Genomic DNA, 59,346 nt, shown 5'->3' with positions numbered 1-59,346 from the left:
GTGGGTGTCCAGAGATCTTAATAAAGCTTTGGGGGCATTGGTTTGGGTAGATGGAGAGGGGAGTGAGTGGTCTTCCCTTTTCTATACAGAAATGCTCTTTCCGCTCTCCTGCTTGAGTGGTCAATGGACCATACCTTGGCCCAGAAAGGAGGATGTTTCTGAAGTCATCCTTTTAAGCATGAACCCTTTCTCTTCCTTAGGACCATGGAATAGAGCGTGGGTGCCGTACTCACCGACCTCTTCAACCGCCATCATGCCGATATGGTGCGTTCTCCAGGGATTTTGGGTTCTCCAGGGTTATTGGTCGTCCCCTTTGAACCTCTCAGTGTGTGGCATCCCTATCAACCCCACTCAGAATCCTAGGATTACAGGGAAACCCAGTTGAGAAACCCTGATTTACGAACTTTTCAGATAATTGCCAACATCTAGCTGAGCTCTCTCCTACTAAAACAGTTTGTAGCAAGCCATAAGGAATGCAAGTTGGACAACCTCTTCTTGGTACTGGTCAAGACAGAGATCCAGCCTACATGTAATTGCTATTCCTAGTGTCTGAATCTCTGGACATTTAGACTTCAATCCACCTGCAAACTAAAATAGACCTATGGAATGATTTTGCTGAACCCATAATGTAACACATGCATCAATCCCATTATTTCAGTGGCTTGCTACTCTATTTGTGGCTAGCAGTTAGAAGTTAGCTTTGAAGGCTGGTGCTTTGTCAAACCTAATAGCAAATGGTATCCTACAAATAAATGGGGAATTAAACTCAGTTCCCTCCCACCGATCATCTTCCTTTATTTTGCAGCTGTTTCCAATTGGAGACCCTGAAGGAGCTTCAAGTTAGACCAAGTCTCGTTTTTGGCTGTTTCATCTGCCATCTTGGATCCAGGTCTGAACCATGGAAGAAAAATCAATTGTGTTTTCATTTCAGTTTCTCCTTGAACTGTCGACCTGCTGTGGTCCAGGGAAGAAACAATGCTTTCCTTTCTTTCTTCTTTTTTGTCAGGGAGGGATGTCAACCGGCTCTTCTCCAGTCAATAAAATATATCATTTCCCAGCATTTACTGTATGTGTATATGTTTTTCCTCTACTTTAATTCATTTCAAAAAATATTTTTATTAAGTGTTTTTGAACATAAAAAGAGTGAGAACAATAGTGAATGTAGAAATAAAGTGAAAGGGGGGATGTGATACGAAGAAAAAAAAGAGAAAAGGAAAAAAAACAATGGAGATAAAAATAAAAATTATCAAAATGAAAGAAAAATATAATAAGTAAAAAAAAGTTGGAAAAGGATTTTAAAAAACCGAAAACACACAAAAAGAAAATAAATAAATAAATAAATAAATAAATAAATATTGTACTTCTTGTCTTTTCTTCTATGTGATAGAATATTTTGTACTTGTTATCATTATAAGTCCACTCCGTCATTATGTTTTTGTAAAAAGTTCTTCTTGTTCTATATAAGTTGTCAGTAATGTCCAATCTGTTTCTTTTTTTGGTTTGCCATGATGGGTTTTCAAGTAATATGTCAGTGTATCCATGTTCTTTATATCCATAATCTTTAATATCCATTCTTCTTTAGTTGCTATTTCTGTTGATTTCCACTTCTTTGCATATACAGTAGAGTCTCACTTATCCAACACTCGCTTATCCAACATTCTGGATTATCCAACGCATTTTTGTAGTCAATGTTTTCAATACATCGTGATATTTTGGTGCTAAATCCGTAAATACAGTAATTACGACATAACATTACTGTGTATTGAGCTACCTTTTCTGTCAAATTTGTTGTATAACATGATGTTTTGGTGCTTAATTTGTAAAATCATAACCTAATTTGATGTTTAATAGGCTTTTCCTTAATCTCTCCTTATTATCCAACATATTCGCTTATGCCGGCCCGTTTACGTTGGATAAGCGAGACTCTACGGTACTATTCTGGCTGCTGTTACAAAATAGTTAAATAGAATCTCTTGATTCTTGTTAAGATTCATGTCAATCATTCCTAATAAAAAGTACTCCGGTCTCAATTGAATATTTATTTTGATGATTTTTTGTATCATTTCATGGATTTTTTCCAGTACTCCTTTGACAATTCATTTTCATTCATTTTGACAAGTCCAGATTCACCATATGTAGCCAGCCCTTCACATTCACTGGGTCTAAGGGTTAAAGGTGCAGGACCACCCACGAAAGTAGGGAAACACCATTTTAAAACCCCTCTGTTCCTTAACTGCGAGAACTCTTCTTTAGGAATCTCTGGGTCTTCCAGTATGACTCCATGGTTGTAATGAAGTATGAATTTTTGGTTTACAGATGTTATGTTTAATTGTGTGTTTGTGTTTTAAAAGGGTAAGTATTATAGTTATTGCATCTCAGCACTCAGAGGCTGGTTGCCATGGAGAAGTAGGTGGACCCAACTGCCATTTTGTTGAAGAAGTGCAGAGTTTTTAAAAAAGGGATTCAGTCTGTGCTCTGATGAAGCACAGGGAAGATTGATGCTAGGTTGAGGAGATCAAGGAGACTCAATTGTTCATTTTGAGTTGGTTTAAAATAAGTTTGGTGACTTATTTAATGAAGTCTGTGTCCTGGTAAGGAACAGAGAATCTGTGACCGTATATCACAGGGGTGACTGCGGTTTAAAAGTAGCAGAGGAAGAAGTTCTAACTACTTTAAGTAAAATAAGTGACACTTTAGGGAGTTTGACTCACCTCATTCTAATATTGTAACTGTTAATAAAAGTGCCTCTAAGTGAGAAACAACATTGTAACCACTAAGCTCTGTGCCTGAATAAACTTGTTATTGTTCCTCCAACATCTAAGCCTCTATCGCATATATTATAAACCAAGTTGCGTTACCATCTAAAGTGAATAAGAAGAAGGAGGAAAAAAAGTAAAAGGTCTCCTCTCTGAGTCTTTGGTGGTTGCATCTTCACAAATTGGTGGCAGTGGTGGGATAAAAAGATTCCCCCTGCCTGAAGGAACCTTAGTCGTTCATAGTCCTTTACAATGGTCAACTTCAACTTACCCCAAATTACACCAGAGGAACTAGAGTTTCCTAGAGAGTGACGTCAAGCACAACCACCTCCACCACCACCACCATCACCCCAAGGTGGAAAATTATGAATTGGATGAAGCACCAGCGCAAGTCTCGGAGAGGACCTGCAACAGAACCGGATCCAGGAGATAGTGCTTCAAGCCCCCTTTCTCCCTTGAACTGTAAAACTATTCCCCAAGAAGAAGTACCTCTAATTAACTTATGCTTCCTTCTCTGTATCCTTTTTGACTCGCTTTTCTCCTTTCTCTCTTCGTAGCGACTGGCTTCTACTCCTACAGACCATATCATCCCTGGGTGTGGTTCCCTGCCTCTCCACTCCTAAACAAACCCCTTTTCAGGGTTGTTGTATGTTTTCTAGGCTGTATGGCCATGTTCCAGAACATGGTCATACAGCCTGGAAAACATACAACAACCCTGTGATCCCGGCCATGAAAGCCTTCGACAACAAATCCCTTTTCCTTCCTTCTTCCTTTCCCTGTGAAACCCCTTGTATGCATCCCTGACCCCGGATCAGCCCAAACCACCCCAATGTCCCGGGCCATTGCTGCCCCCGAGATACACTGGTCAGCGGACACCAGGACCTTTATGTGTGTTTTTACAGATGGCATTGAACTCAAAAACTCCAGTTGAACTCTCCCAGCAGCATCATCTGCCCTATACCTTTGTATTCTTTGGAACTAGACACTTAAGTCAATCAAGGAATCATCAGCATACCCATGTCATCATCCTCTTCAGTTTCATGCCTTCTATGGAAGTGTCCCTGCAATGGATTGCATCTTTAAACCATCCAATAGTCACCTGTCCTTTTTCCTGCCATGAGGAATCTGTACTCTCACCTGTGATACAGAAGGAACCTCCAAACAATCACAGAGCATATCCAAGCTGGGCTATTTCTTAGCCAATCAGGGGCAGGTGCCAAAAGTCTGAATACCGTATATACTCGAGTATAAGCCGACCCGAATATAAGCCGAGGCACCTAATTTTACCACAAAATTGACTCCAGTATAAGCCAAGGGTGTCAAATTTCAGAAATAAAAACAGATACCAATAAAATTACATTAATTGAGGCATCAGTAGGTTAAATGTTTTTGAATATTTACATAAAACTCAAATTTAAGATAAGACTGTCCAACTCTGATCAAATCATTATTCTCATCTCCTTCAATGTAAATGTGCTTATGTATCCTTTTAATCATAATAGAGTAAAATAATACATGTAATAATAATAATAATAAAAATAATAAATACAGGAAAATAATACAAGTAATAGTAAATAGAGTAAAATAATACATTCAATAATAATACAGTAGAGTCTCATTTATCCAAGGTAAACAGGCTGACAGAAGCTTGGAAAAGCGAATATCTTGGATAATAAGGAACGATTAAGGAAAAACCTATTAAACATCCAATTAGGTTATGATTTTACAAATTAAGCACCAAAACATCATGTTATACAACAAATTTGACAGAAAGAGTAGTTCAATAAGCAGGAATGTTATGTTGTAATGACTGTATTTACGAATTTAGCACCAAAATATCATGATATATTGAAAACATTGACTAGAAAAATGTGTTGGATAATCCAGAACGTTGGATAAGCGAGTGTTGGATAAGTGAGACTCTGCTGGTAGGTCTTGTCCCAGATTTCGGAGGACATTGAGTGTCAGACCACCTGGGGAGAGGCCCTACTGGACATTACAAAGAACTCATTTCCTGGAGGAAGGAGGTCGGTTTGGACAAAGGCCACTTCTTTTCCTGGAAGTTTGAGTTACCACCTAATCCCATCACCAATTCCTGTCACCACAGTGGATAAACCCACAGGGGATAGACCCCATTCATGGAACTGATCAAGAACTATTAACCGATCCATTGTCCAAAGTCCGGTCAAAGATAATCCTGTCATCTCCACATGTATGTTCTTTGTTTTCCTGCTGCCACGCCTCCTCCTCTATCATTGGCTAGCGTCACAGGAAGTGCCGGCCTTCTCATTGGACAAAACTGTCAAGCCCTTTAGCCACACCTTCTTCTCTGTGACATCAGAGAACCTCCTTGTGAATCAGTGTGGGGCTGGGAGGCAGGGAAAGGCGGGAAATTCAAAACTAGAAATGTATAAAAAGTGTTTTCTCTGTAAATGCATGCCGGTTTATTTCTGCATCATATTGCGACCGTCATCCTGAACCAGCTGGACAGAATAAAGGCTTCAGTGCTCTCTGCTTGACAGAACTTGGGTAAGATAATCTTTTTGGACAGGGAAATTCTGATTTGCTTCTCGGAAGGCTCACCAGGTGTTGCGCAACCTTCCTTGCAGAATTCAGTGCAGGTCTCCTGTTGGATTATGGTTGTATGTGTATGAAATGTAAATCAAGTGTTTTCTGCTGTTTTGCAAGAGTGTGTGTTTCAGTAATGAAACAGTTAACAGCAGGCTAGTTTTGACTGACAGCCTGCTATGACCTATCAGACATGATTTCCGGCCTTTGGAGGTTGGAACTTCCTTCGTACTGAGGAATATGTTTCTTATCTCTCTGTGTGTGTTGAGCTGGTGCTTGCCAAGGCAAGAGGCTAAATAGAAATGCCAGCTCAGAGCAATGGCTTTTGCTGTGCTTTGTAAATATTTATTATAGATATTGAAATAAATGTTTGGACTTCAGACTACAGATGTGTTTGAGTCTGACATTGAACAGGAATTGGTGTGGCAGTCGATTGCAACCAATTCATCAGGGTGCTGGAGAAGATGATTGATGGAGCTTGAAGAAACCCACCCAGAATGCACCCTGACCCCCACGCTGTCATCTCCTTCACTAGAAGAGACCCTAAATTTTGAATTCTACTTCAGTTGTGTTTCACAAAAAAGGAGGCAACTTGTAGTCAGGGGAGAATTTTTTATTACCAAAGTAAGAGAAGCAAGCAAAGGAAACCAAATAGAGTGAGCCCTGGAGAAACAAGACTCATCTCTGTGCAAATAATGCCCCACCAAAGAAGTAGAAATTATGGCAAGATTTCCTCCTCCCTGCAAAGGACACCAAATATCCCACTGAGGTCCAGAGGAGATGAATCCAAGCCAGGGTCTCCTTCTCTGTCTCGTTCTTCCACGGAGCAGAAAATGAAAGCCAAAAGAAGGTGAACTGGAACAATAAAAGCAACCTAAGCAGGGGCAGGAGGGACCAGCAGCACTTTCTGTCTTCTTCTAGGTCTGGTCCTGTTTCTGAGGGATTGGCTTCACAATGGAATATTAGGCCATCAGAAGGAGAACATTCTACAGAGTGAGAAAGGACACAGGTGTGTTAGTTCTGCCCATGTTACACATTAAAGCCATTGTGGCATGTGATTGCCAGACCCCACTTTTGTAGTCCTCAGCTTGTCAACCCGAAGTCACCCCAACTTCTTGCATTGCTTTCTTCCCAACAAGCATGTACCAAGCATAAACAGCACTACCTCCCTATAGAATGCCCTCCAGCACACCCAATCTGCTGCAACAATGGGAGAGGGATCAGGAAACACTGAGAAAGGAGTGCAGCCTATAAGATGTATGTGTTGGAGAAATTGCCTCAATACTGCCCATACTGTTTTTCACCCCAAATTAGAGCAATATAAAGGGCAGTTTCTTCTGCTTCCCTATATATTACCCAATTTGGCTTCCCTTCCTGCACTGAAGAGATAAGACATAACTTCATTCAACAATAAGGAAAACATCTCTGCAACACTCTGAGGCAGAGAGTTCCACTATTGAACAGCAATTCTTATGGTCAAGAAGTTTTTCCTAGTGTTCAGCTGGAATCTCCTTTTCTATCATAAGGGAGATTCAGTCATGTGTAAGGCTGCATCCACACTGTAGAATTAAATCTGCATGAAACTACTTTGACTGCCTTGGTTTGGTAGTATGGAGTCTTGGGAGTTGCAGTTTCACAAGCTCTTTAGACTTCTCTGACAGAGTGTTAGCACCTTACCAAACCACAACTCCAAAATTCCATAGCTTTGAGCCATATAAGTTAAAGTGGTGTCAAACTGCATTACTTTGACAGCGTAGATCCACTTGCAGCTTTTCCGGAAGTGAGAGAAGTTCTCTCCTTTCAGCTGGAACATCTATATTTTGTTCACTACCTTTTAATCTTTGTCCTGTGTATTTTAATATATGTCTTTTGTAGAAATACATTTTAATATGTTTATTTCATATAATGATTATGTGTTTATGTTGTAACTGCTGAGGAGCGACGGGTAAGAAAATAATAATAATAATAATAATAATAATAATAATAATAATAATAATAATAATAATAATTTGGGAAAATAGGCATTGACAAAATTATGATCTGCCAACTGCAAAAGGCCACCCAACTGGGATCTGCACACATCATCCGAAAATACATCACACAGTCCTAAATGCTTGGGAAGTGTTCGACTTGTGATTTTGTGAAACGAAATCCAGCATATCTATCTTGTTTGCTGTGTCATACAATAATAATAATAATAATAATAATAATAATAATAATAATAATAATAATAATAATCCTAGACACTTGGGAAGTGTTTGACTTGTGATTTTGTGATACGAAATCCAGCATATCTATCGTGTTTGCTGTGTCATAATAAAATAATATCATCATCTAGCAAAGAAACTATGGTAAGATGCCCAAAACATGCTTTTCTCTTTTCTCCATTGGAAATCTGACTTTACTCTGATCTTTTTGCAATATATTTGCATTTTTAGCCTCGATTCGTACCTCTCCTGAGGCAACATCGACATTCTTCACTCCAAGGTCTTTCATCATTGGTATCGGGAATCCAGCAGAGAGCAAAACTGGAAAAGAAAAAGTCATGTAAAGATTTTTAGGGACACATGTATGTACCTCTATGTGTGTACGTGATGGGATCACAATCATTGTATCTGCTCCTGACAGTACATATTATGCATATACAGTATGATCCCCACATCCATGCAGTTTTACTTATTCACACTTTCACTTATGCTGCATTTACACCATAGAATTAATGCGGCTTGATTCTACTTTAATTGCCATGGCTCAGTGCTATGGAATTATGGGATATGTAGTTTGTTGTGGCACCAACACAACAATGGCAGACAGGGCTAAAAATGTTGAGAGACTATAACTCCCAGGATGGCATAGCATTGAGCCATGGCTGTGAAAGTTATGCAGTGTAGGTGCAGCCTTGGGACAACCTGTAAAAGCTACAGCCCTCTATATCCATGGATAACATTAGGGTCCCTTATTATCCATTGTTAAACATATAGGAGAGTGTTTGTATGCAATCTAGATTTCTTATTATCTATCTATCTAGATAAATATTTATATTTTTCTCTATATCTAAGGATCTCAACAAATTCCATTTCTAGCCTTCAGTTTTACTGACAAGATTTTTTTTCCATTTAAATGATTTTAGATGATTTTTAACTTTTCTAAAAATTCTATATTTAATTTTATTTTAATGTTTCTATGTTGTAGGCTTTAAATCAATGATTCCCAAAGTGGGCACTACTGTCCCCTGGTGGGCACTGCAGTGATCCGGGGGGCGGTGATGGCCACAGGTGCATTTGGGGGCGATGAATAACTGTATTGCCTTTCTATTCTGAGTTCAAAAAATAGTTTCATAATTTCAAACTTCAATGTTTCTAATTTACACCTTTCTTTACTATATTTTACAAAAAAGGTAGAAACATTAATACATATATCTTTCTGTTTAATTGCTATTAAAAATTTTTAAAAATATGTTGTAGTTGGGTCAAGGGGCAGTTCTGGTACTACTGCTAGTAGGAGAAAAAGGGGTAACAGGGAACAGGTGTCTGATGAGGAACAGCAGGTAAAATGGATTCGTGAAATACTTATGGCTCCCTCTGAGGATGAAACGTTTGAAGGATTCTCCAGTGAGGAAGAGGAGATGCTAGAGGATGATGAGTTGACAGAGAGTAGAGGGACTAAGAGGTCAACTCGGGAGCAAGAGTCTGATGAGGAGAGGAAAAGAAAGAAGATCCGGGAAATACTTATGGCTCCCACGGAAGATGAAACGTTTGAGGGTTTTTCCGGGGATGATGGGTCTGGGAGCGAGATGGAGAATGCTGATTGGACTCAAGTAAGTGTGGATGATGAGCCAGCTCATGGAGCTGCATCTGGGGATTGGCAAGCCTCTCATACTTCTGGGACATGGGGAGATCTAAGTCTTGAACGGAGATGGAGGGACTGGAGGGATGAGAGGTGAGGTCCTCTAACAAGATCAAGATCAGCTGCGATTAATAAGGAAAGGGCGGAGGTCTCATCAGCATCGGACTCCGATGAGTAAGTTAAAAGTGGAGTTTGGAGAACTATTGCCTTGAAGAAGGCAAGGTGTCTTTTGGGACGTTGCTTTGTTGCTGCCTGTCTCCTTGGGTCCTGGCTGTACAGCTTCGTGTGTTCCTGTGTCTGGTCTACTTCCTGGTTTGGCGTTCCTGGCTCTTCGACTCCGGTCTGTTTCCTGACAACGACTTCGCTTGCTCCCGCTACAGCGTTCCCTGCTTTGGCACTCCGTTTGGCGGTCCGTTTGGCGTTTCTGGCTCTTCGACTCCGGTTTGTTTCCTGGTGACGACATCGTTCGCTCCCGCTTCAGCGCTCCCTGCTTTGGTGTTCCGTTTGGCATTTTTGGCTCTTGACTCCGGTTTGCTTCTTGACAATGGCTCTGGACATCCCCAGCGGTTTCTGGCTTTGCTTTAAGAGCAGTTAGCTCTTCCTAACTCTCTGTGCCACAGCATAGTGTGGCGTTTGCTTTCTGGAACATTTTGACTGTGTTTACACCAGATTATCTGGCTAGATAATCCGGATTATCTCTCTACTCCTATTTTAGTGCCTTTTTATTGCTGAAACAATTTCCTTTTGTTTATAACACTAAAGTTAAGGTTTTTTTTAGTTCAACACCTCGTTTAATAAACGTTTGTTAATACTATTTGTGCGTGTGGCACTTTAAGAGGAGTCTGTGTCTTGACAAATTAATTTCCAGGGGGCACTGAGTAATATTTTTTCTGGAAAGGGGATGGTAGGCCAAATAAGTTTGGGGACCACTGCTTTAAATTGTAATTTATATTGTTTTAGGTGTCGTGAGCAACTCTGAGTCTTGGTTAAGAGAAGAAAGTAGAGTTGAGTGTCATCTGTGCTCAGATGACACTCAACTCTATTACTCCTTTCCACCAAATTCCAAGGAAGTTCCCCGGATCCTGGACCAGTTCCTGGCAGCCATGATGGACTGGATGAGGGCTAACAAGCTGAATCTTAATCCAGACAAGACCTCCTGGTCAGTCGCAAGGCCGATCAGGGTCTAAGGTGGCAACCTGTGCTCGACGGTGGTCACACCCCTCCTTGAGGACAAAGGTCCGCAGTCTGGGGGTCCTCCTGGACTCAGTGCTGATGTTTGATGCCCAGGTGTCAGTGGTGGCCAGGAGGGCCTTCGCACAGAAAAAGCTTGTGTGCCAGCTGCGACAAGCCTGACTTGGCTACAGTAATCCATGCCTTGGTAACATCCAGATGCTACTGGTGCAAAAATCGGCAGCCAAGCTTCTAACTGGAGCTGATTACAGGGAGCGTACGACACTCCTATTAAAGCAACTCCACTGGCTGACAATAAGTTTCTGGTCCCAATTCAAGGTGCAGCTTGTGACCTACAAAGCCTTAAACTAGTGGTGCTCAACCTGTGGGCCGCAGCCCAACAGTGAGCCAAAAGAATGAAAATCCGGTCCACGAACCTTTTTGCTATATATTTATTTATTTTATTCCTGCTCTTTTCTGCAGAGCTGACCATTGTATTGGACAGACCACATCAGCTCTAGATTATTAAATATGGTTTTCTGTAGGCAAGCAGATAGCGACTAATGGATGGCGTATGTTCTGTATCAGAAACTAGAGCTGATGTGGTCTATCCAATGCAGTTTTCAGAATCAGCACCCCAAATAACCAGACCAAATCTAAAGCTGATTCATAACCCTTTTGGTACTAATGTTGGAGAGTGGCTACTGGTCAAAGTGTCCCTGGTGAAGTGTGCCCTGGTCAAAATGGTCCCTGGTCAAAAAAAGTTTGGTGCTTCCACCACCATCACAGGGAAGGCTGGTGAGGATGAGGGAAAAGGTCTTCTCGGTGGTTGCCCCCCGTCTCTGGAACACCCTCCCCAGGGAGATTAGGCAAACCCCACACTGTCCTCCTTTCACAGGGATCTGAAAACCTGTGTGTTTCAGCAAGCATTTGAGAACGACTAGTCTCTAGCTATAAATGCCCAGTCTCTAGGTCGCCATATAGTAGTGGTCCACCTTGAGTCCCCTCGGGTGAGAAAGGCGGGGTAAAAATGTTGTAAATAAATAAATAGTGGTGTGCATTCCTTGTCCCATTTCATGTCCCAGCATTCGGTATGGGCTGATCCATTTTCATCTGAGCCTTTCAAAATCGAGAGTTCAGACTTTTTTTGTTTATTTTTTTTTTGGGGGGGGGCGAAAGATCTGTTTTCTTTCAGCCCTTTTTTTTTGGTGGGAGGGGGGCTTCACCTGTAGGCTCAATGCTCCCAGGTCTACGAATGCAGATTTTGGGTCTACACATCCGAGCATCGGGTGCAGGCTTTGTGCCTATGGGTGCAGGGCTTTGGGCCTCTCCATCCAGGCCTCACAGGGCCTGCAGCTGATTGCCGAGTAAAGAGCGCTCCTTACATGACAATCGACCACAAGCCATGCGAGGCAATCGATCTGAAAAGCAGTCTTGGAGACAATACCGGCTCCCACCTGCCTTTTGTTTTGAGGTGTTTTTTTATTTCGGGGGGAGGGGTTTTTCCATTTTGTGCCATTTGAATGGACGCTAGAAAACAGAAACACGAATGAAATAAAAGGAACAAATACCGTGCACATCTCTACTATATAGTACTCAGTTCTGTATTTCATCCACTTCCCCGGCCCTATGGTACGCTGTTTGCACTATCCCTTGCACCGCCCTTTTTATAGCTTGGTGATGCCCATCTTAGTAATCCCGGCCATTGGTTTTGTTGAACTTTGTCTGGAGCTTCAAAGTATCTGTTTTTATGCTTTTCTGTTTAGTGTGTTTTTATCTGGATTGTTGCATTTTATTATGCTTTTATTTTAATAGTGCTCTTGATTTAATGGATTGTTTTTGTTTTTATGTCTTGCGGACACTCTGTCCCATACGTAAGCCACCCCGAGTCCCTTTAGGGAGATGGTGGCGGGGTAGAAGACTAAAGTTAATTTTCTTAGTTATAAAGTAGGATTTGTTGTTGTTATTATTATTATTTCAGTAGTTTCAAGCAATTCAAGCAGTTAAAATAGTGGCAGCAAAAATCTTTGAGAAGTTTCAATGGGATAGCTTATATCAATAATATCAATATTATTGATATTATTATCTTATTATTATAAGATATCAATATAATGCAGTCTGGAACTCCACTACATGGTCACTGCAGACTCACATGATGCAATTTAACTGCATCATGAGTCCACACTGACCACATAATGCAATTTCAAGCATCATTATATGGCAGTGTAGATGAGACCACTGTGAAAACCAATGCATGACCCAATTTGGAGGAAATCAGTTCAAATCCAGAGGCTCAAATAAAAGGCCCTAAGCAGGAAACAGTTTTTTCCCATTCCTTCCATCTACACACTTTCATGAATGCGCACAGTACTTACTGTTGGCATATCGTGTATATGTGTTGGCTAGGAGCTGCAGCACTGCAGAACGCATATGCCGATGCTGAAAGAAAACACATGAAATTAAATTGGATTTGAAGACTCGCCACTGACACAGATGGGGACCTGCGACAGACCGACCATTGCACGCACACAAACGTGATTCCAATGGAGAAATGAATGAATGAAGTAAATCATTTCCCATCTTACAAGAAGTGCACATGGTAGATTATTTGCCTGTGAGCATCCAAAAAAATGAAGCTTAGTTACATCACATGATAGAACCCATAAGCACTAGTATAAGCATAGGCAATTTGCATTGTTTTAAACTTTGTATATTGTATTTTATGACTATTTTATGACTATTTTATGATTGTTTTAACTGTTTTAATCATTTTAGTTTATTTTATATCAGTGTAACGGCATCAATTGCCACTTGTAAGCCGCCCTGAGTCCCCTCGGGTGAGAAGGGCGGGGTATAAATAATTGAAATAAATAAATAAAAATAGTAATCAAACAACATCAGAGATGGGATATAAGCATGTATAATAAATGTTAAGATATTGAATTGTGCAGTGTTGAAATTTCACTTATGGTTTAAAGCAAACTGTTTGTATGTGCCTGTGTACTGAACAAGTAATTCAGCATTCCAGTAGTGCAAGAGTTAAATGCATAGTGTAGAGAGTTATTGCTAGAGGGAAACTATGTGTGATTTCCGGATGTAACAGGACATTCGTCTTTGCTCTGGAATGTGGGAGGCATCAGTTTTGAGATAGTGAGTGCTTCACTCACGGCCATCAATGGAACCGGTACACTCCGGTAAAGCTATGTAAATATTGTAAATTACTTCAATAAATAAGTGCCACTAGCTTCAGCAGACAGCTGAGAAGCATGTGTTTATTTCTGCAGATTGCTAGATCATTGGAGAAGAAAGTAAATTGAGTCAGAAGCAGAATGAGTCTCAATTTAACTCTTTCTTGACAATAAGGTCTCCAAGGACACAATGGAACCATGGATTCAAATGGCAGGCAAAGAGATTCCACCTAAACATTAGGAAGAACTTAATGATAGCCAGGACTGTTCAATAGTGGAATCTGTTGCTGCCTGTGAGTCTGGTGGCATCTCTTTCACTGGAGGTTTTGGAGCAGAGGCTGGATGGGCATCTGCCCGGAGGGCTTGGGATGGGTTTGGACTGGGTGGCCTTTGGGTCTCTTCCAACTCTAGGATTTTATGATTCTACAATATTTTACTTACATCAAATACTCCAATATAAGTCCGAATCAGGGAGAGTCCAATAAGTCTGTGGAGAGGAGAAGGAAACAATGTCAAGACTTGTTGCACTCTGTGCATATTCTTTTCAGGCCAAATGCTTTCCATGTATGTAAAAATTCCTGTTTTGTAACCTGAGAAAGAGCCTGTATCAAAAACACATTAAAGTTCCAGTCATCGGAGCAGAAATCAAGATCCATTATGATGCCTTGGTTGTTGTTCATATAATGAAGGTCATTTAAAGCAAATTATATAAGTCTACACTGACCATAAGATGCAATTTCAAACTGTGTTAAATGATAATGTATGTGGGGCTGTAGTTCCATATCTAGTGATTATAAATAAGGTGCCTCCAAACCCAATTTTGCAATTACAGTAGAATCTCACTTATCCAACATTCACTTATCCAACGTTTTGGATTATCCAACACATTTTTGTAGTCAATGTTTTCAATACACCATGATATTTTGGTGCTAAATTCGTAAATACAGTAATTACTACATAGCATTACTGCGTATAGAACTACTTTTTCTGTCAAATTTGTTGTCTAACATGATGTTTTGGTGCTTAATTTGTAAAATCATAATCTAACTTGATGTTTAATAGGCTTTTCCTTAATCCCTCCTTATTATCCAACATATTTGCTTATCCAACATTCTGCCGGCCCGTTTATGTTGGATAAGTGAGACTCTACTGTAGATGACTGTGGTTATATGGTCAATTTTTAAAAATGGGAACTTCAAGCAAAACTAGTCCTATGAATCTCACCCTTTATGCAAAAATCTATTTTCCCCCAAAAATGAAGTCCTGGAACCTATTGATCAATGCTTGTTAGAGAAGAATAAATGTCAAAATGTTGACTTAGTATCTAAGTAAATCAAAGTGATTCAATGGATGTACTCTATTTGGGATTTAATGTCATAAGTGATTGCAAATGATTATGTAATACTCCATCTCCTTCCTTCCCCCTTCCAAAAACACATGCCCTTTCTCAGAGTAGGCCTATTGACAATAATGGTGCATTGCAATAAAAATAAGGGTGCTATAAACATGGAGCCAGATTATATGTCGAAGGCTTTCATGACCGGAATCACTGGTTGCTGTGAGTTTTTCGGGCTGTGTGGCCATGTTCCAGAAGCATTCTCTCCTGATGTTTTGCCCAGATCTATGGCAGGCATCCACAGACATTGTGAGGCGAGGTGTGATGGTGAGCTCAACCTCTGAGGATGCCTGCCATAGATGTGGGCGAAATGACAGGAGAGAATGCTTCTGAAACATGGCCATACAGTTCGGAAAACTCACCACAAGCCATGGAACCAGATTGTTATAATCTAGGCTCACTTAATAAAATAAAATATGATTTCAGAAAAGGGGATTTTAGCCAGATAACAACACTAAAAAGATTGCAATGATTTTTTTCCCCTTTCCTTTTTTTACCTTTGAGGTTCAAGGCTGAGTCTCACGTTGGTGTCATCGATAGAAATACTGACATCATAAACAGCTTTCTGTGAAAAAAAGAAGCTCAAATTAGCACAAAAGTTGGGTATTTCTTGGACTTTCTGAAGCAGTAGGTTTGCAACCACAGCGGACAGGACACTAGATCAAGGGTGGATCTGCACTGTAGAATTGATTCAGTTTGATGCCACTTTAACGTCCATGGCTCAATGCTATGGGACACTGGGAATTGTGATTTGGTGAGTTACCAGCACTCTTTGGCAGGGAAGGTTTAAGACGCCTTGACACACTATAAGTTCCAGGATTCAGTAGTACTGAGTTGTGACAGAAAGGGATTGGACTGGATGGTCTCTGGAGGTCCCTTCCAACTCTAGGATTCTGTGATTCTCTAATCATAAAATTTTGGGACCGTATTGACATTTCACTGTGGAGGCACAATTTATATTAACGGGAGGTTATGGGGAGGCTGACAAAAGAGCCTGCAATTACTGCTGTTTATAGATTGTAGGGTCTATAATTATAGAATCAGAGAATCCTAGATTTGGAAGAGACCTCCAAGGGCCATCCAGTCCACCCGCTGTTTTGCCATGTGGGGAGACACAGTCCAAGCCCTCTTGACAGATGGCCATCCAGCCTCTGCTTAAAACCTTCCAGTGAAGGAGACTCCAGTACTTATCCAATTTGAGCCTCCTTGTGGAGAGAAAAAGCAAGCTATAAATAAACACAATAATAAACATAACATAAACAATCAGTGCTGACAAAATTATCACCTGTCAGCTGCAAAAGGCCACTCTACTCAGATCTGCATGCATTATTCTGTCGGGCCGTAGCACAGCTGATTAATCGGCAGCAGCAATACATCACTGCAGACCAAAAGGTTGCAAGTTCAAAGCCTGTGTCGGATTGAGCACCCGACTGTTTAGTAGCCTAGCTTACTGTCCACCTAAGCAGTTGTCAAACAGCTGCAGCTGTGAGTAGAGAATCACAGAATCATAGAATCATAGAATAGTAGAGTTGGAAGAGACCTCATGGGCCATCCAGTCCAACCCCATTCTGCCAAGAAGCAGGAAATCGCATTCAAAGCACCCCCGACAGATGGCCATCCAGCTTCTGTTTAAAAGCCTCCAAAGAAGGAGCCTCTACCACAGTCCGGGGGAGAGAGTTCCACTGCCGAACAGCCCTCACAGTGAAGAAGTTGTTCCTGATGTTCAGGTGGAATCTCCTTTCCTGTAGTTTGAAGCCATTGAGAAATTAGGGACCTCTTAAGAAGGGAGGTAATTTAATTTACGACACCATAAAACTGCCGGTGATCAAAGAGCAAGGAGGAAAGATATGATCCAAAGGGACTCGGCATCATAGTGGATGTAACAACAGCTCCCCCTGTGGCCAGAATCGAACACAACCTCCTGAAGCCAGAAGTTGGAAAATGTCAAATTAGTTCTATTTGTGTTTGTATGTGTTGTATGTCTAATAATGGCATTGAATGTTTGCCATGTATATGTGCATTGTGATCCCGCTGAGTTCCCTTTGGGCTGAGAAGGGCGGGATATAAATACTGCAAATAAATAAATAAATAAATAAATAAATATTTGCTGATACATCACACAGTCCTAGACACTTGGGAAGCGTCCTATGTGAGATCCAGTACAAAAGCCAGCATAGTGATCTTATTTACTGTGTGCTAATCTCGTTGTGCATCAAATAATAATAATAATAATAATAATAATAATAATAATAATAATAATAATAATAATAATAAGGAGAAGACCTGGCTATGGCTCATGAATGGGACCCTGAAGAAGGAGACAGAAGGCCTGATCCTTGCAGCCCAGGAGCAAGACATCAGGACAAAGGCAATTCAGGCCAAGATCGAAAAATCAGCTGATGACCCAAAATGCAGACTCTGCAAGGAAACCGACGAAACCATTGATCATATCCTCAGCTGCTGTAAGAAAATCGCACAGACAGACTACAAACAGAGGCACAACTATGTGGCCCAAATGATTCATTGGAACTTATGCCTCAAGTACCACCTCCCAGCAGCAAAGAACTGGTGGGATCACCAAGTATTGGAAAATGAACATGCAAAGATACTGTGGGACTTCTGAATCCAGACTGACAAAGTTCTGGAACACAACACACCAGACATCACAGTTGTGGAAAAGAAAAAGGTTTGGATCATTGATGTTGCCATCCCAGGTGACAGTCACATTGACGAAAAACAACAGGAAAAACTCAGCCGCTCTCAGGACCTCAAGATGGAACTTCAAAGACTCTGGCAGAAACCAATGCAGGTGGTCCCGGTGGTGATGGGCACACTGGGTGCCATGCCAAAAGATCTCAGCCGGCATTTGGAAACAATAGACATTGACAAAATCACGATCTGCCAACTGCAAAAGGCCACCCTACTGGGATCTGCACGCATCATCCGAAAATACATCACACAGTCCTAGACACTTGGGAAGTGTTCGACTTGTGAGTTTGTGATATGAAATCCAGCATGTCTATCTTGTTTGCTGTGTCATAATAAAATAAGAAGAAGAAGAAGAAGAAGAAGAAGAAGAAGAAGAAGAAGAAGAAGAAGAAGAAGAAGTCCTTTACAAAACATCATGAGCACAGTTGGTCTCCTTATCACCACTATCCTACCTAAAGGTAGGATTCTTCAATCAATTTTGTCATATAGTGAAGGAAAACAACTTGAGGCTGAGACACAAAGCTATGGATTCCACCTGAATATTAAGAAGGATATTAAGGAGAATCTCCAGATGGTAAGAGCTGTTTGACAATGGAAGACCCTGCCACAGCATCCAGTAGAGTCTCCTTAAGCAGAGGCTGGATGGATATCCGTAAGGAGGGCTTGGACTGTGTTTTCTTACATTGCAGAAGCAGGTTGGATTTGATGGCCTTTGGGGGTCCTTTCAAACTCTAGAGGAATATAGAGCACTTGGGGTCTATTGAAGTCTCCTTCTTGAAATGTTTTGGAACAGAGGCTGAATGGCCTACCAGTCGGAACAGCTTAAATTATATATTCCTGAATGACAGAATGGAGATGAGCTGGATGCCTTTAGAGGACTCTTTCACATCTAAGATTCTATGATTCACCTGAATATTGGGGAGAGCTCTCCATGAATGGAATCTGTTGCTTCCTGAGAGTCCAATGGAGTCTCTTTCTCTAGAGGTTTTAAGCAGAGGCTGAATGGCCATCTATTGGGAGGTCTTGGATGGTGCCTTCCTATCTGGCAGAAGAGGAGTGGACTGGACTGGAAGGCTTCAGGTGGTATCTTCAAACTCTGGGATTCTAGGTTCCTTAGGATTTTCATTTGGGTCTTTAAAGATAATCTTCCATCCACCTCTCTGACTTTTCTCCTCCATTCCCAGCTCCCTAAGTCATTCCTCATAGTGCTTTATAGCCATTTTTGACCATATTGAGCCTCCTCTGAGGACATTCTGAGGCCTATTGAATGCTGACCCCAAACAGGCCTCACGGGCCCAATACTCACCATTTTAAAGGTACAGAAGTGCTTATTTGGGGGCCTTGGGCGAGACCCATAGACCCTGAGCTCCATTTCCTGATAAGCTTTGATTGACCCTGTGGTCATGGAAAGCATTGGAGCTCTATGGGAGATATGTAGGGAGGTGATGTGGGCATTCTAGAAGAAAAAAGAGAATAAAGTAATATATAAAGATCTAATCTGGAATATATTCTGCAGAGAACTGCTATGGAGAAAACTGCATCTGCCCAGTAGAATAAATGCACTTTGGCACCACTTGAACTGCCCTGACTCAAAGCTATGGGATTCGTGGAGTTGTTGTTTGGTGAGGGTCCAGCACTCTTTGGCAAAGAAGTCTAAAGATCTTATGAAACTACAAGTCCCAGGGCTTCATGGCATTGAGTCATGGAAGTTCAAGTGGTGCCAAACTGCATTAATTCCTCAATGTAGATGCATCCCTGGCCCTCATTTTACAGATGATTTGGATGTAGGATGGAAGGACAAACTTTGTTATTACTGAAGCAAATTGAGACACTGTTGTGGCTAATTTTGAAACTATATGGTATTCCTTCATCACATTTGCCTCAGAAATTAATTTCATCTTGAAACTCAAATGAATCCTTTACTTGGATACAGGAGTTAAGCAGCTTATTCAAGGCCTTCCTGTAGGTATTTGGCACATGAATGCCAGCTATTAGAGATGTGCACAAATTTTTTTCCTTCTTTTCCTTCATGCTATTGTTTCGTTTTGACTGTTCATCAACACAAAACGAATGGTGACATTTTTGTAGGAAACGAGAGGCGATGCAAAAATGAAAGCTGCAGTCATCGTGCTTGCTTTTGTTTTACTTTCATGCTGACAATACATCTGATGTGTACCAATGGGTATTAATATTCATATTAATAAGCATAGTTACTCTGGGACCCTAAGCTGACCCTGGGAGAGGAAAACCTTCCCATTGCATTGGATGTGGACCAATGGGTCTTAATAATGATATTCATATTCATATTAATAGCATAGTAGTTACTCTGGGACCCTAAGCTGAGCCTGGGAGAAGAAAGCCTTCCCATTGCATCAGATGTGGACCAATGGGTCTTAATAATAATATTCATATTCATATTAATAGCATAGTAGTTACTCTGGGACCCTAAGCTGAGCCTGGGAGAGGAAAACCTTCCCATTGCATTGGATGTGGACCAATGGGTCTTAATAATAATATTCATATTCATATTCATAAAGATAGTTATTCTGGGACCCTAAGCTGAATCTGAGAGAGGAGTGCCTCCCCATGACAGCTGATGTGTGCCAATGGGTGTTAATAATATTTATTTATTTAATTATTTAATATAATTATTTAATAATTTAATATAATAATATTAATATTAATAATAATAACAGTAGTACTCTGGAGAAGAACCAAACGTTTTAAAAGTTGGTGGGCTAAAAGTGGTCAAAATGCCCTCCTTGTGTGGTGATTTTCACCCCTCTAGGCCAAAAACTGTGTGTGTGTGTGGGGGGGGAGGGAGTGAGCCTCAGAAGCCCTCCCATTGCAGCCAATGGCCCGAAAATTTTCATTTTTTCATAAGCCAGACGAAAATGTGTGTCGTATAGGCCTCCCATTTTTGTTAGTGGGACACAAATACGATAATGAGACAACATGAATGAAACTACACAAAACAAACAGCAATTCCACACAAATGCACAACACTATCAGCTATACATAATGAAGTGGCTGTCAAACCTGAACTGAGAGGTGGAAAATCTTTCAATCTGCAAATATTATTAGGTAATACATATTACATTGGGACCCCATTCATTTTAATCTAAGACACATTTCCCACTTGAGATAAGTTAATTTAACTCTGACCATAATATTGCCCGAAATCTGTTGAGAAACTTACCGCAGGCATCGAAAAGTCAGGCATGGATTCCATTTGTTTTTGGAAATTTTCAACCTTAGAAAAAATGGACAAGAAACAGATTAGAAATGGGATGAAGGTGGTCTTCCTTTGTTTGTTTGTTGTCTGTTGTTTTATTTACTCAACTGGGAGTACATCTCTACTGTAGAATTAATGCAATTCAACTATCCTTTTACAGCCATGGCTCAATGCGATGGGTCCTGGAACTGTAGTTTTACAAGCTCTTTAATCTTTTATGCCAGAAAGTGCTGGTGCTTTGTCAAACTACAATTTGGACTCCATAGCATTAGGCCATGGCAGTTAAAAGTGGTGTCAACCGCATTCATTCTACAGTGCAGATGTACCCTTAGAGTCCATAAACCAGTTGTCAAGGCATAACTCAGCCTCTTCAGAGCTGGTGTGATGAATAAATGATGAGTGGGTTGAATGAAATGGCATGAAAGGTGTTTGGTTGGGGCCTATATAGCCTAAAGATGCCACTCTAAGAAATGGGGCCTGGAAAACTACAAAAAGGGAATTCATGAATTGTAATTAAAAGTTGCTGATGAAAACTGCTGACACTGACGACCAAATTAAATTAACTCTTGGTGGAAAACAACATGTTTACATTGTTAATGTGCGATTTGTGTATTGGTAGTGTTTAAATGAAATTTGTGTCTTGCCTATATTGCATACTGATTGCATCATCCAGAGTGTACTATAGTCTGGAAAGAGTTAATTACTAAGAAGCTGTGATTACCTTGATGTGTGGCTGGAATCAGGGAGTGTCCAGACACAAGTATGTGTGCATTACTGATTGCGTTCAGTTCTGAGTTGAGTCGAGTGCTATCTGCCTAGAGTAAGAATCAAGTCCTGTGTTCGTCCATTGTCTGCAAGCTTGTTTGTCTTGATTATTACTGCTTACAGTGAAAGTTTGTATATAGTTTTACTAAAGTCTCGGTTGTCACTTCATTCTGTGTTCCACTGATTCCATCCAACTATTGCTGCACTGCAAAATACTGTGACATACATTACCAGAAATAATTACTCTTTTAAGTTAAGGAAGCAAACACAATGGCTCCTTAAGAAGGAAAATCAACATCTGTCCAGAACTGATGGAATCAGCAAGTTTAGCTGGAAAACAACCTGTCATTCATTCCTAACTCTCTGGAACAACATCAGCAAGAAATATGCTATATAAGAAACACTTTACTATTCCAAAATTGTGGCAGACAGGAGGAGTCTGGTCCACCCATCATCTTATAGCATGGTTTTAAATTGTGATTGTAATGTTTTTAAATGTTTTAACACATTTCAATTTTAATCTTAATTTTAATTTTAAATGTTTATTTTAATTGTATATTGTTTTTAAGGCATTGGATGTTGCCTATCTGTAAGCCGCCTTGAGTCCCCTTCGGGGTTGAGAAAGGCAGTGTAACAAAGTGTGATATTTTATTTACAGATGCCATGTTTAACTGTGTTTTAAAAAGGGTTAATATTTCAGTTACTCTGCACCATGAGTTGGTTGCCATGGAGAAGGGGGCGGAGCCAACTGATTTAGCTGAAGAGAGCAAAATTTGGAGGGAAAGTCAGTAGTCTGTGGTCAGAGAACCATAGGGAAGGTTAGTTTTTAGAGTCAGTGCCCTTATGAGGTACTGGGAGACTGATTCTGGTTGAGGGATCAGGGTGGCTCAAATGTTTGATTTTTGAGTCAATTTTAAAATAAGTTTGGTGACTTATTTTAAGGTAGTCTGTTTCCAGATAAGGAACAGATAGACTGTGTTTGTAATTCACAGGGTGACTGCAGGTTTAGGCAGTGGAGAAAGAAGTGACCTTTTAGGAAGTTTGGAACACCTCAATATAGTTTTGCAACTGTTCAGTAACGTGCCTCAAACAAGAAGAGAAGTTATTGTAACCATTAAGCTTGTGCCTGAATAAACTTGTTGTTCTTTCAAACATCTCAGTCTCTGTCATACATACATACATACATCAAGAATAAACAAGAAGAAAGAAGAAAAATAAAAGTCTCCTCTGTAAGTAGCCAGTGGCTAAATCTTCCAATAGTAGTGGCAAGAGTTGATAATCCCCTTAACATCTGGTGGCAGTGTTTAAACAAGACATCTTTAATAACTGGTGGCAGCGGATATAGTTCTATATATAATATAATTAATTAATAAAAACAACCTCCACCTCCACATCTCCACAAATTGGTGGCAGCGGTGGGATTTCAAAAGGATTCTCCCCTGCCTGAAAAGAACCTCAGCCGTTCATAGATTCTTTACAAATTGGTGGCAGCAGTGGGATTTCAAAAGGATTCCCCCCTGTCTGAAAGAACCTCAGTCGTTCATAGCTCTTTACAGGCAGGATATAAATATAATAAATAAATAAATAAAATCTTCTCCAAGGGGTGGAGAGAGATAGTATATTCACCGAATGGCAGATTTGCTGAGAATGCAATTTGGCCTACTTCGGGCCTCTTTTCCAGGAGAAGGAAGAAGATCGTAATGCATGAATGGGTGAGTGCATTGCATATATGTGTGTGAATGCTACATGAAATGGACTGTCCCCTTTATCTGTGTACCCAATGTAGTGATATAGTCTGTGTGTCTACCTTCTTTCTCTGTAAAGTGCCCAATACCCTGTCTCAATGTGAACAAAATAAAAGAACCTTTTAAATGCTTTTGAAAGTCTTTATGACACTGGGATGTCAGCTTTCTGCCTTCACAGTTTTGGCAACAAGGGATTTGTGGTGTCGTACTCCAGGGCAGGAAGCACCTCTGTACTTAACCACCACATCCCTGGTCAAGTTAAAACAGCAAAGCAACTTATTGAAGATTATATAAAGAGCAGTCCAGCAAAAATATTAAAAATGTCAAAGTCTAAATGTATTTTAAAAAGTCCATAAGATTCAAGGTACAAGAGTTGTTTCAAAATCCAAGACAACAAGACATTCAGCATGAAATACAAAAAGGCAGTATAAAAAATTCCAATACAGAAATCCAGAAATAATCACTTAAACTTGATAGGATGAAACTTGAAAACATGAAACTAGAAATCCCTTAGCAGGCTAGCTAAGTGTGATGCCTAGGGCACCTTTGGCCCCTGACCCTGTGGCCATTACTGTTCAGGATGAAGAAGTCTTTGGTTTTCTCCTGCGTCAGCAAGATTCAACTCCTTTCCAGATGCCTCCTGTTGACATCTCCCAGCCAGAGCCAATTAAGGATGACCTTGAAACAGTGACGGCTCTCCCAAATTCTCCCGAAGGTTTAGTGTTTGATCGCAGGGCTTTCTTGAAAACAGAGAGATCGCAAAGACAAAGCTTGTGGAGAAGTGCCAGATTAGCGGAGGGTGGTGACTATGGCTAAGCCCAGTTCTCTTGGGAAGAATTTGGGAGTTAGACATCTGGCACCTGGTTTGGGGGAGCTTATGAACTTCAATAAAAGTATTGCGCTGGGAACTTTCCTTCGCAGTGTCAACTTTACTTCTGACTGAGAAGCATCATTGTCTCTAGCTCTTGAAATCCAAGCGGCCTGAAGGTGCGCTTACTCTTGAGTAGACCGGGTGCCGGTCTACTTCCTTGCCAAGTTTGGGCTGTATTTCAGCTCCTGTATCTCCAGTTCCTGCCTTACCCTGAAATCCTGCTTTTGGACTAATTTTGATCTTTCCTGAAAGGTCAATTGCTTATTCAACTTTGCTGCTTAATTCCTTTTGGAACTTTATTTGCTTTAATAAAGATATTATATTATTATTGGCCTCTGTGTTGGTCTTTGGTGCTCTTGCTGCCTAGGGGTGTTACACTAAGACTTGACCATGGATGTTGCTTCTCAAACTCCAATGTTGACCAGACTGCTGAAAAATCCCTCTGGTCTCTGTAATATAGATATGAAAGCATGCTGTCTTCCCTAGGAAACTGATAACGGCTTTTTGGCGAACAAGCGTTACGACCTTAGCAAACTCTGCTGTACAGCTCTGCATTCATGAAAACTAAATCTCCTATCAGCTCATTATCCTGTCCACTTGGAGTTTCATCCTCTGAGCTCATATCAGCCTCTGACCTTGCTTCCCTAGTGAAAGGCCTCCCAGGAACCCCTTCTGGAATGTGGCCTTCACTAGCTACTAGAGACAGAGACAGCTCCCTTTCAAGATTTAAAATCTCCTGCCGGCTCACAGACCCAGAAATCCTATGATCAGACCCATAAATCCCATGATCCACTTCCTCAGTGACATCAGGTGCAGACATGATCAAAGGATGAACTACAACATCTGGAAACTTCAAAAAGTGGTAAAAGGTCCCCGCTCACCTCTTCCTCGCTGTCAATTTTCATGGTCCCAGGGGGCAATATAATCTGCATCACAGCATCACAAAGTGGGCTGCTCAGGAGTGAGTTCATGACATACTCAGAGGTCAGCACCATCCGCGGAAGTCGGACAGAAACAGGGGGCAACACGTAGTTCCCCCCTTCAGGCAGTTGCATCTGGGCCTGGAAAGAAAAGGCAAGGGATGAATCTAAGTCTGATACAAAGAGGAAGAAACACTGTGACACTTGGTGGTTGGCTTCTATCATTCGTCTTAGATTCATGTAACTAGAGAATTGGATCTAAAAGGCCATCCAGTCCAACCCCATTATGCCAGGAGGAAGACACAACCACATGGGCCTTATTAGTAGTTGTGTCAGACTGTTGGCTCATGTTTAGCTTGTGACAGAATCATACAGTCCTAGAATTGGAGGAAACCACAAAGGCCATCCAGCAGACCACCTTCTGTCAGGTAGGAAGACACCATCCAAGACCTCCCAACCATCCAGACCTCTGCTGAAAAACCTCCAGAGAAGGACACTCTGCTACACTCCAAGGCATCCCAAAGTCCACCATCTAACAGGTCTTATTACACTGTGTAACAAATTTTGAAAACAAATTCAGTTCCTGTTTTTGAAGTGCCATTTCCTATTTAATTGTGTGATTCTTACTTTGAATATTTATTATTTACAGTATTTATATTCCGCCCTTCTCACCCCAAAGGGGACTCAGGGCGGATCACATTATGTACATATAGGGCAAACATTCAATGCCCATAAACACATCGAGACAGAGACAACAGACAGACAGACGCAGAGGCAATTTAACCTTCTCCTGAGGGGATGTTCGATTCTGGCCACAGGGGGGAGCAGCTGCTTCATCATCCACTCTGATGGCACTTCCTCACTTCCTCATTCCAGCGTTGTAAATTAGCTAAACTTGCCTCCCCACTTTTATAAGTGGTACCTTATTTCCTACTTGATAGATGCAACTATCTTTCGGGTTGCTAGGTCAGACTCAGCAATGAGCAGGGGCTATATTTTATTTTTAATTGACGGGTGCTCACCCCGCCACGGGCTGGCCTCGAACTCATGACCTCATGGTCAGAGTGATTTATTGCAGCAGCTGTTTACCAGCCTGCGCCACAGTTCTACTCCAGAAACTTTGTTATTGTGGCACAAGCTATGTTGAATTGGTTGAGCTGATATTCACTGAAAAACTATAGCAAAATGTGCTGCTGCAGGATGTCTCACAGAAACAAAGTTTTGTTGGATTTTTGGTGAGAGCAGCAGTCTGATATTGAAGAGGAATTGGGGAAGGGCAGAAGTTCACCAATTCGTCAGGGTGCTGGTTTGGTTTGGAGCTGTTGATCAGTGGTTTTGAAGAAATCCACCCACATGCACCCTGACCCCTGGCTCTGATCTTGACAAGTTTTTGCAGTTTAATAGACTTTTCCATGGTTTTATGATAGAACCAGTCAGAAAATGATATTTCTAACCCAGGAACAAAAATTATGTTACATAGTATTATCAAGAAGTTCTTCCTAATGTATTGTCAAAGGCTTTCATGGCCAGAATCACTGGGCTGCTGTGAGGTTTTTGGGCTGTATGGCTATATTCCAGCAGCATTGCCTCCTGACATTTCATCTGCATCTGTGGCTGGCCTCTTCAGAGGTTTAGCCATAGGAATGAAATGCAACTTATTTCATTGCCAACAGGGTAAGGAATGTGCACAGAAAATCATCATCATTTTCACGATGATGAAGATGAAGATCATCATCATCATCATCAATCCCTCTTGAACAAGACTCAAAAAAGCCAAATGATACTGAAAGCGAGAACAAAAAGCTAACTGTCAAAACAAAAGATCTTTTGGTGAGTTTGGAGAGACAGAATCAGAAAGAGGCAGCTTTATTGGAAAGTGACTGTTAGAATGAGCTTAAAATCTCATGCAAATGTAAGTGATCAACATAAGTGATGAAGCTGAGGGTTCAAAGCAACTATTCTGTAAAAGATTTTAAGTTAAGGAAACTGAAAGCAAAACAAGGAACTCTTCCAAATAGCTATCCTGGGTCAGAATGGGATCAGTTGCTGGGCCCATAACCTAGCTTTCTCTCCAACTGTACTTACTTCATATCCAATTTCCAGTGCATTTGTGTCAATTATGAAAGTTATAGGAATAAGCTGGATTATTTCTCCTTGGATCTGTAAAGTCCGTAAGGCTAGAAGAGAACAGGAAGGGACAAAATTACCAAATGAAGTTTTGAAAGATACAGCTGAAAGTAACCCCAAGGCTCATCTAGTCCATCCCCTGGCTGCTGGTTTGGTCCCATGAATCCATTCTGGTTTTCAAACCAATTCTCCAAAGTGTTGTCGAAGGCTTTCCTGGCCGGGATCACAGAGTTGTTGTATGTTTTCCAGGCTGTATGGCCATGTTCCAGAAGTATTCTCTCCTGACATTTCGCCCACATCTATGGCAGGCATCCTCAGAGCACGGAAAATATACAACAACCCAGTTCTCCAAAGCATCAAATGCATTTGCTAAATCACTTCCTACCTTGGGGTGCATCTATACCAGGCATGGGCAAACCCAGGCCCGTGGACCAGATGCAACCCTTTGGCCTCTATCCTTCACTCCTTCACTCCCGTCTGTCTCGTCCCTCCTCTCAGCATGTTGACAAAGTGGCCTGCCATGTCCCAAGTATGAGAGGAGGTCCAAGGCAGAGACAGGCTACTGCCAAGTGCTCTGCAGGAAGCACTCTCCAGGCTCAGAGGAGGACCGGGAGGAGAAACACAGCACTGGCGAGAGCACTCTCGCCAGCATTGTTTATCTCCTCCTCTTCTGAGCCTGGCAAAGGCAGCCCAACCAGGAGGAGAAACATGATGCTGGCGAGAGCATCCCCAGGGAGATTAGGCAAGCCCCTACCTTTCTAACTTTCCGAAAGAGCCTGAAAACCTGGCTCTTCAGACAGGCCTTTGGTGAATGAACTTCACCCTTATGTTTAGGGCTCATCCTGTTTGCTTAACAGTATCTCTGCTGCACTTTACTCCATTACTTCAGTTTATTTATTTATTTATTTATTTATTTATTTACAGTATTTATATTCCGCCCTTCTTTCTCACCCCGAAGGGGACTCAGGGCGGATCACATTATGTACATATAGGGCAAACATTCAATGCCCATAAACACATCGAACCGAGACAGAGACAGACAGAGACAGACAGAGACAGAAGCAATTTAACCTTCTCCTGAAGGGATGATCAATTCTGGCCACAGGGGGGAGCAGCTGCTTCATCATCCACTCTGACGGTGCTTCCTCATTCCAACGTCGTAAATTAGTTAAACTTGCCTCCCCACTTTTTATAAGTGGTACCTTATTTCCTACTTGATAGATTTCGGGTTGCTAAGTCAGCAATGAGCAGGGGCTATTTTTTATTTTTTATTGACGGGTGCTTACCCCGCCACGGGCTGGCCTCGAACTCATGACCTCATGGTCAGAGTGATTTATTGCAGCAGGCTGCTCACCAGTCTGCGCCACAGCCCAGTCCCAGTTGGAAATAGTTCTTATGTTTACCCTATCCCAAGCCCCTTTTCATGATAACTGTCCTGGTTTATTTACCTCTTCTCCAGTTTACATTCTTCACTATACGCACTTTCTCTGCCCCGATTCATTTTTATGGGCCTACTCAGGTTTTTTACCTTACTATGTTTTATTGTAAGTGTGATTTTAATATGTTTTATTGACTTGTTTTTTACATTTTTGTGTCTTTTACATTGTCTGCAACTACTGTGCAAGCCGCCCCGGGTCCCTTCGGGGAGATGGAGGCGGGGTATAAAAATAAAGTCATTATTATTATTATTATTATTATTATTATTATTATTATTATTAGGTGGCCCATCCCTTCTAACCTTGCTTTTTCCGGGGCCCCGGTCCCACCCCTTCCAGTCCCACCCATAATCCCTCCCAGCCCAGCCCTTGCAGCCAGGCCCACAAGGCGTCCCCAGAGCAACAAATTTTGCCCATACCTGATCTATACTGTAGAATGAATGCAGTTTGACACTACTTTATCTGCGCAGGCTCAATGCAATGGAATCGTGGGATGCATAGTTTGGTGAAGCACCAGTGCCCCTTTGGCAGAGATGGCTAAAGGCCTTTCAAAACTCCAACTGCCAGGATCCCATATCATTGAGGCAAGGAAGTTGAAGTAGGGTCGAACTGCAATAATTCTATAGTGTAGATGTACTCTTTGATAAGAACAGGGGTGGAAACTTTTGTAAATGTCACCCTTGCAAACAAGAACACATACTCATATTATGCTATACTAATAATATAATATAACATAAGGTTAAAGGTAAAGGTTTCTCCTGACGTTAAGTCCAGTCGTGACCGACTCTGGGGGTTGGTGCTCATCTCCATTTCTAAGCCGAAGAGCCGGCATTGTCCGTAGACACCTCCAAGGTCATGTGGCCATAGGCATGACTGCATGGAGCGCCGTTACCTTCCCGCCGGAGTGGTACCTATTGATCTACTAACATTGGCATGTTTTGGAACTGCTAGGTTGGCAGGAGCTGGAGCTAACAGCAGGTGCTCACTCCGCTCCCGGGATTTGAACCTGGGACCTTTCGGTCTGCAAGTTCAGCAGCTCAGCGCTTTAACGCACTTCGCCACCGGGGCTCCTCATAATATAACATATATACATAGAATACTGATAATATTATAATGTAGCACAACAAAATAATAATACACTATTATAATTGTATATTTATATTACATGTAATATTACTAATAATATTGCAATATAGTGGTATAGTACAATATAGTAATATATAATGCTTATATTGTGCTATGCCAATAATATAATATATTATGTACATACAATTTGTAAGCCGCCCTGAGTCCCCTTCGGTGAGAAGGGCGGGATATAAATGTTGCTAATAAATAAAAAAGTTGACTATTTTCCTCTCTACTTAAATAAAGCTAAGGAAAAACTTTTCAAAGACTATCAGCCGCTGTTTTGCACTGGATTCAGTATTTCTGTGCTGAAAACTTGCATGCATTTTTCATGCAAAATAAGGCCGGAACTACAAAGTTACTTGGCCTTCTAGGAGTCATTACATCAAGATTTCCTGATCCCTGAGTAACCAATTTTCTAATAGTTTCAAATAATAATTGCACCTCTCCTTTAAACGGAAATACGGATGATAGCAAAGCACAACTCACCTTGAAGGTAATTCGTCAGACTATTCATTAAACCTTTTAGGAATTGGCAGGGCTGTAATAATAATAATAATAATAATAATAATAATAATAATAATTTATTTATTTATTTACAGAATTTATATTCCGCCCTTCTCACCCCGAAGGGGACTCAGGGCGGATCACATTACACATATAGGCAAACATTCAATGCCTTTTAACATAGAACAAAGACAAACAAACATAGGCTCCGAGCGGGCCTCGAACTCATGACCTCCTGGTCAGAGTGATTCATTGCAGTGATTCATAGCAGCTGCTCTCCAGCCTGCGCCACAGCCCGAGCCAATAATAATAATCATCATCATCATCATCATCAACAACAACAACAACAACAACAACAACAACAACAGGATGGTTCACAGAGAGCAAGAGCTACAAGTAGCCCAAAATAGGTTTGTTAGAACAACAGTGCCATAACACAGTGATTGAATTAAAACCTCAGACCCAGAACAAGATCTTACATTTATCAGAGATGTTTTGGTTAGCAAGAGAGTGAGGCTGGACGCAAGAAAGGGTGAATCTACACTGTAGCGTCGATGCAATTTTATACCACTTTAACTGCCGCTGTTCAATGCTATTGAATCCCGGGATGTGTAGTTTTGCAATATCTCTAGCCTTCCCTGTCTCAAGATGACTAGCGTCTCACCAAACTACAACTCCCGGGTTTCCATAGCATTGAGCCATAGCAATTAAAGTGGTTTCAAGCTGCACTGGTGCTACTTATACTGTATGTGCAGCCAAAGGGATCTCAATGGAAACCCAACTCCAACTACTCCAAGGAGTGAAAAAAAAACCCAAATGCAAAAAGTAGAAGAGTTTTTATAGTGTGCTCTTAGTAAAAGGTAAAAGTTTTCCCCTGACATTAAGTCCAGTCGTGACCGACTCTGGGGGTTGGTGCTCATCTCCATTTCTAAGTCGAAGAGCCGGCGTTGTCCAAAGACACCTCCAAGGTCATGTAACCATGGGTGTGACTGCATGGAGCACTGTTACCTTCCTGCCGGAGCGGTACCTATTCATCTACTCACATTTGCATGTTTTTGAATTGCTAGGTTGGCAGGAGCTGGAGCTAACAGCGGGTGCTCATTCCGCTCCTGGGATTTGAACCTGGGACCTTTCGGTCCACAAGTTCAGCAGCTCAGCGCTTTAACGCACTGTGCCACTAGGAACCCCATAGTGTGCTCTTATTGTAGTTTAAATGCTTTTAAAAATGTTGTGCATGGCTCAATTGTTTTGTGACCTTTTGTGTGTTTAAAGACATAGGCATATTCATCCGGAATATGAGATTGCAAAGAGATCTTGCAGCATCTTAGAAACTAACTGAGGAAATACAGTTGATAGCATAAGCTTTGTTATTATTATTATTATTATTATTATTATTATTATTATTATTATTTCCTCTTAGAGATCCAAAGTGGTATGGGTGCAGCTACACAGTAAAATTAATACAATTTGACACCACTTTCATGGTTCTGGATCAGTTTATTACAATTCTGCTGTTTCCAATATTTTCTCATTGTTGTCTCCTCTTCTGAGGTTGGATGCTACAAGATTCCCTTTGCAAACTTGTGTGTGTTTTCACTCATCTCTATGTATGGGCTTTTATCTCTCAAGTCAAGTTGATTTGGAGCAATAAGAGGGAAATATGCTTTGTAATCCCGACGAAGGTAAACGAAGCAAGCAATGAGCATTGGAAGAAGAAGAACAGGAGGAGGAGAACCAGAATGACCCACCTGGTTCTTCAGGAGTTCAGGCATCTTTTGCTTGATAACTTTGCTCATTATCTGGCGGAGGTCGTTCACATGTTTGAATATAGAAGTTCCCCTGGAACAAAGCGGAGAGAATGAGATCAAGTTCAAGGAGGCACAACAAACTGTTTAGGAGGAAAAGCAAATGTTTCCTCTTCATCCTGGAAAGAAGTGACGAGTGGAGTGCCGAAAGCAGGGTTCTGTCCTGGGCCCGTTTTTTTTCAGGATCTTTATTAATGACGTAGATGAAGGGTTAGAAGGCAAGATCATCAAGTTTGCAGACAACACCAAACTGGGAGGGAGGGCCAAGACTCCAGAAGACAGGAGCATAACTCAAAATTATCTTAACAGATTAGAGAGACGATTGGTCAAAACTAACACAATGAAGTTCAACAGGGACAAATGCAGGATACTCCACTTAGGCAGAAAAAATAAAATGCACAGATACGGAATGAGGAATGCCTGGCTCTGTCAGAGTAATTGCAGCGCAGCAGTAGTTGGATGGAATCAGTGGAATGCAGAACAAAGTGACATCCAGAGACTTTGGTAAAACTATATACGAAGTTTTACTGTAAGCAGTAATGGTCAAGACAAACAGACTTGCAGACGAACACAGGACTGACTCTCACTCTAGGCAGACAACACTCAACTCAACTCAGAACTGAACAGAACTGATGCAATCAGCAATGCACACACACTTGTGTCTGGATACTCCCCAGCTCCAGCCACACATCAAGGACATCACAGCTTCTTAGGAATTAACTCTTTCCAGACTATGTTACACTCTGGATGATGCAATCAGTATGCAATACAGGAAAGACACAAATTTCATTTAAACACTACCAATACACCAATCCCACATTAACAGGCTCAACAGCAGGACATGTGAAAAAGATCTTGGAGTCCTCATGGGAAACAAGTTAAACACGAGCCAACAATGTGATGCAGCAGCTAAAAAGGCCAATGGGGTTTTGGCCTGCATCAATAGGCATACAGAGTCTAGGTCCAGGGAGAGATCTACTCCCCTGTTCAAGGAGCTCCACTGGCTGCCTTTTATTTTCCAGTCCCAATTCAAGGTATACACCATCACATATAAAGCCCTAAACGGTTTGGGACCCACCTACCTTCGTGACCGTATCTCCTACCACAAGCCTACACGATCCCTTCGCTCATCAGGGGAAGCTCTCCTGTCCCCACTCCCAATATCCCAGACCCGCCTTGTGGGAACAAGGGAGGGGCCTTTTCTGCTGTGGCCCCCCGATTGTGGAATTCTCTGCCCGCGGAGATTAGGCAAGCCCCCACACTAGCAGCCTTCAAGAAAGACTTGAAAACATGGCTCTTTCGCTGCGCTTTTGGAGAGTAACCATTTTATATTTCTTTTCCGTTGCTCCCCGTAATATCTATCCTCCAGAATACCCTTATGACCCTGTTCGCTGTGGTTTTTATTTTTATGTCTTTCTCACCCCGAGTTTTAACTTAATGTTCATGTGGTCTGCCCTTGTTTTTATTGTCTCCTTGTTTTATTTTGTAATGGATATTATTTACTGTATTGTTTACTGTATTGTGGTGTGCTATTCTTTTATATGCTGTTTACATTGTATTGTTTTGGGCGCGGCCCCATGTAAGCCGCCCCGAGTCCCCGTTGGGGAGATGGTGGCGGGGTATAAATAAAGTTTTATTATTATTATTATTAAGTCATGCTCCCGCTCTATTTTGCCTTGGTCAGATCACAACTGGAATCACACTGTGTCCAATTCTGGGCAACGCCATTGAAGGGAGATGTTGACAAGCTGGAATGTGTCCAGAGGAGGGTGACTCAAAGGAGCAAGGGTCTGAAGAACAAGCCCTATGAGGAGTGGCTTAAAGAACTGGGCATGTTTAGCCTGTTGAAGAGAAGGCTGAGAGGAGACAGGCAATGTATCAAGATGGGATGGGAAGTCATAGGGAGGAGGGAGCAAGCTTCCTTTCTGCCGCCCTGGAAACTAGGACATAGAACAATGGCTTCAAACTAAAGGAAAGGAGATTCCACCTGAACATGAGGAAGAACTTCCTCACTGTGAGAGAGAGAGCTGTTCAGCAGTGGAACTCTCTGGATGGCCATCTGTTGGCGGTGATTTGAATGCAATTTTCCTGCTTCTTGGCAGAATGGGGTTGGACTGGATGATCCACGAGGTCTCTTCCAACTCTAGGATTCTATGATTCTATGAAATGTCTGGCAAATCAGGAGGAGATCAAAATAAGTGCAAGTTCGTCCCTGACTTCTACGCTAAGAGGTGCATTCTAACCAGCCAGGTTTAATTATGAATTTTAAACTCATGTCTTGTGTTCACTATATCTTAATATTTGTTCTGTGCATTGTAATATATGTCTTTTACAGAAATATGTTTTAATGTGTGTATTTTATATAGTGATTGTGTGCTTTTAGCTATGTTGCAACCTGCCTCGAGCTGCAAAGAGAGGCGGGTAAGAAATAATAATAATAATAATAATAATAATAATAATAATAATAATAATAATAATAATAATTACTATTATTATCTTCACTGCAGAATAAATGTAATTTGACTCCACCTGAATTGCCATGGTCCAGTGCTTTGGAATCCCAGAAGCTGTAGTTTTCTGAGGCACCAGGACTCTTTGGCAGAGAAGGCAGAAGATCTTGTAAAACTACAACTCCCAGGATTCCATAGCTTTGGCCGATGGAAGTTAAAGTGGTGTCAGATTGCAATAATTCTACAAGGTAGATGCCCTCCCTACGATTCAGATTCTGGGGTTGCTGATGAATCGCACTAAACAGAGAGGAAAAGGTTGCATTGGAAGCAAATGGGGAACTTGGAAAGAACTCTCCAAGGTGCTGAAGCCATTGAAGGGAGGCCAGGATGCAGCATTTTGCAAAGCACATACACTTCAGGACTAAACCCCCAACCAGAATAACTACCCAGTTAGAATAATAGAATTATGAAGTTGGAAGGGTCCAATGCTATTTAGCGATGCAGAAAGACACAATCTAAGCCCTCTAAACAGACAGCCATCAAGCCTCTGTTTGGAAACTTCCAGACTGCAGCAGACTCCATGGTTTAACAGGTCTAACGCCATGGAAGTTCTTTCTAATGTTTAATAATAATAATAATAATAATAATAATAATAATAATAATAATAATAAAACTTTATTTATACCCCACCACCATCTCCCCAGCGGGGACTCGGGGCGGCTAACATGGGGCCATGCCCAGAGCAATACAATATAATAAAATATAAAAACAGCATATCATAGCATAATTAAAAGTAATACAATAGATAATGATAAACATCACATCAAGGATGGGAATCTCTTTTCTTCAAGTTTAAATCAGTTGTTCCAGGTCGTGACTCTATATTCCTGTTTATGCAGCTCAAATTCACATTGGCCTTTCTAGCTGTCGCATCACACTGTTGACTCCTGTTGAGCTTGAGGTCTCCTAAGGCTCCCAGATCCCTTTCACATGGACTGTTTCCAAGGCAGGTGTTCCCACCCTCTCTTTGTGCCTTTCATTTTCATTGGTTCAGTGTAGTAGATACAGAATGGGGGGGATGATGCCTGGCTCGTCAGCCATACTTGTGAGAAAGACAACAAGTGGACAACAAGTTAAACATGAGCCTACAATGTGATGCGGCAGCTAACAAAGCCAATGGGATTCTGTCCTGCATCAATAGGGGAACAGCGTCTAGATGCAGGGAAGTCCTGCTCCCCCTTATTCTATTCTGCCTTGGTCAGACCACACCTGGAATACTGTGTCCAATTCTGGGCACCTCAATTGAAGGGAGATGTTGACAAGCTGGAAAGCGTCCAGAGGAGGGCGACTAAAATGATTCAGGGTCTGGAGAACAAGCCCTATGAGGAGCGGCTTAAAGAGCTGGGCATGTTTAGCCTGCAGAAGAGAAGGCTGAGAGGAGACATGATAGCCATGTACAAATACGTGAAGGGAAGTCATAGGAAGGAGGGAGCAAGCTTATTTTCTGCTGCCCTGCAGACTAGGACACGGAACAATGGCTTCAAACTACAGGAAAGGAGATTCCACCTGAACATCAGGAAGAACTTCCTCACTGTGAGAGCCATTCAGCAGTGGAACTCTCTGCTGCGGAGTGTGGTGGAGGCTCCTTCTTTAGAGGCTTTTAATCAGAGGCTGGATGGCCATCTGTTGGGGGTGCTTTGAATGCGATTTCCTGCTTCTTGGCAGAATGGGGTTGGACTGGATGGCCCATGAGGTCTCTTCCAACTCTATTATTCTATGATTCTACCTTATATTTCTGCCTGTTGAAATTCCATTTGTTAGTTCTGCCCAATCATCTCTCCCATCTGTGAAGGTCCTTTTGGACCCTGATCCTTTCTCTAGGGAATTTTGTTTCCCTCCCAGTTTCGTCCCATCTGCAAATTTGATCTGCATGCCTTCTATTCTGTCGTCCAAGACATTGATGAAGATGTTGAACAGCTCTGAAAGCCCCAGGACACAACCCTCTTTATGGTACTCAAATAGTCAGGAGGAAGAAAGAGAAGCCATTGGGAAGCACCCTTTGAGTTTGGCCTATTAAACAATTACTTTTTGATCAAAATAGGGGAATGTAAATCCCCCCGTGAGAACTTATAGTCAAAGTATTCATGTTTGTTGGTTGGTTGGTTTGTACTTCTTTGGTTGGATGGATCTGGACCAAACTTGGCACATAGGCCTTTCATGATCAAACCTAAAACCATTGAGGGTCTGAATGAGAAGAATCTCCTTTTTGGGTCCAGAGAAGAGGGAAAAATGTTGGGGCTCAGCAGCAAGATGATGGGACTTTCTCAGAGGACAAGGGGGATGATGGGTTTCCCACTGAGGAATCTGTGTGTGACCGGGGTGAATTGCAGGCCTTAGATCAGAGAGAAGTGCAGGCAGTTGAAGTTGAGACAGAAGATGTTTTTTATTCCAATGTTTGTTCGTTAGAAACAGGGGGAAAGTCCATTTCTCTTGGGAATCGGCCTTCAGCCGATGGAGAGTTTTCCCATGATATCAGATTACGTCTCTGCACAGAGGGAGTGAAGGATAGATTAATTCGGTGTTCAGAAAGACTCAGTGAGAAGTCCTTGAAACCCAGGTGTGTGAAGCATGATATCATGGCTTCTTGGTCAGGCCTGGGTTTAAATTAAGTGATATTTACTTGGTGTCTCAAGGCTAGAGTGCAACAAAGAAAAGGAATAAAATATATTGGTTGCGACTAGGTGAAGTGGCCGTATAGGATGTCACTGGGAAAGGAAAGGAATAAAGCAGCTTAGTTGTTGCCGCAGGACATATGTGTGAGGGGAGAAGGGAGGGAAGGAGGGAGGGAGGAATAAAAGAGAGAGAGAGGGGGGGGGAAGAGATAATGGAAGGAGAGATAAAGGGAAAAGAAAAAGGAGGAGGGAGGGAGGAAAGGAAGGAAAATGAAAGGGGAAATTGTATGTGATCAGAGAAGGAAAGAAAGAGAAAGAGGTGAAGAAAAAAAGGAAGAAAGGAAAGAGAAAAAGAGAGAGAAAGTGGAGGAAAAGGAAAGCAGCAATGGGAGAGAAAAGAGAAAAGAAAAAGGAGGGAGGAAGGGTAATGGTATGAGGGAAGGAAAGAAAGAGAAAGAAGTGAAGAGGAAGGAAAGAAGGAAGGAAGGAAGGAGGAAGGGAGGGAGGGAAAAATGAGGAAAAGGAAGACAGAAGGAAAGAAAGAGCCACAAAGAGAGCCTGCTGCCCAAAGAGAGTTTCCAAAGCATTTCCATCAAGATGTTGGGTGGTAGTCCTTTTTGGAGCTGGAGAAGAGAGAAAGCAAGTGGCCAGCAGTTCCTCCCACACCTGGGCAATACCTGTTCCATATGCTTGTGTGGTTTTTGTATATGTGTATGTATGTATGTATGTATGTATGTATGTATATATATATATATATATATATATAGAGAGAGAGAGAGAGAGAGAGAGAGAGAGAGAGAGAGAGAGAGAGAGAGAGAGAGAGGAGCGACAGGAAGAGAGAATAGAAGGAGAGATCAAGGGAAAAGAAAAAGAAGGAGGGAGGGAGGGAGGTAAGGAAGGAAAATGAAAGGGGAAATGAATCAGAGAAGGAAAGAAAGAGAAAGAAGTGAAGAAAAAGGAAGAAAGGAGAAAGAAAAAAGAAAGAGAAAATGGAAGAAAGGGAAAGCAGAAATGGGAGAGAGAAGAAGAAAGAAAAAATAGGGAGGAAGGGTAATGGTATGAGGGAAGGAAAGAAAGAGAAAGAAGTGAAGAGAAAGGAAAGAAGGAAGGAAGGAAGGAAGGAGGGAGGGAGGGAGGGAGGGAGGGAGGGAAGGAAGGAAGGAAGGAAGGACAGAAAGAAGGAAGGAAGGAAGGAAGGAAGGAAGGAAGGAAGGAAGGAAGGAAGGAAGGAAGGAAGGAAGGAAGGACAGAAAGAAGGAAGGAAGGAAGGAAGGAAGGAAGGAAGGAAGGAAGGAAGGAAGGAAGGAAGGAAGGACAGAAAGAAGGAAGGAAGGAAGGAAGGAAGGAAGGAAGGAAGGAAGGAAGGAAGGAAGGAAGGACAGAAAGAAGGAAGGAAGGAAGGAAGGAAGGAAGGAAGGAAGGAAGGAAGGAAGGAAGGAAGGAAGGAAGGAAGGAAGGACAGAAGGAAGGAAGGAAGGAAGGAAGGAAGGAAGGAAGGAAGGAAGGAAGGAAGGAAGGAAGGACAGAAAGAAGGAAGGAAGGAAGGAAGGAAGGAAGGACAGAAAGAAGGAAGGAAGGAAGGAAGGAAGGAAGGAAGGAAGGACAGAAAGAAGGAAGGAAGGAAGGAAGGAAGGAGGGAGGGAGGGAGGGAGGGAGGGAAGGAAGGAAGGAAGGAAGGAAGGAAGGACAGAAAGAAGGAAGGAAGGAAGGAAGGAAGGAAGGAAGGAAGGAAGGAAGGACAGAAGGAAGGAAGGAAGGAAGGAAGGAAGGAAGGAAGGAAGGAAGGAAGGAAGGAAGGAAGGAAGGAAGGAAGGACAGAAAGAAGGAAGGAAGGAAGGAAGGAAGGAAGGAAGGAAGGAAGGAAGGAAGGAAGGAAGGAAGGAAGGACAGAAAGAAGGAAGGAAGGAAGGAAGGAAGGAAGGAAGGAAGGAAGGAAGGAAGGAAGGACAGAGGGAAGGAAGGAAGGAAGGAAGGAAGGAAGGAAGGAAGGAAGGAAGGAAGGAAGGAAGGAAGGAAGGAAGGAAGGAAGGAAGGAAGGACAGAAGGAAGGAAGGAAGGACAGAAGGAAGGAAGGAAGGACAAAAGGAAGGAAGGAAGGAAGGAAGGAAGGGGAAAAAGGGAAAGGAAGGCAGAAGGAAAGAGCCACAAAGAGAGCCTGCTGCCCAAAGATAGTTTCCAAAGCAGTGTCAAGAAGACATTGGAAGGCAGTCCTTTTCGGAGCTGGAGAAGAGAGAAAGCAGGCGACCAGCAGTTCCTCCCACACCTGGGCAATCCCTGTTCCATACCTGTGTATTTTTGTCTAGAAAGAGAGAGAGGACAGTGTCAAGGAAGAGGTGGTGCCTCTCTTACCCGTCGAGGGGTGTCATTCTGATGTCACTGGGGCTACTTTGACAGTTCCCAAGGGTCAATCTCTGTTGGCCGTCTTCGTCTTCAAAGATCAAGACTTCAATTTTTATGACCCCGGACACTTTATCACGAATGACACTGCCCCAGGCAAGAGGCCTATAGACAGAACAAGAATTAAAAAAAATTGTTCAAAAATCTGAACATTGCCCTATATATACATTTTGAATGCTCTATTATCCCCTCATTAAAAAACTTGGGACGAGAGTTGGAACAACATTTTTCAAATTAGATTTAGAATGTTTATATACAAATTTTGTGCAATAGATCTACCCCACACTTAAAAGATCTTCAAAACAGATGACCTTACACCTCTTACATATATTGGGAATGTTTAAAATGAAATATATAAGGGTTGTTGTATGTTTTCCGGGCTGTATGGCCCTGATGATTTTGACATATTTTGCACTTTGGCCCTGATCCGTGAACTCAACTCACGTTTTTAACACCTTATTAATATGTTGACCTTTTATGATTGTTTTTATCAATTACTGTTTTTTTTATTGTTGATTGATTTGTTTTATTGCTTTGTTTGCTTTTATATTGTTGTGTCTGGGCATGGCCCCATGTAAGTCGCCCCGAGTCCCTTCGGGGAGATGGGACGGGGTATAAGAATAAAGTTATTATTATATTATTATGTTCCAGAAGTATTCTCTTCTGACGTTTCGCCCACATCTATGCCAGGCATCCTCAGATACCCCCAACCTCTGAGGATGCCTGCCATAGATGTGGGCGAAACGTCAGGAGAGAATACTTCTGGAACATGACCATACAGCCCGGAAAACTTACAACAACCCTCTGATCCCAGCCATGAAAGCCTTCGACAACACATTGAAATATATAAGCTCTGTGTAATGTTATGGGGACAAGAATGATAGTCATAGAGATACATAACAAACTTTGTTCATTCATTACGAACTTATTAACAGTTTATCTTGAGTTTTTAGATTTGTTCATTCATTACAAACTTATTAACAGTTTTTCTTGAGTTTTTAGATTCCTTAGGTAATAATTAGATTTAGATACAAGATTTGAAAGAAACAATCTGACAAAAATATCTGAGATGAACTTTTACAGAGGAAAGCTAGAAAACAAACCATATGAGATAATACAAGAAAAGAAGAACAAACCATATGAGATAATACAAGAAAAGAAGAACAAACCATATGAGATAATACAAGAAGATATAACAAGGCACAAACATCAGATCTGAAACTAATGGATAATATCTCTCATCTCTTTGCTACAGAGGATATAATGAACTTTTAATACTTTAGTAATGAAATTAAGTGTAATGGAAACAATGAAAATATAGAAGCTCTACAAAAATTAGACGCAATAATCATAATTACAGTAGAGTCTCACTTATCCAAGCCTCTCTTATCCAAGCCTCTGGATAATCCAAGCCATTTTTGTAGTCAATGTTTTCAATATATCATGATATTTTGGTGCTAAAGTCATAAATACAGTAATTACAACATAGTATTACTGCATATTGAACTACTTTTTCTGTCAAATTTGTTAACATGATGTTTTGGTGCTTAATTTGTAAAATCATAACCTAATTTGATGTTTAATAGGCTTTTCCTTAATCCCTCCTTATTATCCAAGATATTCGCTTATCCAAGCTTCTGCCGGCCCGTTTAGCTTGGATAAGTGAGACTCTACTGTATTTACATTGCCTTTTCTCTTGTCTCCTCACCCTCCTCCCCATGTGAAATATTAGATATTGGTAAGGACCTAATTTACTAACAATATCTCCTTGCATCCAGGAAAGAAATGGCATCTAAGGGGAAATGCCTGGAAAATGTGAATCAGTGACTTACTTAAGTATACATACAGTGCATCTATCTCCTTCGGGGAGATAGGGCAGAATATAAATAAAGTTATTCATTTATTTATTTATCTATCTATGCTGTGAAATGAATACAGTCGAACTGTTAGAAATCATTTGCCGATCTTTCAAAAGATGTTGGGGTGGTCCAATCTTTCTCTCTAAATGCTTTCTCTCTAAATTCCTGCATGGCAAGGCATTGGACTAGATGACCCTTCAAACTCTATCTATCTATATAAAAGTCAAAGAATATAAGCTGGTTGGTTGGTTGGTTTGTACCAAAAAGGCTTCTTTGTGGCGTGATGGATATGGATGTGTCCCGAGGAGGGCAACTCAAATGATCAAGGGTCTGGAGAACAAGCCCTATGAGGAGCGGCTGAAAGAGCTGGGCATGTTTAGCCTGCAGAAGAAAAGGCTGAGAGGAGACATGATAGCCATGTACAAATATGTGAGGGGAAGTCATAGGGAGGAGGGTGCTGCCCTGGAAACTAGCATGCATAACAACAGCTTCAAACCACAGGAAAGGAGATTCCACCTGAACATTAGGAAGAACTTCCTCACTTTGAGAGCTGTTCAGCAGTGGAACTCTCTGCCTCAGACTGTGTTGGAGGCTCCTTCTTTGGAGGCTTTTAAAATGAGCCTGGATGGCCATCTGTCGGGTGGGGGGACTTTGGATGCAAACATACCCTTCATTCCAAATTTAAAATAATTGAAGAAATATGTATGTAGTGCTCAGATGCAACCAGCAGAGGGCAGTGTATAGATAGAAAGAATTAGCAATTGGCCGCATATGCAGCACTCAGATACAACCACAAGAGGGCAATATACAAAGGAAATACAGTAGAGTCTCACTTATTCAACACTCACTTATCCAACGTTCTGAATAATCCAACGCATTTTTGTGGTCAATGTTTTCAAAAAAACATTGAAACTTCCGAATATTCGTAACTAATTCGTTAATGACGGACACGCATGCACAATAGCAAAAAACAGCACTGGGGGGGGGGACGTTAGGGGATTCTCCTGCCCTCATTTTTTGAGTTATCCTGATAAAACTTGCTCCAGTGGTAGAAAACATGTTCCACTGTTAGGTCACCACATTTCAGAATGTGTCCCTTATCCTCTGACTTTTGGCAAATTTTCATAGCTTTTATAAAAAAAAAACATTTTTAATAATTACAGAAATCTGTTCCTGATTTGAAATTCTTATTTCCTGTTTCATTCAGTTGTCTTTACTTTGAAAGTTGTTGTTCTACTTGAGAAACTTTGTTTTTATGGCTGAACTGTTAAATTGGTGGACAGGACACTCAGGAAACCATAATGTGCTATTTATAGGATGTCCCTTGCGCAAAGACAAATTTTTGGCAGTGTAATAAAGTTTTGTAATTTTTTTGTGACAGACCCAATTAGGAAATTACATTTATCAACAAGGAACAGAAATCGTAGCACACCATCAAACCACTTCCGACAGATGCCCATCAGCCTCAGAATAAAAATATCTGTTCCTGGTTTGAAAGTTTTATTTCCTGTTTCATTGTGTTGCCTTTACTTTGAAAGTCACTGTTCTACTTCAGGAAAATTGTTTTTGAAACTCATAATGAAATTTGTAATGTTTCACTTCTCCATGAAATTTTAGGGAATTATTACAGCTTTTTAAATTTGCTTTTTTAAAAGATCTTCTCTGCCTCCCCCTTGGAATGATGGGAAATACAGTGCTTTGAGGAGGCTTAGGCCAAACAAACAAACCCAACAGGCAGAGAGGGCTTGACCCAGAGAAGGATTCAGCTATGTAACGTTGCTGGGCTCCCCAGACTAAGGGAATACAGCAGAAAGAGGTTTTTGAGAATGATGGGACGCGCAGTGCTTTGAGGAGCCTCAACCAAAACAAACAAACAAACCCAAAAGGCAGAGAAGGCTTGACCCCAGAGAAGGATTCAGCTATGTAAAGTCACTGCCGCTCTCCAGATGAAGGGAGTACATAAGAAATGATGGGACATGCAGTGCTTTCAGCAGGACAAAGGCATCAGACTTTAAAAACAAAACAACCCCTTTCTCCTCCCCAAACTTCCAAACTCCACTTTTGGGATTGGGAGATAGGCAAGTCTAGGCTAGGCTGCTCCTCCCTGCAAACATGTTTAGTTGCTTCAAAAACTCTTTCTCATATATCCGATCTAAATTACGAGCCCTTCAAATAAATGGGCTCCAACACTTCGAAATTGAGCTGATTTACGACAATTCCAAGGAATCTGCCCATGCCTAATATGTATGTGTGCAGCACTCAGATACAACCACAAGAGGGCAGTATATGGATTAGCAACTGGCCTATAGAAATACGCAGCACTCAGATAGATACAACCACAACAAGACAGTAAATAGATAAAATTAGATACTGGGCTATAGGTATGTAAATATGCAACACTCAGATGTAACCCCAAAAGGGTGAATTATGGCTCACCAATGGGACACTCAAGGAGGAGACAGAAGGCCTGATCCTTGCAGCCCAGGAACAAGCCATCAAGACAAATTCAGTTAAGGCCAAGATCGAAAAATCAGCTGATGACCCAAAATGCAGACTGTGCAAGGAAGCTGATGAAACTATTAATCATATCCTCAGCTGCTGTAAGAAAATCACACAGATGGACTACAAACAGAGGCACAACTATGTGGCCCAAATGATTCATTAGAATTGATCTCACAAGTGTCACCTGGTGGGATCACAACCTTCAAAGGTAGTGGAAAATGATCACGCAAAAATACTGTGGGACATTCAAATCCAGACTGACAAAGTTTTGGAACACAACACGCCAGACCTCATGGTTGTGGAAAAGAAAAAACTTTGTTGCCATACCAGGTGACAGTCAAATTGACGAAAAACAACAGGAAAAACTCAGCCATTATCAGGACCTCAAGATCGAACTGCAAAGGCTCAGGCATAAACCAGTGCAGGTGGTTTAATAATAATCCGAATCCAGACTGACAAAGTTCTGGAACACAACACACCAGGCATCACAGTTGTGGAAAAGAAAAAGATTGAACTTCAAAGACTCTGGCAGAAACCAGTGCAGGTGGTCCCGGTGGTGATGGGCACACTGGGTGCCATGCCAAAAGATCTCAGCCGGCATTTGGAAATAATAGACATTGACAAAATTACGATCTGCCAACTGCAAAAGGCCACCCAACTGGGATCTGCGCGCATCATCCGAAAATACAGCACACAGTCCTAGACACTTGGGAAGTGTTTGACTTGTGATTTTGTGATACGAAATCCAGCATATATATCTCGTTTGCTGTGTCATACTGTGTCTTTGTGTCAGTAATAATAATAATTTTATTCTTATGCCCCGTCACCATCTCCCTGAAGGGACTTGGAGCAGCTTCCGACTGACCAGGAGCACCTCTGTCTTGTCTGGATTAAGTTTCAATTTGTTTGCCCTCATCCAGTCCATCACAGTGGTCAGGCACTGGTCCAGGATGCAGGGGCTTCCTTGGAATTAAGTGGAACGGAATAGTACAGTTGGGTGTCATCTGCATAGAGATGGCACCAAACTCCAAAACTTCAGATGACCGCACCCAGTGGTTTCATGTTGATGTTAAAAAGCATGGGAGGAAGAATGGAACCTTGCGGGACCCATAGGTCAATGTCCAGGGGTCCGAGCAGGTGTCTCCCAGCTTCACCAACTAAATACCATCTTCCAGGATTCGCTACTAGCAGGTGACATGACTGTACGTGAAGGCCACCATCAGGACACCCACCCCATAAGGAAAAAAAGCAATGTAATGAAGATTTTGATTTTGGAATTGATGTTTCTGTGTGTTCCTGGGTCTTGCACCAAGGTTGAGAGAGTATGACTTCCAAGTAAGGATCGAACTGCTGCCATTTAGGTGATTAGTGCATGAAAAAGTACAGCATAAGACAAAAGTACAGCATAAACCTTGGAAGCCATGGCCAACAATTGTGGGACAAAGAAAAAAAATCATAACATTAACAATGAGTATGTCTAATAAACTGCACTAGAAAATGCATAGCTGGGCAACACCAAGTTGGCAAGTTAGTCTATCTATATAGGAGGCAGATGATGTGCCCAGCACTTTTCCATGTGAGAATGCACATGGGAAAGTGAAAATTTGAGATTTTGTGTTGTTGAAGGCTTTCACGGCCGGAATCACTGGGATGCTGTGAGTTTTCCGGGCTGTCTGACCATGTTCCGTAAGCATTTTCCCCTGACATTTTGCCCACATCTATAGAAGGCATCCTCAGAGGTTATGAGGTATATTGGAAACTAGAAGCCATTGAAATCCACAAGCATGCAGACAATTTCAGCAGGAAGGAGGAAACCATGAAAATGAACAAAGTCTGGCTCCCAGTATTTAAAAACTCTTTAAAAAGAGATGAAATAAAGAACAACACCCAGAAAACAGATGAATTCCAGACATGAATCAATCATGGTCAGCTAACACCTCCCAACAAAGGATTCCCCCAGGCAGTAAGCAGCCAGACCTTGAAACTAATCAATACTAATCAAGGTGGTTAACTGCAACATTCACACTTGCCTCCAACAGACAGGAATTCTTTCTTTCTCCCACCCTGGACCTTACACAGATATATAAACATCCTATTGCTTAGTTTTCCAATATACCTCACAACCTCTGAGGATGCCTGCCGTAGATGTGGGAAAAACGTCAGTAGAGAATGCTTCTGGAACATGGCCATACAGCCCAGAAAACTCACAGCAGTTTTGAGACTGCTTTGACCCACACCCACTCGTTCATACAGTGAGGCACCCCACTTCATTTCCAGTTTCTCCCACCTGCCCTTGAAAGAAGAATAAAATAGCCACTCACAGATTGACCGCTATCACCATTTCCACTGGGAAATTCACAGAAATCCGTTTCCTGGTGCTGTCAAAGTGGACATTGGGTTTCTGCACATCTGCGCTCTGGATTTTCATTCTGCTCAGAAAAGAGGGAGGAAGAGAAGGGAGTCAAGAAGGGAAGTGTCCATTTCACTGATGTTTCCTCTTCTTCAGATTGTACCAGGTTTCCGTTCATCTTTTGAAGTTATTAAACCGAGGCTGGATGGCAATTTATTTATTTATTTCCGATATTTCTAGCCCGCCCTTCTCCCCAAGGGGACTCAGGGCGGCTTACACAACTGGCAGGATCATTACCAGTATATCATAATACAATAAAATAATACAACAATTAAAATAGTTAAATAACATAGTAAAATACAATATATAAAAGATTTAACACAGTGCAACGCCAAATGTATATGCCAGTCATCCATCAGACCTTGTGCAAGAGCCTTAATCCATGTCAACGCTAACTGAGTTCATTCATTAAACTCTTGAGCACATAGCCATGTCTTTAGTTTTTTTTCTGAACCCTAGAAGGGAAGGAGCCTGCCGGATGTCACTGGGGAGGGAGTTCCACAGCCGAGGAGCCACCACCGAGAAGGCCCTGTCTCTCGTCCCCACCAGCCGCGCTTGTGAGGCAGGTGGGATCGAGAGCAGGGCCTCCCCGGATGATCTTAAAGTTCTCATGGGCTGATAGGAGGAGATGCGTTCGGACAGGTAAATTGGACCAGAACCGTTTAGGGCTTTGTAGGTCAAAACCAGCACTTTGAATTGAGCTCGGTAGCATATCGGCAGCCAGTGGAGCTGGCCTCAGGAAAATCCTGCAAATCTCTTGGGAAGACAGGCAGACAAATGTCAACGTGCTGGAAGAAGCAAAGACCACCAGCATTGAAGCCATGCTCCTATGCCATCAACTCTGCTGGACTGGCCACGTTGTCCAAATGCCTGATCGCCGTCTCCCAAAGCGGTTACTCTACTCCGAACTCAAGAACAGGAAACGTAATGTTGGTGGGCAGGAAAAGAGATTTAAAGATGGGCTCAAAGCCAACCTTAAAAACTGTGGCATAGACACTGAGAACTGGGAAGCCCTGGCCCTTGAGCGCTCTAATTGGAGGTCAGCTGTGACCAGCAGTGCTGCGGAGTTCGAAGAGGCACGAACGGAGGGCCTAAGGGTGAAACGTGCCAAGAAGAAGGAGCGTCAAGCTAACCCAGACCAGGACCGCCTTCCACCTGGAAACTGATGTCCTCACTGCGGGAGAATATGCGGGTCAAGAATCGGTCTCTTCAGCCACCTAAGAACCCACCCCCAAGATGGAAGACAATTGTCCTCAAACTACGAGGGATCGCCTAATTGGAAATTGGAATTGGAAATTGGAGCTGGCTTAACAGGGGGGGGGGGTGCGCTCCCTGTATGCCGCCCCAGTTATTAATCTGGCTGCCGCTCGTTGTACTAATTGGAACTTCCGGGCCATCTTCAAAGGCAGCTCCACGTAGAGCACATTGCAGTAGTCCAGACGGGATTTAACCAGAGCGTGGACCACCGTGGCCAAGTCAGACCTCCCAAGGAACGGGCGCAGCTGGCTCACAAGTCTTAGTTGTGCAAATGCTCCCCTGGCCACCGCTGAAACCTGGGGCTCCAGGCTCAGTGATGAGTCCAGGATCACTCCCAGACTGCGAACCTGTGTCTTCAGGGGGAATGCGACCCCGTCCAACACAGGCTGTAACCCTATATCCTGTTCGGCCCTACGACTGACCAGGAGGACCTCTGTCTTGTCTGGATTCAATTTCAATTTGTTCTCCCTCATCAAGTCCGACACAGGACCTGGACAGCCTCCTTAGTGACAGGTGGGAAGGAGTGACAGAGCTGGATATCATCTGCGTACAGATGACACCGGACCCCGAAACTCCGGATGATCTCTCCCAGCGGCTTCATGTAGATGTTGAACAACATGGAGGACAATACAGAGCCCTGCGGGACCCCACAAGTCAATGGTTGTGGGGCCGAGCATGCGTCCCCCAATGACACCATCTGGGACCAACCCTCCAGGAAGGACTGGAGTCACTGCAGAACAGTACCTCCAAGTCCCATTCCTGCGAGGCGTCCCAGAAGGATACCATGATCGACAGTATCGAAGGCCGCTGAGAGGTCCAGCAGACCCATCAAGGACACACTCCCCTGTCCAGTTCCCAGCGAAGATCATTGACTAAGCCGACCAAGGATGTCTCGATACCATGCCCAGCCTGAAGCCAGACTGTGCCAGATCTAGAAAATCAGTATCATCCAAGAATGCCTGGAGTTGTGCGGCCACCACACGTTCCAGGACCTTGCCCAAATAGGGGAGATTGGAAATAGGCTGATAGCTGTCCAATTGAGTGGGATCTAGTGATGGCTTCTCCCAGTAGGGCTTTGATTGTTTTCTCCAGCTAAGCAGAAAATTATTGGACTGGATGGCCTCTTGTCTATTATAATTTTATGAATCATTGAAGATTTTTAAACAGAGGCGAGATAATCGTCTGTGGGTAGAGCTTGGATTGTGTTGGCAGGATGAGATTGGACTGGGTCACCTTTGCGATCTGGTGGAGTCACCTTCTCTGGAAGTTTTCAAGCAGGGGCTGGATGGCCATCTGTCGGGAAGGCTTGGATTGTGCCTTCCTGCCTGGCACAAAGGGTTGGACTCTGGGATTCTTGGATTCTATAAACATGCCCAAACCACCAAATGGCCCACCAATGTGCTGGCTTTCTTTTTGGGTCCCATTCTCATGCTCTCACCCTGTGATGCTGCTATAGACGTGTTTCACAAAGTCTCCCCAAATTGGTATAATCGATGAAATGCCAACTCCGCCACTTTCCTTGATGCCGTTTTTCATTGCTTCCTGGATGGGCAGGCTTTGGAGGCTGCTTATGATCAACGGGCGGTCCATCCGGGCTGCAGCCACTGAAAAGAAAGACATGAAAGGCAAGTGAGGGACATTCGTGGACCAGGGAAAGGGGAGAGAAGGGGTACATCTACACCATGGAATAAATGCTGTCTCATCCCACTTGAACTGCCATGGCTCAATGCTATAGAACCCTGAGAGCTAGAGTTTTACAAAGTCTTTAGCTCTCGCTGCAAAAGAAAGTTGGTGCCTCACCAATCTATGATTCCAGGGATCCCAGCCCATTGAACCATGGCAGTTAAAAACTGGTGTCAAACTGCATTCATTCTACAGTGTAGATCCCCCATGAACTTCTTCCAAACAAACTAGGCAATGCTACGATTAAGTGGATCTGTAATTGGTTAAGTGACCAAACCTAAAGGTTGCTTCTCTCCAATGGTTCCTCCTCTTCATCCTGGAAAGAAGTGACTATTTGGGTGCCATCACGAGGGTTCGGTCATGGACCCAGTTCTGTTCAAAATCTTGATTAATGATTTCACTTAAGCAGCGGAGGGGGGAAAGGAAGGGGCCTGAGGCTGTTAGGAATGGTGGGAGTTGAAGTCCAAAACCCTCGGAGCTCCTAGCGTTTGCCCATGCCCGCGCTAGATCGTATGTGATCCAACTCTGTTTGAATTATCATGAGACAGATGTTGCTCATGAACATATGTGTAGATGTGGCAGGGAGGAATCTTTTTATCCCACTGCTGCCACCAAATTGTGGTGATCTCAGGCAGAGAGGATTTTTTTTTCTTTATTCTCTTATTCTTTCTTATTCTTATTCACATTAGATGGTAGCGTTACTTAGTTTTGAATATAGGTGACAGAGACTTGGATATTGAAGAACAAAAACAAGTTTATTTCAGGCACAGAGCTTAGTGGTTACAGTAACTTCTTTAAAGGCACTTAGATAATGGTTGCAAAGTTATTAACTGATCACTTTGGATCTAACTGGGATTGCTTTCCCTTCCTACTCAGACTCTACAAATAAACCTAAACAAGTCACCTAACTTGCTTAATTTAACACCACTAGAGATCTGAGTTCCCCTCATTTCTCTAACCTGGAACCAGTGTCTTCCCTGTGACTAAAATCACAGACTAAACTTAAAATAAGTCACCACTTATTTTAAAATTGACCCAAAATGTCCAATCATTTGAGCCACCCTGATCCCTCAACCAGAATCAGTCTCTTGGTACTTCATAAGGACACCGACTCTAAAAACTAACCTCCCCTGTGGTTCTCTGACCACAGACTACAACTGTTTTTTTAAAACATTCCCTCCTTTTCCTTCAAACGGCGGTTGGCTCCGCCCTCATTACTATGGCAACCTGCCTCAGAATGCTGAGCTGGTTACCATCCCCTACGCACTGGTGACTAATACTTACCCTTTTAAACATAGTTAAACCTGACTTTTAAAATGAAATTAAACATGACATCTATAAATCAAAATAAAAACACACTTCCTTACAACATATAATTCAGTTTAAAGACATGGTGACGTTGAGTGTCACAACTATATGCCGAGAAGGGTCTGTGGTTGTCACCTGACTGGCAAAGGGGTCCGTAGAACCAAAAAAGATAAGCATCCCTGGTCCAGATCGAGGCAAACAATAGTCCCATTCCATTCTACTTTGGTTTGACCTCACCTGGAATCATGTTGTGTCTGGTTCTCAGGAAGTAGATGGACCAGAGAAAGGAGAGCAGAATGGCCAATGGTATGGAAACTATGAATGAGCCCTCTGAGGAGTGGCTTAAGGAGCTGTGCATGTATAGATTGGAGAAGAAGAGGCTGAGAAGGGATGTAAATATGTTGTCAAAGGATTTCATTGCCAGAACCACTGGGTTGCTGTGAGTTTTTCCGGGTTGGACGACCCTGTTCCAGCAGCATTCCCTCCTGATGTTTCGGCCAATGACATCTTCAGAGGTTCTGCTGGAGGTGATGCAAGTGGACCTGTGGAATAATGTCCAGGGTGGGAGGAAAAACCCTTGTCTTTTAGAAGCAAGTATGAATGTTGCAATGAGCAAGCTGGAATAGTATTGAGTAGCCATGAAGTCAATCAACAAGAGTATCTGCATGGAGGTAGCATATGGAGGCAACATTGTCATTCACAACATTCATTGATGTATTCATATTTGCTTCAAAGAGATATGGGTTATTTCCATATATAATATAATAATACTCTATTTGTATCCTGTGGAGCCTCCAGTGGTGCAGCGGATTAAACCTGAGCTGCTGAACTTGCCGACCAAAAGGCTGGTGATTCAAATCCGGGGAGCGGGGTTTACGTAAGAACCAGTTGTATAATCGAGGATGCAAGCCAGCATTCTGTTTCCAGATAATAATAAATATACTACTACTACTACTACTACTACTACTACTACTACTACTAATAATAATAATAATAATAATAATAATAATATAATTAGCATTTATTACCAGACTTGTCTTATGGCTCGAGGCATAACCATCATAATATAATACATTCAATAAAATATATATTAAAACATATTTCTATAAAATGCCTATGTTAAAATACGAAGTGTGTTAAAGCACTGAGCTGCTGAACTTGCAGACCAAAAGGTCCCAGGTTCAAATCCTGGGAGCACAATGAGCGCCCACTGTTAGCTCTAGCTTCTGCCAACCTAGCAGTTCGAAAACATGCCAATGTGAGTAGATCAATAGGTACAGCTCCGGTGGGAAGGTAACGGCACTCCATGCAGTCATGCTGGCCACATGACCTTGGAGGTGTCTACGGACAATGCCGGTCTTTCAGCTTAGAAATGGAGATGAGCACCAACCCCCAGAGTCAGACACAACTAGACTTAATGTCAGGGGAAAACCTTTACCTTTAACTTTTGCATCCCTCCCTATCTCTCTGTGGGTGCTACCCAGAGATGCAAGTGAAATGTCAGGAAAAAATGCTACTTGAACGTGACCATACAGCCCAAAAAACTCACAGCAACCCAGCCATGTGTAAATATTTGAAGGGATGTCATATTGAGGAGGGGGAAGCATCTTGTTTTCTGCTGCTCTAGAGACCAGGACACAATGAGGCAAAGGGTTCGAATCACAGGAAAAGAGATTCCACTGAAAGATTGGGAAGAAGGTCCTAATGATTAGGACTATTTGATCATGGAATCTGTATCTGCCTGAGAGTCCGGTGGAGTCTCCTTTGCTGGAGGTTTTGCAACAGAGACTGGATGGCCACCTGTCAGGAGGGCTTTGTTTGTATCTTCCTGCTTTGCAGACAGGGGTTGGACTGGATGGCCTTTTGGGAGTCCCTTCCAACTCTAGGACTCTGTGACTCCAACTTACTGCGTTGCAGCATTTCTGGGCTGAGGTTGATGGTGAGGTGAGGGTTGGTCTCTCCTTGGACATTCTTGGCCAAAAGGCCACAGAAGAAGGCAAGAACCACCACTAGATGCATCTTCAGTCCCTGGACCTGTTGAGAAAGGCTCCAGGTTAGGAAAGACAGGCACAACACTATGCAACACAGTTTTTGTTCCTGGGTTATAAATGTCATTTCCTAACTGGTTCTATCATAAAACATGGGGAAAGTTTATTGAGCTGCAAAAACTTTGTTTTTGAGGGACATCCTGCTATAGCACATTTTGCTCTAGTTTTTCAATAAATATCTCATAGAGTCTCAACCAAGTCAACATAGTTTGCAGCACAAAAAATGAATTTTCTGGAGTAGAATAACTGATTACACAATTGGGTTGTTGTGTGTTTTCCAGGCTGTACGGCCACGTTCCTGAATTATTCTCTCCTGACGTTTCACCCATATCTATGCCAGGCATCCTCAGAAGCATCTCCACCTCTGAGGATGCCTGCCATAGATGTGGGCAAAACGTCAGGAGAGAATGCTTCTGGAACATGGCCAAACAGCCTGGAAAACACACAAAAACCCTATGATTTTGGCCATGAAAGCCTTTGATAACACATTGATTACACAATTCAACAGGAAATAACACTTTCAAACCAAGACCAGAAAATTACTTCAGTGGTGTCGATGCAACCTGAAAAAAATGTACCCCTAAAAAAAACCAAGCACAAAGTCTCATTCCTTCCTTAAAATTTGCAGTTTTGGCTCTAGTAATGAGATAGGACAAAAGCGCATCTACACTGTAGAATTAACACAGTTTGGTACCTCTTTATCTACCATAGCTCAATCCTGGGAGTTGTGGTATTACGAGGCCTTTAGATTTTTCTGCCAAAGAGTGTTAGTGCCCAAACAACGAGAATTCCATTCCATTGAGCAATGGCAGTTAAACTGATGTTAAACTGCATTAATTCTACAATGTAGACGTAACCGGGGTCTAACAGTTGCTGCATCCCTGGATTTATTTCTTTTTCTTACCGACTTCTGCATAGAGATTCAACTCTGAAGTCCCGTCTTTGCCTTTCTTATGGAAATCAGGGGAAATGGTACTTATATACTCCACCAAAGAGAGATAACAAAGGCCCATGTATGTAACCGTTACTACCAAATAATCACCAAATATTTGCCTATCGAATCCTCCCTAGCAAACAAATATTGATCGGCCTAGTGGCGAGCTTACAGTCAACCAAGACTGGAATGAAGGTCTTTGTTGAAGGTTTAAGCCAAAGTCAGGTGAGTTTTGCAGAACGTGGCAGTGGGACCTCAGGGGAAAAAAAGTTCTAGAATAAAGTTTGGAAAAGTTACTTTTTAAAAGAGTTGTCTAAACTGTAGATAATATAATGCTATTTGACAACACTTTAACAGCTAGGGAATTTTGGGAGCTATAGTTTGGTGTGGCATCAACACTCATTGGCAGAGAAGGCTAAAGACTTTGCCAAACTACAACTCTCATGAGCCATGGCAGTTAAAGTAGTGCCAAACTGTGTTCGCTATGCGCCATAATTATGTGCTTTCCAAAGCAGAGTTGAAGAGTGAACACTCTGCCTTCGGTGAATCTTGTGGCTCATTTTAGCCAAGTTCCAATTGTATAAATACTCTGATTCTCCGTTACATTTTGTGCCATTTGGATAATGGCATTTATATACTCCAAGGATTACGATGGCTCTGGGAAAGTGGCACGGAAACATCCGTTCCTGTATTGTTTGGCCCTTTTATGGAGATCTCCTGGAAGAATTACTCATACTCATTATTGGTTTCAGCCCTGGAGCATTATCCCATTAATAGGTGTGTTTTCTCCTTGAGGATCAGAAGAAATAAGTGGCATTAATGGCAAAAAGGTTGGCAGCAGACATTGGCACCTTAGGCATATAGCATACTCGCCTAAGGAACAAGCAAGGCTTTTTTGTCCAATGTGAGCAAGTGCCATTGACATCAGCATTGCCTTTCTATATGGATTCATTGCATATGGACACTGGTGTTCATCCAATTGCATATTTGTTGTCACGGTTAATTAGTACAATGTCATTCAAAACAAACATGAAAGGCAACCTTGCACTAGGTTCTGGCTTCTAGAGTTGTGCAATTATTGGGTCAGAGTGAATTAATTCTGAGTGGCTTCTTTTCTTCATTAGTTCTAAACTTAAGCTGGTACTGTCTCAATATTTAAGTGGTTGTTTTAATGATGAATCCATTCTAGTTTTAAGTCCAAACTTTAAAAGAATGACACTATGTAACACAATTTTTGTTCCTGGGTTATAAATGTTATTTTCTAATTGGTTCCATCATAAAAACATGGGAAAGGTTTATTAAACTGCAAAGACTTTGTTTGGTGGGAGGGACATCCTGCTATAGCACATTTTGTTCTAGTTTTTCAATGAATATCTCACAGAGTCTCAACCAAGACAACATAGTTTGTGGCACAAAAACGAAGTTCCTGGAGTAGAATAACTGATTACACATGTAATGAAGTATGAATTTTTGGTTTACAGATGTTATGTTTAATTGTGTGTTTGTGTTTTAAAAGGGTAAGTATTACAGTTATTGCATCTCAGCACTCAGAGGCTGGTTGCCATGGAGAAGTAGGCGGAGCCAACTGCCGTTTTGTTGAAAAAGTGCAGAGTTTAAAAAAGGGATTCAGTCTGTTCTCTGATGAGACACAGGGAAGATTGATCCTAGGTTGAGGGGATCAAGGAGACTCAATTGTTCATTTTTGAGTTGGTTTAAAATAAGTTTGGTGACTTATTTAATGTAGTCTGTGTCCTGGTAAGGAACAGAGAATCTGTGATCATATATCACAGGGTGACTGCGGTTTAAAAGTAGCAGAGGAAGAAGTTCTAACTACTTTAAGTAAAAGAAGTGACACTTTAGGGAGTTTGACTCACCTCATTCTAGTATTGTCACTGTTAATAAAAGTGCCTCTAAGTGAAAACAACATCGTAACCACTAAGCTCTGTGCCTCAATAAACTTGTTATTGTTCCTCCAACATCTAAGCCTCTGTCACATATATTATAAACCAAGTTGCGTTGCCATCTAAAGTGAATAAGAAGAAGAAAGGAAAAAAATTAAAAGGTCTCCTCTCTGAGTCTTTGGTGGTTGCATCTTCGCAACACAATTCAACAGGAAATAACATTTTCGAACCAGGACCAGAATTTTTTCCAAATTTTGTTACATACTGTTATCCAAGATGCTGAAACTCTTCAATAGATTCAGCCTCTTGAAAAGCTTCTTTACAATTCAGACTAAAACCTGGAGTGGATTCCAACCTGGGAGCAAGATGCCCTTGTAGAGACAGAACATCTTCTGTTACATTTTTTCAAGTATTTATTTATTTATTTATTTATTTGCAGTATTTATATTCCACCCTTCTCACCCTGAAGGGGACTCAGAGCGGATCATAAGGCACATAAACATGGCAAACATTCAATGCCATTAATGGACATGCAACACATACAGACACATTTTTTTTCCAACTTCAGGAGGTTATACTCGATTCCGGCCACAAGGGGAGCTGACTCTTCATCCACTATGACGCCAAATCCCTTTTGATCGTAGTATTTCCTCCTTGCTCCACGATTGCCGGCAGTTTTATGGTGTCGTAAATTAAATTAACCTACCCGCTTAAGCGGTCCCTAATTTATCTACTCACAGCTGCAACTGTTTTTGATCTGCTTAGGTGGACAGTAAGCTAGGCTATTAAACAGTTTGTGCTCAATCCAACATGGGCTTCAAATTTGCAACCTTTCAGTCAGCAGTGATTTATCACTGCTGGCAATTAACTAGCTATGCTACAGCCTGGCCCTAAGTATGTACATAGATCTAATGTAGAACTATGGGCATGTATTCAGATTATTGTGAAGGTGTTTCTGGTACATTTACCTCTGAAATGTACAAATATGGGATGGATGACTCCTGGCTTGAAAGCAGTACATTTGAAAAGGCGTCAGACTGAGGATGGAGCAAATGTATTTGCTGCTGACCCAGAGACAAGGACACAATGGAGCAACCTTAAAACGTGATTCCACCAAAACATTAGAAAGATGGTTGTTGATTTGAGTTGACTCTGGAATTTGCTGGTGCTTGAGACACCAGTAGAGTCTAGAAGTTTCGAAACAGAGGCTGGGTGGACATCTGTCAGGAGGGTTTTAATTGTGTCTTCCTGCAAAGTGGTTGGACTGAATAGCCCTCAAGTTCCCTTCCAGCTCTCCAATTCTCTGTGTACACAAATGCAATTTTGTTGTGAATGGTGCTGAGTATAGTTAATTCTACATTGTAGATGTATCCCAAATTCATAGCTGGTTCTTCATGTTGAGTCACCACATCCGAAAAACTGTTATGGGGTCTCTGGCTACCATCTTTATGCTCAGCTTGTGACCTTCTAGAGAACATCAGTCCACTTTCAATTATAGGTTTTAAATTCACATTCTGTGTCTGTTGAATTTTAATCTTTGTATTTTAGGTAAAGGTAAAGGTTTTCCCCTGACGTTAAGTCCAGTCATGTCTGATTCTGGGGGTTGGTGCTCATCTCCATTTCTAAACCGAAGAGCCGGCATTGTCCGTAGACACCTCCAAGGTCATGTGGCCACTAGCATGACTGCATGGAGTGCCGTTACCTTCCCGCCGAAGCGGTACCTATTGATCTACTCACATTGGTATGTTTTCGAAGGTTGGCAGAAGCTGGAGCTAACAGTGGGCACTCATTCTGCTCCCGGGATTTGAACCTGGGACCTTTCAGTCTGCAAGTTCAGCAGCTCAGTGCTTTAACACACTTTGCCACCGGGGCTCTTATGTATTTTAACATAGGCATTTTATAGAAATATGTTTTAATATATGTTTCTATTGAATGTATTATATTATGACTAGCTTTGCCCGGCCACGCTTTGCTGTGGCTTATGGGAATCCTTTGTTGGCCAGGTGGAATAGCATTGAATAGCCTTGCAGTCTCAAAGCCTGGCCGTTTTCTGGAGTAGCTGGAGCTTTTTGTTGTATGAACGTAGAGGCATGGATGAGGGGTTGTGTTGCCAAGTTTAGTGTTTCTGGGATGTGTAGTTTTGTTGTTTTGTCCTAGACCGAAATTTCATTACCCTTTTATATATAGATGGTTATGCCTTGAGCCATGAGGTGAGTCTGGTAATAAATGCAAATTATATTATTATTATTATTATTAGTAGTAGTAGTAGTAGTAGTATATTTATTATTATCTGGAAACAGAAGGCTGGCTTGCAGGGAGCTGCACATGACTTTGATGATATATATTTTCCTCCTCGATTATACAACTGGTTCTTATGTAAACACGGCAGGTGGGTATTGCATCCAAAAGCTTTTTTGGCACAGCGGCTGGTGTTATCTCCTTGCCTGGCAACTGATCCTCCAAAGGACACATTAAGCACAGTATCTTTGGGGATGCCAAGCTGGGAAAATCCTTTTGTGCAAACACTTGGCCGCCCTTTCCTCCTCCCTTGTGTCAATACTTCCACCAAGTAGGGAGGCTCTTCTTGGGTGTGGTGCTCTTCCGAAGGCCTCGGTGAGCCTTTTGTCCTCCGTCATTCACTGCAACCAATTACACAGGCGAGGAAGGAAAGATGATGAAACAATGCCAACGAGGCAAAGACCAAGACCTTGGCTTGGTCCAAGGAGGCAGAAGGGTCCAAAGACACATGCAAGGGATTCGAGCCCCCAAACAATTCCAGAAATAACAACAACAACAAAAACAACAAGAAGAAGAACTTTGCTTTCCTTTCCACAACAAGATTCAAATTGGCTCCTTTGTGCACAAAGGTATGTTAATGTGGGATTTGTCTCTTCTCTGACGTCTCTTCGTTCTGCGTTCCACTGACTCCACCCAACTACTGCTGCGCTGCAAAATACACTGACAAAGTAGTCATGAAAAACTACAACCGCCATGATTCCATAGCATTGGGCCATGGCAGTATATTCCATATAGCATTGGGCCTGGGGCCGGGCTGTGGCGCAGCTGGCTAGTAACCAGCTGCTATAAATCACTACTGACCGAGAGGTCATGAGTTCGAGGCCCGGGTCGGGTTAAGCCTCCGACCATTAATAGCCCCGGCTTGCTGTTGACCTATGCAGCCCTGAAAGACAGTTGCACTTGTCAATTAGGGAGATTTAGGGACGCTTTATACGGGAGGCTAATTTACAACACCATAAAACTGCCAGCAAAACACGAGGAAAGGAATGAGGAAGTACAGCCACTACTGGACGGTGAAGCAACAGCTCCCCCTGTGGCCGGAATCGTGAAGCTGGAAAAATGTTAAAAATGCCTCTGAGTCTGTCTAATGTATGTTGTTTGTCTGTTGGCATTGAATGTTTGCCATATATGTGTTCATTGTAAGTCCCCTTCGGGGTGAGAAAGAAGGGCGGAATATAAATACTGTAAATAAATAAATAAATATAAGTGGTGTCAAGCTGCATTCATTCTGCAGTGTAGATACACCCAACTCTTGTGCCGGAACCCATTTTGTACTCCACACTTTCAGAAAGACTTAATGGTGCATTCATACTGTAGAACTACTACAGGTTGGCACCACTTTAATTGCCATGGAATCAAGGTCCTTAGCCTATTCTGCTAGGACTCGCCAAACTACAACTCCTAGGACTCCATGGCATGTAAAAATAGTGTCAAGCTGTATTCATTCTACAGTGTAGA

At 42.0% G+C, this 59,346-nt stretch overlaps 1 protein-coding gene across 1 annotated transcript; it reads right to left on the bottom strand.

Moving 5' to 3' along the window:
• Positions 1-5,387: 5,387 nt before the first annotated feature.
• Positions 5,388-21,099, bottom strand: LOC107983563 (uncharacterized). Its single transcript, XM_016997588.2, has 7 exons — positions 20,833-21,099; positions 18,940-19,089; positions 15,422-15,489; positions 13,970-14,015; positions 12,716-12,779; positions 7,776-7,852; positions 5,388-6,310 (listed from the first exon to the last, which is right to left on the bottom strand). The coding sequence occupies exons 1-7, from the start codon at positions 20,863-20,865 to the stop codon at positions 6,287-6,289; spliced, it is 462 nt and encodes a 153-aa protein (XP_016853077.2). The 5' UTR covers positions 20,866-21,099; the 3' UTR covers positions 5,388-6,286.
• Positions 21,100-59,346: the final 38,247 nt, after the last annotated feature.

The sequence above is a fragment of the Anolis carolinensis genome, chromosome 4 (assembly GCF_035594765.1).
Source record: "Anolis carolinensis isolate JA03-04 chromosome 4, rAnoCar3.1.pri, whole genome shotgun sequence".
Taxonomy (NCBI): domain Eukaryota; kingdom Metazoa; phylum Chordata; class Lepidosauria; order Squamata; family Dactyloidae; genus Anolis; species Anolis carolinensis.
Note: the sequence above shows the minus strand (reverse complement) of the source record. Positions and strands in the feature narration are given on the sequence as shown.

What these genes read in the sequence shown, in the direction of transcription:
- LOC107983563 (XM_016997588.2), bottom strand. Translation starts at nt 20,865, where the DNA reads ATGGAATCCATGCCTGACTTTTCGATGCCTGCG. An exon ending in CTTATATTGGAGTATTTGAT is followed by an intron (nt 12,780 to 13,969) that starts GTAAGTAAAATA and finishes GTTTTCTTTCAG; the next exon opens with CATCGGCATATGCGTTCTGC. An exon ending in ATATACACGATATGCCAACA is followed by an intron (nt 7,853 to 12,715) that starts GTAAGTACTGTG and finishes TTTCTTTTCCAG; the next exon opens with TTTTGCTCTCTGCTGGATTC.